The sequence below is a fragment of the Alosa sapidissima genome, chromosome 12, assembly GCF_018492685.1.
Source record: "Alosa sapidissima isolate fAloSap1 chromosome 12, fAloSap1.pri, whole genome shotgun sequence".
NCBI classification, from domain to species: domain Eukaryota; kingdom Metazoa; phylum Chordata; class Actinopteri; order Clupeiformes; family Clupeidae; genus Alosa; species Alosa sapidissima.
In genome coordinates, this window is record NC_055968.1 from 9052029 (window position 1) to 9123132 (window position 71104).

At 42.8% G+C, this 71104-nt stretch overlaps 4 protein-coding genes, 1 long non-coding RNA gene and 6 other non-coding genes across 11 annotated transcripts; 1 reads left to right on the forward strand and 10 right to left on the reverse strand.

Annotated features, from left to right (window-relative positions):
* Positions 1 to 8715: 8715 nt before the first annotated feature.
* On the reverse strand, positions 8716 to 11617 carry smx5. The gene is made up of 5 exons (XM_042111748.1): positions 11499 to 11617; positions 10885 to 10952; positions 10702 to 10732; positions 10543 to 10602; positions 8716 to 9334 (listed from the first exon to the last, which is right to left on the reverse strand). Exons 1-5 carry the CDS (start codon positions 11499 to 11501, stop codon positions 9209 to 9211), a joined length of 288 nt encoding a protein of 95 aa, XP_041967682.1. The 5' UTR covers positions 11502 to 11617; the 3' UTR covers positions 8716 to 9208.
* Positions 11584 to 12314, forward strand: LOC121724859 (peptidyl-tRNA hydrolase 2, mitochondrial-like). Its single transcript, XM_042111744.1, has one exon. The coding sequence runs from the start codon at positions 11699 to 11701 to the stop codon at positions 12230 to 12232; it is 534 nt and encodes a 177-aa protein (XP_041967678.1). The 5' UTR covers positions 11584 to 11698; the 3' UTR covers positions 12233 to 12314.
* A 445-nt stretch (positions 12315 to 12759) lies between these two features.
* zbtb11 (zinc finger and BTB domain containing 11) lies at positions 12760 to 21841 on the reverse strand. The gene is made up of 10 exons (XM_042111697.1): positions 21280 to 21841; positions 20591 to 20850; positions 19886 to 20117; positions 18071 to 19083; positions 17372 to 17728; positions 16483 to 16894; positions 16066 to 16183; positions 15495 to 15653; positions 14523 to 14698; positions 12760 to 13941 (listed from the first exon to the last, which is right to left on the reverse strand). Exons 1-10 carry the CDS (start codon positions 21587 to 21589, stop codon positions 13394 to 13396), a joined length of 3585 nt encoding a protein of 1194 aa, XP_041967631.1. The 5' UTR covers positions 21590 to 21841; the 3' UTR covers positions 12760 to 13393.
* Positions 21842 to 22901: 1060 nt separating this feature from the next.
* LOC121724864 lies at positions 22902 to 26751 on the reverse strand. Its single transcript, XR_006035313.1, has 12 exons — positions 26662 to 26751; positions 26023 to 26102; positions 25738 to 25820; positions 25470 to 25524; positions 25186 to 25247; positions 24863 to 24978; positions 24530 to 24642; positions 24243 to 24325; positions 23975 to 24029; positions 23635 to 23747; positions 23314 to 23429; positions 22902 to 23115 (listed from the first exon to the last, which is right to left on the reverse strand). It is a non-coding gene; the product is annotated as an uncharacterized LOC121724864 (long non-coding RNA).
* LOC121678584 lies at positions 23498 to 23593 on the reverse strand. Its single transcript, XR_006021266.1, has one exon. It is a non-coding gene; the product is annotated as a small nucleolar RNA SNORD14 (small nucleolar RNA).
* On the reverse strand, positions 24109 to 24203 carry LOC121678587. The gene has a single exon (XR_006021269.1). It is a non-coding gene; the product is annotated as a small nucleolar RNA SNORD14 (small nucleolar RNA).
* On the reverse strand, positions 24392 to 24488 carry LOC121678586. Its single transcript, XR_006021268.1, has one exon. It is a non-coding gene; the product is annotated as a small nucleolar RNA SNORD14 (small nucleolar RNA).
* LOC121678585 lies at positions 25047 to 25142 on the reverse strand. Its single transcript, XR_006021267.1, has one exon. It is a non-coding gene; the product is annotated as a small nucleolar RNA SNORD14 (small nucleolar RNA).
* Positions 25604 to 25698, reverse strand: LOC121678588. The gene has a single exon (XR_006021270.1). It is a non-coding gene; the product is annotated as a small nucleolar RNA SNORD14 (small nucleolar RNA).
* Positions 25885 to 25979, reverse strand: LOC121678590. The gene has a single exon (XR_006021272.1). It is a non-coding gene; the product is annotated as a small nucleolar RNA SNORD14 (small nucleolar RNA).
* Positions 26752 to 39157: 12406 nt separating the features above from the next.
* Positions 39158 to 49150, reverse strand: dpt (dermatopontin). The gene is made up of 4 exons (XM_042111743.1): positions 48619 to 49150; positions 39945 to 40070; positions 39715 to 39822; positions 39158 to 39581 (listed from the first exon to the last, which is right to left on the reverse strand). The coding sequence occupies exons 1-4, from the start codon at positions 48939 to 48941 to the stop codon at positions 39515 to 39517; spliced, it is 624 nt and encodes a 207-aa protein (XP_041967677.1). The 5' UTR covers positions 48942 to 49150; the 3' UTR covers positions 39158 to 39514.
* Between the last annotated feature and the right edge of the window lie 21954 nt (positions 49151 to 71104).

Sequence of the window (71104 nt, forward strand, 5' to 3'; positions counted from 1 at the left end):
ACTCATTTTGTTCTTTTCATGGAGAGCACTGTTCTATGCTGTTCTATGGTGCCATAAATCCATGTATTCTAGGCTATTCTTTTTTCATTTTCATATTTCAGTTCAGTCTTTATGCATATTAAAGTTACAGTTCATCACCAATGGTGCTACAAACGTGTTATGTCCGTGCATGTGAAGTTATATCTGTGTGTTGCGAGCACTTGCATGCGCGTCGCCGTGTGGGCCGCTGGTTGGTGAAAATGCCAGGGCCGTTTTTTAATCCCAGTCCGTCACTGGTTCAGCCTATACGTGGTTGTCCTGCAACATTGCTCAATCTGGGCATGCATCGACGTTGTAAGACACTTTGTACTGCTTGACAAGTTCAGTTTTGACTTTGAGTGCATCTCTGATACAGCATTTAGGATCTAGATGCAACAGGCAAGTTAGCATATTGATCTGTTGATTGTTTGCAGGTACATGTCTCATAGGCAGAAAAAAGCTGTTGCTCTCAAGCATTGTCCACTTAAATCAACAGAGTCAGTGTACTGATGAAAAAATAAATTAAATTGAAAGATATGGAAAAACAGTATTTTTAGTACTTTCAAAATACAAAAACACAGTATTTTATTCTGATACATGTGGCTATGAATTTTGCAGTCTATTTTGAATTTTGATACACTTACAATTAGGGTATTTGATATTTAATTAAAAAAAAAACCATTTTGATGTATTTTTGCCCATCCTTGCCAATAGCTAGAGTAGCCAGGCAGCTATAGTGCTACACTCTGGGAGCCTATTTAAAATCATGCCCCCCATAGTATAGCACTGTAGCTGCCTGGCTTTTCTAACTGTTGGCTGCAGCAACTTGAGCTAGGTAGCACTGATTGTTTTCGGGGGATTTCTCATACCAACAGTACTCAGTGACTTTGTGAAACAAAGATCTATGTGAAAAAAAGCCAGAATTTTCCTTTAACCCTCAGATGCATAAGTGGGGTCAAAAATTATTGGTCATTTTAAATTTGTATTGTTTAATCTTCCATGTATTCCTCAAATAGGCTGTCTGACATGAGGCCATTTGGATTTGTATCTATTAAGTAATTGCATTTTTTGTATCAGTACCACATTTTTCCATACGTGGGGTTAAAAATGAAATTTCAAAGGTTAACCCAAGGAACCTTTGAATTTTATCAACTGTGACTATCAGATATACATTTACTGATGTATTATTAACAACTTTTCATAACATATCAATGTAGGTGTCATAGAAAATTACAAAAAACTGCATGTTGCCCTGAGGCAATATTGAACCATAACGGATTTGCATATGGCCATGCCAAATATACTAAGTAGGGAAGGACCTGTATATGTAAAGAACATGCGTGTGCTTTATTAAGTTTTATAGAATGCCATCACTACAGTTGAGTATGTGCCCTGATTATCATACCAACATCCAAGGTTTTTTGGTGTTGCGTTGAAGCTGCAGACTTGCTACCCTGTAGCCCCAAGTTTGAGGCCTGACTGATTCCTCTATTTGCTATAGGCCTACCCCCTGTGTTTCTCTTTTGAGACAAATTGCTTACTAAACTTTGAAAAAGTCAGGTGCAGGTCTCAGAGGGAAAGTGGATGTTGTAATGTGTGTGTGCATGAGTGTGCATCAGTACGCATGAGTATGCATGGGTGTAAGTGTGCAAACCCATAGATGTGTGTGTGTGTGGTTGTGTGTGTATACTGTACCTGAGAATGTTTGGGGAGATTTATGGAGCTTTTAACTAGTAAATAACAGTGATTTTGATGTTTTCATATGATAATTTGTATTATTATTATAACTTTATAACTGTAAAATATTGATTTTCATTCTGCAATGGTACAATGTTGCCTGGGGGCAAAAACTGTTATGTATGATTTTTGTTAAGTATGATACTTGTAATGCATTGAAAACCAGATAAATATTTTTGTGTTAGTGTTCTGTTATAAGGATAGGTGTTTTAAATTATTAAGTTAGCTTTAATTCTTAAAAATAGGAATTTTCACTTTTACCATTATGGTACAATGTTGCCATGAGGCAACACATCTTAAAAATATGTAAAAATTAAAAACATTCTAAATGTTTTTATTATTATTGTTCTCATCATCATCATCATCATCATCATCGTATTTAACCAAAATTAAAGAAATGTTTTAAGTTTACAGCATAAAACACATTCATTCTAATTGAGGTAATTTTTGACCCCACTCATATAAGAGTGTAGGTGTTGGTAGGTCATCTAAGGGTTAAGGAGGGAGGTTTAGCCTACCTAACACACATACAGGCCTACTGCACAGCTATGTACCAGCTAGCTACCATTACACTCAACACCAACTCATCTACATCCATGCTGGGTTTGAGACGCTCGTCCAGTCTTAACAACATCGGAGTGAGAGATTGACTCGCATATCTGAACTTTCTACTAAGCGTCAAACAGTGTACTTTACACCCAGTAATCCTCAGCTTAGGACTGGTCAAATAATAGGATTGGTTTCCATTACATTACATTACATTACATTTGGCTGACGCATTTTTAACCAAAGCGACTAACAACATGGCAAACAGTTTAAGTTTTAAAGCAATTCTTGCAACCATTATAGGACAATTTAAAAAAGGTAGAGTAGAATAAGTGCATCAGTGAGTACTGATTTTAAACAGTTGAATGTCAGTTCTAGACAGGGGGTAAGTGCTAGGATCAGCAAGAGTAGGCCTAGTTGTAAGTAGTGCTATGAGAGGAGATGTTCTCTGAAGAGCTGGGTCTTCAGGAGTTTTTTGAAGATGGAGAGGGATGTCCCTGCCCTTGTAGGAACTGGCAGTGCATTCCACCAACGAGGAACAACAGATGAGAAAAGTTTGGATTGGCCTGAGCGTACCGGTGGCAGAGCTAGACGTTGTTCGTCTGAGGAGTGCAACGGTCTGGAGGTAGCATATGTCTGCAATCCGAGATCCGTGCTGAAACCAAGGGGTCATCAGGTGGAAAGGACAGATAGAGCTGTGTGTAGTCTGCATAGCAGTGGTATGAGAAGCCATGCGAACAGATAATCTGTCCCAAGGAGGTGGTGTAGATAGCAAAGAGAAGGGAGGCCAGCACTGAGCCCTGGGGGATCCCTGTGGTGAGATAGTGAGGTGCAGATAGCGGTCCAAGCCATGATACGTTAAACAAGTGTCCTGTGAGGTAGGATTCAAACTAGGAGAGAGCAGAGCCGGAGATTCTCATGTTAGAGAGTATAGAGAGAAGGATTAACCGTGTCAAAGGCAGCCATTAAGACAAGCAGAATGAGTACTAATGACCGAGCGGTCGCCCTGGCTTCCTTTAAGGCTTCTGTTACAGACATCAGTGCCATTTCGGTAGTGGCCGCTTTTGAACCCAGACTGATTTGGATCCAGGAGGTTGTTATGTGAAAGGAATTCAGAGACCTGTTTGGAGATTGCTTGTTCAATAACTTTGGATAGGAAAGGCAGGAGTGAGATAGTTCTCGACTTGAGCAGGATTGAGAGAAGTTTTCTTAGTAACGGTGTCACCCAGGCTTCTGGAAATGTTAGAGGTTAGCGAAGCATTGATCACATGTGTGATAGCTGGTACGATGGTCGGGCTGATGGACTGAAGTAGGCTCGTAGGTATAGGGTCCAACGGGCATGTGGTAGGACGGCTACATGTCAGGAGTCTAGATACTTCACTCTAAGAGAGGCGCAAATGCTGAAAAATGTTCCAGCAACCCCCAGAGGTAGTAGGAGTGCAGTGTCCCATTGTGTCCATTTCTATTGTGTGTTCTGCCACTGCACACTCAAATGGCCATGACAGACACAGGTGTTCAGAGAATAGAAACTTTAATTGCCACACAGCAATGAGGAGATGCTGGCCTGATCTTATGCAGTCTGCAAGATCAGGGTCGTCTCTGATACAGTCTGTATTGGAAGTCAGTGGCTTGTGTACGCTACGCTGCACATCTGGAGATCAGATCACCACCCTGACCATGCACTTCAAGAAAAAAAAAAGAAAGACCTCAATTGGATGGAATATGATAGCTTTATTTTAGGAATGTTATATATTTACATAAATTAAAAGGAAGGCAGAAGGGCAATAAAAGACAGCCCTTGTATTGGCATTTCTCTGAATCATTCATTCAGTGTCTAGAAATTCTACAGCAACTGTTTCATTGAGGTTCTCAGGCCCAAGCCGCCAGTGTTTTTCTTTCTTAGTAGATATCTGAAGAACGACAAAAAAAAAAAAAAAATTCTTTTAAAGCTTTGTTTTTATTTCCAGTAGGATTCCCTGGTAACTGCAAAAGAGAGCTAATGCTTGTACCTCGTCATCAGACTCTTCAAGTGTCAAGTTAAGTAGAGTGGAGCTGTTAACGTGGCATACCTCAACAGCACTTGGGTCTACGGAGAACTGAGGGATGGATGGAACACTCTGTTACATAACAGCTAGTAACAGCATGTGACAACACTTCAAGTCTTTGCCTCACAGGAACGCACATAAGACTGTTGAAAGGGGAATATTGTTACATTGGGGGGGGGGGGCACCCACCTACCTCCTCCTCCTCAGAGAACTGCTCTCGACCAGGCTTGCACAGAGCGCTGAAGCTTTTCCTCACGGTTTTGTCCTGTAAGAGAAAACCACCACAGCAAGTTTACTGGATTGAACAGTCCCATAAGGAAGCAATGCTGATTGCTGCTGTCAAACTATTTTCTCGTGTGTGTTAACTTTTGTGTATAAAAATGCTAATTTCTTTGAGAAAGCGGAATGCCACCAGTGAGTGATTTACATAGGATTTCTATCTTTATCACCATAGCCTACTCACCATATCCTTGTTAACAAGAAACATACAAACACTCTTTATCCTTCAAGTGTTTGCCTGGAGAATGACAGTTAGGCTACGTATGTTTGCACTACACACAAAAAAATAGAGCGTATCTCTCTTACTTGCAGTTTAAGTTAGGATAATATGCACAACACATGCAGAGCATAGACATTAGAAAGCTAGATATCATATTGTCTGTTGAGTTCTATTAGGTGGCATAGGCTAAACACCTATAATGGGCAACACTGGACGGCAATCAGACACCTGTCCTGATGTCCAATCAGAGACACCTGTGTCTCCATTGGCTTCCAGTGATCGTTGCCCCCACCATGATGGTGGCGCTACTTACATAGGCTAAGTTCTGGAGCCCAATGCGGTATCTAGCTTTAATATATATGATGCAGAGCGCAACAGTTCTCCTTCCAAACAAACAAATATAGCAGCTAGCTCCTTATTGGTTAATAATGTGCCAGGCTTCACAGAGGCCAATAATACACTGCAATACTATACTTTAACCAGCAGGTGGCAGTGTTTCTTCACATTCCTTTTAAGATAATTGATACCATGCTGAGTTCATTGAACACTAAATTAACAAATTGCATTGCTGTGTGGTGGCTTGAGCTGATATGCAGCTCAGCTCTGGAATCAATTTCCAGATGTCATCAGGTGCTCCAATCATAGCAAGGTGCTTTTAGTTAACTGATATAACTAGAAAATGTAATTTCGAGGAAATTACCAGTGCATGAAAATATAAACATACTGTATATTAACATAAAATGCCAAACAAGCTTTTATTTGGAAACAGTTGGCAGGAGTCATAGTTGATAACAACTGACAGTTGAAATGGCTGCTGAACAGTTAAATAGTTGAGTATTTAAATAGTTAAATTATTTAATAGTGAATTATTGTAGTGAGGACATTTATTTTGAAACAGTTGTGGGCAGAGGAAATAGTAGTCTTAAGAGAGCCAGATTGTATGCATAAAGCCTGAGACAGAGTATATAGTTTAAAAGTTGAATGTAGATAGTGTAATGGATGTTGATAGACAGAAAGTTGAATGGATGTTGATAGGCAGATTGTTTAATGGATGTTGATGGATAGTTTAATGGGTGGATGAGTGGATAGAAAGTTGGATGGAATGTGCCTTATATCCTTGTAGAATGGAGAGACACAGAGAGAGTTGGCCTAGTTAAGCAGAAAGCAGTTGATGCAGGTGCAATCAGTTTAACTGGCCCTTTGATGGGTCCTAATAGTGAGCAGCTGGAAGTTGATACAGGTGCAAATCAAGTTAATTAGTCCATTGTGATGTCATAGTGCTAATGCAAAGTCTATGGGGAAAAATAAGCTTGTTTTTTATTAATATCTCAAAAAGTATAAAGTTTACAAAAGTGAAAAATACATTCCCCACGTGTCCTTTTCAAGACCTACGACTTCGGATAACAGAACAGTGCATTTTCATGCACTGTATTTGACTCTCTGCTCTGATCCTCTTAAAGGGACACCAGGCAACATTTTCGTGTTAATTAATCATCTTCGTAAGTCGGTATATGGTTAAATGACTCATTACGGGGCGAATGAAGGCTCTCTCGCCCGCCCCTGCTGCCTGTAGGAAGAATATCCCACTTGCAAGTTCGGTGTATCCTACCCGCCGACCGAAGCAGGATCAGTTTACAGCACAGAGGCAGGCTAACGAAACACTAGAGATTGTTGCAAACGTGTGTATAATGGCAGAGCCGGCGAAGAAGCATCGAAAACCCTTGACGGAAGACACAAAGAAAAGGAAAAGAGCTTCAGACCGAGCGAGGGGGAGTTTCGTAGAGAAAAAGCATCAGGCTTGCCTGGTGTCCCTTTAAATTGGGTTCTTCAAGTGTTTTGATGCACTTCACATTTTAAAAATCTGAGATGATGTGTGAGAATTGTGCTATGTAAGCCTGCCTTGTCTTGTACGTGGGCTCCAAAAACAGTTAAGGCGCTCGGGGAGCAGTGAGGGGTTAGGTGCCTTGTTCAAGGGAACTTCAGCCTACTGGTTAGCGCTTCGGACTTGTAACCGGAGGGTTGCCGGTTCGAACCCCGACCAGTAGGCACGGCTGAAGTGCCCTTGAGCAAGGCACCTAACCCCTCACTGCTCCCTGAGTGCCGCTGTTGTTGCAGGCAGCTCACTGCGCCGGGATTAGTGTGTGCTTCACCTCACTGTGTGTTTCACGGATTGGGATAAATGCAGAGACCAAATTTCCCTCACGGGATCAAAAGAGTATATATACTACTATACTATGAGAAAGTATTGCTTAAGCATCCTCTTCTAGTCGATAGCACACCAATAACTTATGGGGTTGCATAAGGTAACTGGTTGTTACCTGTTGATTGTTATAATGTATGATAATCAAAGGAAAATGTTGAAAACTCTTGATGCAAGCATAAAAAGCAAAACATACAGATATTCAGTATGCTGGTACTGCACCTGCTTGATAGAACCATCACATAAATGTAATTATAATTATTATTATTATTATAGACTTAACTGGAAATAGCTACATCTAAACTACTCTGCATGTAACACCTCACTGGAAATAGCTATATCTATTTATTCTATAGACACAAAGATCTTAAATGTTCAATGCTAACCCTGATATGAAAGCATCAATAATGCTGACAAAGAACATAGTTGATGAGTGTTTATTGCTATAATTGTGTCCAAAAGTATACTGACCAGGGTAGGAATTTCACGGCGATGGCCGTGAGGCCCCTTTGAAAATCAGAGGTTTACAGGCCACGGTGGCCTTGGTGCCCCCTTCTTTCAATATTCTGCTTTGCGTCCTACTAGCGATTTTTATTTAACCTGTGGCCTGTCAAAATAATCTTAGCATTCACAGAGCAAATTAATTTAGTCATTTACGCAGTGGAGAAAGTGGCAGCGCAAGAAAGAAAGTGCGTCCAAATTCACCCATTCTCATGTTGAACTACTCGCGAAGTAGCCTATTCATCACACAGACACCATGTATCACATGAAAGAGCTTTTTCTCAGCTTTTAAACGATGTTAGCCGATAATTGCTGTGTTGAACGGTTCGCGAGAAAAGTAAATAATATAATTCAATTTAATCATACATTCTACTGAAGGTGTTGCGTCCCATGATCTCCATACCCATTCATCTCGGTGTAATACTTTACGAACCCTTCTTTTAACACATGACAACCCATATATCAGAATAAACAGGAGACCTTACCGAACACAAAGGTGTAAAGCAGTCCCCTGTACAGTTAGCCGTTCCAGAGTAATCCAGTTTTGAATTTGCAGTAAAGTTCGACATACATGGATGTCTCCAAATTTGGGCTTTAAGTTTTACAATGTGTTTAAATTGTTCCACATAATTTCATAACGGGCCAAATACAAAATAAATGTTACAAATATCGCCTATATATTGGTAAATCAGAGGACAGCTGACTAAGAGTTTGTAAAAGTAGCCTTAATGATCACAAAAGGCTAAGCATGCATCTAGGCTATTTGAGTTTCTTAAAGCTGAGCTGTGCTTAAATTGTTCAATACATTATTTCATAACAGGCCAAATATAAAATAAATGTTATATATAGCCTAGATATCTGTAAATATTAGATAGTCAGATGATTTACAGTTCTATGTAATATGTCATGTTTTCATTTCATGTTTTTGTAATGTTTCATACAGTGATGCAGGTCTACTGCAGTGAATAGGCTAAATACAACTTTGATAATTTTTATAGCCTACTACTAATAGTTAACTTTGGCCTTGGTGCCCTGACATGTGGCCTTTGTGCCCCCCACCAAATATGCCCAACTGAAGGCCAAGTGGCCTTGCCCCCAGAATGGTGAAATTCCAAGCCTGATACTGACTAACAAAAACCAGCAGATTTTTTTTACAATTACACAGCCAATTTATGTGTTGGCATCTAAACTTTATTACAAAATTATTGATATTTTAATTAAATGAACAAAATATGTTCAGTTACAAGAAGTTACAAGTTACAAAGACTTGAGCAAACAATTTACATGAATCCTGAATAAATGAGAAAATACCTGTTGAATGTCACACCTTAGTACGGAGTATATTGTTCACAAAATCCTCAGAGGGGGGGTCAAAAAAAGAACATAATAATTTCACCATGGTGTAATGAACTCAATCATTCTTCTACTACTTCCATACATTTACCACAAAGATGATCATATAACTTCCTATGACAGAACAAACTGAACTTAATTTGGAGGGAAACGTTCTGTCAATCATGTCAGATCTAAACATCTACGATCCATGCGTCTCACACAGAGAGCATAATTTAAAGAAAAAACAGGAAGAAAAAGGGAAAACAAACAACCATACAAGCATCCACACACATACACACACACACACACATCCCAGTCCAGTCTCCGTCACTGTTTCTGTTGCATGGCCTCCTTGCGGGCAGCATCCTGCAGCAGCTGGGTGTCCACCTCGTCTGCGGGCAGCTGGACGTACCGCACCACCGAGCCGCGGATGAAGCAGTTCTTCACTGACAACTGGACAGAGTGAGCAAGCATGAAAATCCATCACACACAGACAGACACACCATACACACGCCATAGTTTGTATCAGCATCTCATTTTCTCTTGACGAGGTATGCTACTACACTGTCATTTCAAATTTTTGAATGTTAATGTAGAACAGATGTCAAACACAGCATAGATTTTGCATGTTGTTAAATGTAGAACAGGCCCTCCTGTCTAAGAACAAATTACAATTTTACAGAGCAGTAAGGAGCACTGACATGGTCATGAGCAGTAAAACATGTAGGCACTTTTGGTCTAAAACTTGTGAAAGGACCAAATACACGGGAGGCTTTTAAGCCAGCTCATTTATTTTAGGTGAAGCATCAGCTCTTCTATAATAGTTTGCTCCTTACATGTTCACTCCGACACTAAACATATTGTTTGCCCAATAATAACAAATGTTGACACACGCATAAGTCCTTCTACATCGTAACGTGCTGAATCACTAGGTGCAACACCCAACCAGGTCCGTGTAGATACTAATTACTAGTGATGGCAGTCTGACACTGAAGCTTCGATACGTGCTTCAAACCATTAACTACAATCGGGCCCGTCGCTAGAAGGCAAGCAAACCAAGCAATTGCTTGGGGCCCCGAGCTGGCCAGCCATTTCATCTGTCAGTTGTTATCAACTATGGCTTCTGCCAACTGTTATCGAATAAAAGTTTGTTTTGCATTTTATGTTAATATACAGTATGTTTATATTTTCATGCACTGGTAATTTCCTTGAAATTACATTTTCTAGTTACATTAACAATAGCAGCAGCTACAACACTTGGCTCCACCGGAAATAAATGATCTGGCTTAAGAGCCTTTTGTGCATATGGTCCATTATCTGACATAAAAAGCAGAAAGATCAACAGGATCAACAACACACACTGATATAAGTATTGTGTGGACATACCAATTAGTGTCTTTTGGCAATATAATTGACAATGTCTTATTTTTAAAGTTTGCCCTATATTTTCACCAGATGGAATGAATTTCAAAGTTGATACCACAACTAGCTGCCTCTAAGAAAGATTGCAAGGAATATTGAGGCTCGAGTGAGAGAATGGTATGTGAATAATATATTGGGATTCTTAAATATGAAACTGTGAAGGAAACATGCCAAACACAAGCGTCCATAAACAGCAAACACTCTTCATGTGCTGTACAGCAAACAGCTCAACAACTTACCATGTGTGGATATTTCTCTGGGTCAGTAACGCTAATGTCTGTCAGCTTGATGTTCAGATACTACATTTCAGAAAAAAGGGAAGATTCAGAGTCTGTTAATGTAAGCCACAGGAAAATGTTCTGTAAAGCTGTCTACATATTTAAGATCTGGAGTCCTACCTGGTCCACAGAGTGAAGTGTGCCACATATACTGCAAAAGATGGGCATTTGTTTAAAAACATAATCAAGGGCATCAGTGGTTTTACTTGTATATTATTGTGTTTGGTGCAATTGTTTCAATTACAAGACGTGCCACTATAATAGTGCACATGTCATGTACCTAACGGTTAAGTGTTTAATCACCTCAGGTCATTCTTGAGCTCCACCACGACGTCCTTGCCCACAAGGGATTTGAAGAAGGAATAGAATAGCTGTGGAGAGAGGATACTGACATGAGTGTTTCGCTGTCAGACACAGTGGTCTTTTTTAACGATGACTAACGCATGTTCACACAAGCACCCAGACATGAGCCAAACACGCTTTTGGTGTACACACTACAGTCGACTGACCCTACACAAGCTAGCTGATAAAAACGCTAGGTACTTAGTGTGGATCATGATGAACACTATTCTCAGAGCGCTAAATCAACGATAACAAATCACTGATCTCACCTGGCCTAATTGTTGCAAGTATTTTCAACTTTCATCACCTGCAATTCAACACTGCAATCCTTGATATGGATGACTTATCAATACCAAATTGTGCCTAAATGTTAGATATCTCGCTAGCCAACTAGCTAGAGAAACATGACAATGAATGAGCAGCTTCGTCGCATCAAGTGAGGTTTATAGAAAACAATCTGCTCACTGGTAAAAACAAAAACAGACTAAAGTTACATTGGTAACATTCGATTTTGCCCATAAAGCCCCTACAAACTCAAAATTTACGTTTTACGCCTCAAACATGCTTTATCTTACCATTTTCAAACGCTTTCTCAAAGTCGCATCAGAATGAACTCACACCCGGGAATAGTGTAGTCAAGTTCTCATTGGCTAAGTGTGCTAAACGTCATCAATGTGAGACCAACATCAGTGTGCCCTCTCTTGTGCCTCATATCCATGTTTTCCGAGGTGTTGAATTGAAAAGACATGTTTTCTATGTTTGTGGACGTAGGGAAATGACCGACTCATATACTGTCCAAACGGATACCTCATATAGTTTAATGGCAATGGGCGTTGTCACCAGCGGTTGTGGACTTTTCCTTGGATGGCATCTCAGGGGACGTATGGGGACTGTCATCATGACAGCTCTTCGGCATAAAAGTGGAAGCAGTTTTCGTAAAACTGGCCTCTTGGGTGAAGAGGTAAAGCTGACACTCGTAGTACGAAAGGACCTAAACATGGGCAAAGGCAAAGTAGCAGCTCAGTGTTCCCATGCTGCTGTGAACGCATACAAGGAGCTTCAGAAAAGAAACCCGAATCTTCTTCAGCAGTGGGAGTTTTGTGGCCAGCCTAAAGTGGTGGTCAAGGCCGACAATGAAGAGTCTCTACTTGAACTTTATCGCCAAGCCAAGGAATCAGGCCTAGTTGTCAGTTTGATCCAGGACGCAGGGAGAACCCAGACAGCCCCAGGTTCAAAAACAGTTCTTGCTGTAGGACCAGGGCCCGAAGGTGTTGTAGACAAGATCACAGGACATTTAAAATTATATTGAATGTATTGTGCGTGTCCAGGATTCACACCTGTTCGACTTAACGTCATACCTTTAAATGCAATAAAGTGTTATTTTGTCAGCGGTTAAATGGTTATTTTTCCGTGTATCCACCGTCGTTATACGATGGGAAGTAAAGCGAACATCTCTCTGCAACCTGTAGGCCGCCTTCGTTTCATAAATCGAAATGCTATGACCATTATATTCCAGCAGATGGCGACATTTAACAGTCTTCGATCAAATGTAAATATGCACACACACCTTTTTGGAAGTATGCCATCCTTTCCCCATTTTTGGTTTAATCCTTTAAGAGGCATTATCACTGACAGGAGGTGTTTACAAATTGCAACGTGTTCAAAGGTCTCAAGTCAAAGGTCTCAAGTCAAGTCAAAACTCAAGTTATCATTAAATAAGGCAACTTAAGACAGCCTAGTAGTAGACCTTGGACTTCACATTCAATGACATCTGCCGCAACCATGCTAGAGACCCACTGATATCAGTTTGAAAAGATAACCACACTAAACAGCATGTAGCCTCCCTGCAGCCAAAGGCTCTTTATTTTGGACTATTTGTGTTGTTTCAGGTATGGACACATGAGGGTCCTGATGAACATGCTAAACCCACAGCGGCCTTATCCAGTGCTACAGCCAGGTGTTTGGGGCTTTTCCTTTGGAACCCAACAAAAGAACAACATGGAAGAACACACATATTTGATGCATAGAAACTGCAACCAAATGGAAAAAAAAAAAATTACAATGTACATAGGGTTTCAAAAACATTTTTAAACCCAGTGCTCTACTGCTGAAAAGAACATTATTTTCAAACAGAACACAGCATTCAAAATAAGACTATACACAAACTGTACATAACTTTTACAAGCTCTCCCCCTCATTTACTCATTCATTCACTCATTCACTCACTCACTCAAGCGCAGGTATTTATACTGACCAGGTAAGAGGAGAGGTCTGCTAATTAAAGTCTCCATGGATACAGTCTCTGTACAACACAGGACAAAAGTTCACAAAACCATTAGATTTTTTATTTACATTACATTCCGTTTGCGACCTGCAGACCGTATTCAGAACCGAGTCAGCTGATGCGGTGTTGACCTCTTACGTCTGAGCTCATTGTCTATTCCATCTGGGGTGTGGTCTCTCTCTGGTCTCACTCCACCTCGGCCACCTCGGCCACGTGCGCCACCTCCACCTCCATGGTCTGGATGACGTCAGGGGAGTCGTCCATCTTGGTGCCGGCCTGCTGGGCCAGCACGTAGTTCACCACCTGCATGATGCTCCTGTCTGAGAGCGTCGCCACGCCGGCCGCCGCTCCCGCCTCCACGGCCTGCACGGCCTCCATGGCCTCCACCGTCTCCTCGGTGATGAGCACCGTCTCGATCTCCTCGGTGCCCGCGGCGGGCTGCGCGGGCCGGAGTTCGGGGGGCAGCTCGGGGGCCAGCAGGCTGACGGCGTGCTCCACCTGCGTGCCCTGGTTGTGGAACTGCAGCGTGTCCTTCTCCAGCATGATCTTGCCGGGCAGGTAGTCGCCGTGCAGCTTGGTCATGTGCTTGCGGAGGGTGCGCGCGTCGATGTGCGCCTCCTGGCACACAGGGCACACGTAGGGACGCTCGCCCGTGTGCGTGCGCACGTGCCGCTTCAGAGAGCGAGCGTCGGCCCACGCTACACCACATGTCAGACACTCGAATGGTTTCACTCCTGGGCAAGAAAGGCAAGCAGAGCTGAATTAGCAACTACACATGGATACATTCATTAGAGACCACCTCTGGAGAAAAATCAACCTTTTAACCTTAACATGTCCGTATGGTGTCTGCTACATTTTACAAGATCATGTGTGAAATAACCAGTCAATGTCATAGCCGAGGAGTTTTGCTTTGGATCTACGTTTCAATCAATTGTTTCAACCACTCGTCAATCGTTTCAATCCATCGTTTCAATCGCAGTCAAAGTGGGACGATTCTGGCATCAGTCCATGAGTGAAACATAAGGGTAAAGAGCCAATCCTTAGAGCTTGGGAGTGGGACAATTCATCACGACACAAAGAACCTGCTAGATGAACAGTGTGCAGAGAGTGGGTGAGGACAGATATGAGGGAGAAGGAGTGAAGTTCTGTTTAAGCCTTTTAAGGCCATGAGGGGATTTTTAATGAAAACAATCTCTGAATGTACACTTTGGGTACCTAGATAATGCACTATAGTGTTTGTTTGTTACTGTATTATCTGTAACAATGTTTTGAAGACTCACATGTGCATGTATGTGCGTGTGTGTGTACTACTAACCTTGGTGGTTGTTCATGTGTCGGCGGTACTCTCGGAGCTGAGTGAACTTGCGTCCACAGTGCTCACACTCCCTTTCCAGGTTCTGCTTCACGCGGCCCTTCTTGCCGTGCGTGGCTTTCTTCACATGCCGACGGAACAGGGCCTTCTCGTAGAACTCCTTCCCACACACGTTGCACCTGAGGAGGAAACACAGGTACGTCTAACACTAATCGGTAAAACATCACAAGGCGTTCACAGGGGGAGACCTGTAAAAACCGAGGGATAAATGAACCTCTCTTTCACAAGGTCTAAAGCCCTGACCGGAGCAGTTGCCACCCAGAAATGGTTTAGTTTCCAGGCGTTACTGCATAGTTGCTCTGGCCATTAGCAATGAACTACTGTCAAAGAGAAAACTGAGAAAAGAAAGACAAAGACTTTTCCCTTAAACTGTATAAGCTCATAAACAGTCAATTATAATCGTCCATCAAATTCACATAAAAATTGCACAACCAAGGATTATTTTGGATGTTGCATCATTCAAAAAACCAATGCAAATTTTTAATCAGTCTCTCTCTCTCTCTCTCTCTCATGTACAAGACCTTTAAAGCTCTTACAGAGACACAATCACATCAGTGCCTGGACTATGAACAGACAGTCACCCGTAAGTGGGGCTGCTCGATTATGGCAAAAACACATAATCAGGATTATTTCTTTCTATTTTGAGATCATGATTATTTTACAGGATTACTCAATGATTTTAGAAACAATGATTTTGGAACAAAAAAAAACCCAGCAAAGATTTATTTCAAACTCAAGGCATTGTTGCAAAATATAATCGATGATTAATTAATCAATTTGATTAGTCGCACAGCCCTTCCAGAGGAGAATAACCTGTGAAGACACAGCACACTCTCCTGTACAGTTGGTGGCGGTATACTACAAAAAGTAGCAATCTGCCAAGAAACAGAAGAAGAAGAAGAAGACGTAGCTCACCTGTAGGGCTCTGCAACCGTGTGGGACTTGACGTGGGAGTACCAGTCCTTTTTCCAGCTGTAGCATTTCCCACACACCTGACACTGGAAGGGCTTGAGGCCCAGGTGCTTGTTCATGTGCTGCTGCAGGTCTTTGGCTTCATAGAAACTCTTATCACAGCTAGACAGAGACAATCAAACACAGATAAAGAAACCATGCGTATCTGCTGTCCAGCAGTGCACCAAAGAGAGGGAATGTGAGTGTGTGTGTGAGTGTGTGTGTGTGTGTGTGTGTGTGTGTGTGTGTGTGAGAGAGAGATTGAGTGAGTGGGCGATTGAAAAGGACTATGTGTGTGCAATTTTTAAATTGAGATATTTTTAGAATTATTTGTGTTCCATTGTGTTAATAGAAAGTAGTCTACTTCATTAATAAATTATATTCAGGTTATCACTCTGACTTTCGCTTTTCCAACATATGAATGGTCACGGTAACTAAACTCAAGAGAGAGTGACAAAATGAGAAAAGGTGAGCGTGCATGTGCGTGAGAGAGAACTAAAGAAAAAAAAAGATGGCGAATTAAAAGTGTTCTCACTGTGAGCACTGGAAGGCTCGGACCTCCGGCCTGGGCTGGTGTCTTTTCAGGTGCTTACTTAAGCCTGACGCCCTGTGGAACGACCTCCCACAAGTTGTGCATAAATATTTGGACTCCCCTGTGAGGGAAGATGTCATTTCAGTCATTTATCTTTTTTTTGTACTTTATTACAATGACTCTACAAAGAGTAGGAAACCATCTTTTGGGCGTTTCACCCTTTTTTGAACAGAAAAGCTCAAATGTGGTACAACATCTTTCTGACAAATAGAGACTCATGAGAACCATTCAAATATTATCATCTTCGGTCATCATGCATTGACTATTAGTCAACAACATGTTGCACCACTTCTGATCTCTTTCTATTCAAAGAGGGATGAACCACATTGGCCAAACTGTTTCCTTGTCATGCGGACAGACCTGTGTGTATGCTGGTGTGCTCCTCCAGGCTGCGCTTGCTGACGAAGGACTTGTTGCAGATGCCACAGTGGAACTGCTTGGCGGCGTCGTGCAGCGCGCGGTGCATCTTCAGGCTGTGCTTGTGGGCAAAGGTCTTGCCGCAGACGCGGCAGGCGTGGGGCCGGACGCCCGTGTGGTTGAGCATGTGGATGCGCAGAGAGTACAGCTTGGGCAGCGTCTTGCCGCAGATGTCGCACACGAACTCCCGCTTGGTGCGAGGCTTGAGCTTGCCCTCTCCTTCGCCCCCCTCGTCGCCCACGGGGGCGTCGTCCGGCGACGGCCGGGGCAGCGTGGCCCGCTGGGTCTTCTGGTGCTTGTGCCGGGCCATGTGGGCTCGTAGGGACGCCGCGTACTGGAAGTCTTTATTGCACAGCTGTGTAGGGGGAGGGAGGTAATAAGTCATAGGAGGAACCTGCAGCAGTGTACATAGAGTCATATAAAGGGGCGTAACAAAGTGTTGAGACACAATATTATACTTTAATACTGTATTGGTTACTTCAATCAAGGTGGTGCGCACTCAACAAAACAAAAACACAAAGGAAAGAGGAATACATTAGGCGAGTAAGACTGGTATTCTTTTTATGTTACGTTACTAATGCGGAACTGTCTAAAAAGAATACATTAGGCGGGCAAGACTGGTATTCTTTTTATGTTACGTTATTAATGCGAAAGAGATTTTATGCTGGTGTGTACTTTATACTATGACATTTTTTCAAGAATAATGATTAAATGCACTACTCACTAAGAGGCAGTAAGACTGCATCAGGACATAAACACACACACACACACACACACACACAGACACACACACACACAGACATGCAAACACAGAGACACAGAGGCTACCTACCCCACACTTGAATCCACGGGATTTCTCATGCTTGAGCGTGTGCATGATGAGTGAGTAGCGCCGCTCGAACACCATACCACACTCGCCGCACGTGTGCTCTCCGTCCACCGCACTGTCCAGCTCCGCTTCATCCGCCGGCTTCTCCGCCACGCCTTCCATCACCTCCTCGCCACCTGGCCCAGCCTCCTCCGCTGTCGACGTTGGCGCCACCGCCGCCACGTCTTGGCTCTCGGTCTGCTCCACCCCCTCTGATACAGGCCCCGCCACAGAGGCAGCCGCCGCTGCAGTCTCCTCAGAGTCGCTCTTCTTGGGGGTCTGGGCCCCACGGGGTCCTCTCCTCACTGCCCGCGGAGTTGCCTGAACGGAAATACAACAAAAACTTTGATTGATACTTTGATTGATTGATGACACCCATTGAATAATTCACAGCACTGACACAATGGGAGTGCTTATTCGCAAGCAAAATATACATTTTTATCTCATCAATGAGTGTTCTATTTTTGCTGTTCCATTTCTGAACATTATGAAAATATATTTCTGCACATCAGGGACATTTCAAAATAATAAAGACAGCAACAACCCAATTATAACGATTTGCACTTGAAATGCTATATCTATATAGTATAATAAATCTATATTTAGATAGCACTTGCATCAGCCTGTACCCATTATGGAATAAATGAGTAAATGTGTAATGACCTTCAAAGTGTTGGAACGTGGAGTTCCTGGAGCCTTCTTCTCCTCCTCTTGCTCCTCCTGCTCGAGGCCCATGTGGAGGCGCACGTAGCCCCCCTTGCCCATGGACCGCTGTCGCAGACGCCTCCTGTTGGGGTCATCTGAGCCACTCTCTTGCTCCTCCTTCTGCGCCTCCTCCAGCGCTGCAGGGCTTGGCTCTGGAGTCACCACCTCCTCCTCAGGCTCCACCACGGGGACCGGCTCCTGTTTGGCTTTAGCTGGGCGTCCTCGCTTCCGCTTCGGGGGAGGAGGTGCTGGGTCAGGCTGAGCAGGAATCTCTTGAGTGGAAGGAGGAGGGTCCTCCTTCTCTGAAGGGGGCACTGCAGCAGTCATCTGGACCACCGCGGGGGAGGCCACTTTCCCTGTGTCCACACTGATGAGGAAAGGGCCAGTCTCCATGCCCTCAGGCAAAGCTGAGGCATCGCCCTGTGCCCCATTTTCCACTTTCCAGCAGGCCTGAACCACAGCCAGGGACTCGCCTGATCCCGCTTGCCCGCTGTGAGTGATGACAGTCATGGTCTCGCCAGCACCACCATCCGCGCTGGGGGCCATCAGAGTCAGGGACTCTCCAGCCCCGACCTGCCCAGCTTGTGCGAGCAGCGCAAGGGACTCCCCCGCTTCAGTCATCCCTGGATGGGCAATCACAGCCAGGGGCTGTCCAGCTTCACCATCCCCAGTGTGAGTGACCACAGCCTGGCCATCGCTCTGCATGGTAACCATGTAGGTTCCCGGCTGGTCGGTGGCAGTCTGCTGGGGCATGGTCTGCGTCGACACCACCGTGTGAATGTCACCCCTCTGGTAGACGGTGAGCTTCTGTTCCTCCACCTTCCGATGCACCGACTCGCAGATCTCCAGAACCTCGGACATGAGTAGGTGACGGGCCAGCGTGGCCACCTCAGCCATCACGCAGAAGTTAAACGTCAGGTTGGACGTGTAGGCAAAGTCCAGCAGAGGCAAGATGCTGGCCTTGCTGAAACCTACAATAGAAAGGCAAACACCCCAATGAACAGCGAGGAATGAGCTCTGGGTCAGACCCCCTTCGTCTCATACTCATATTCAGGTCTTTTCTAGTAAGACTTCATATTAATTAATTGAATTGGCTATACTCCAAGTGGTGGTGCAAAGCCTGCACACAGAAAGCAATTCCCAAAAGCTAAAGCTCACACTAAAAAGGAGAAAAAGGGCCGGAGAGGCCGAGTAATCCACTCAGTTCAAAAGACATTTTAAAAAGTGGATTACTCTGCCTCTTTGGTATTTTTTGCCTTTTGCGTGTGACACGCAGTGTTGGCAACTAGACTTTCAGCCTTGGTGTAAGTCTCCATGTTCTGCGGATGTCAAGCAGTTGGGCCATATATCTGAACATAACCGGACTTTTGGAACTCCATACTTAGCTGGCTCTTACACTACTCTTACACATCCCTCTTAGTATTTCCGACGGACATTATGTAAATAAGCTAATGTCTGAAAGTGTCGTTCACACATAATGTCCACATGTTGGCATCATATCTGAATCACCCAAAGGGTTGGACCTCCGTTTGATAAAGACCTACACATACTGTGGAGGACGTGTCTGAAAGCAGCGAGCCTGTCTAGCATGCAGTAGCCAGAAATTCAATTCCTGGCTTCCACCGTTGCGCCCTTGAGCAAGGCACTTAACGTCCGAACTGCCCTTGTAATATAATTGACATGTGTAAATTGCTCTGGATAAAGAGAGTCTGCTAAATGAACACATGTAAATATAAATGCTGGCTATGCTTTTATATTCCCTCCCAAACGTACCAGAAAGGTCCACAACTGCCTCATGGCTGGCCGCCGCCCCCTTCTCAATGAACAGCTCATAAAAGTAGTCACTGCAAGCAGCCAGCACAGCCTTGTGGGCGCGAAACTCCTCTCCCTCGATCAGCAGGGTGATGTCACAGAACTGGTTATTGAGCCGCTGCTGGTTTAATTTGTCCAACATGGACTGTCCATGTTTGGTCAAAAACTGTTTTACCACACCCTTGGAGTCCACCTGCCCAGACACAAAGAAAAAGGGAGAAGTCGTTAATACAGTGTGCACAAATTTGGAGTCACACAACTTGTGTTTCTTCTATGTACAATTTTGTTGCTACTGCTTCATTACATTTCAGTGGCACAAAATAGTGGATGAGTGCTGCAGGTCAGTAGGCGAGTGGGGCACACCACCAACAACAGTGTAGTACAGTAGCTGCTCCTACTGCCTCTCCAGCCTGCTGGCCAGCACTCACATTACAGTTTAACAGGAATACTAATCAGAGGTTAACGGACCAGTCCGGGGTGAGTAACCAAGACCCTCCATTTCAAGTGTCAACGTTTTTATATGTAAGTGTCAAAGAAAAAATATATGTCAACAATATCGCAAAAACTACCGACACAGTGTAGCACAGGGAAGGACAACCCATTCATCAAATGCCTGCCCCTGTTGATAAAAAAAATATATAGAACTAGTTATGATCGGTCACTTACAAATACCAGTTCGTGCTTGTCAACTCCTCGAGGATTCCTCGATTTGGACTGGGTGGACGTGACAAAGTCCAGATCGTCAATTTCTTCCTCATCTTCACCTTCCTCTTCATCGCTAACGTCAACAGCGACAGCTCTGCGTCTTCCTGGCCGCCCACCAAACCCCTGAACGATGCCGTCCTCGGTGGAAGCTCGGCCGCGGTCCTGCCTACTTTGACACTGACTACATTCTCTAATGTAATCCTTGACTTGCTTTAGGATACCTGTGAAAATTACAATTTACTGTTAACTTCACGCTGGCAAAGCCAAACTGATGTAATGCATGCGCAACATAATGCCTGTCAAGTTCATGAGAGGCTATGTTCCTGTCTAGTGAGCTAGCTCAGATGTCAAATTTGGATGTGACCGAACTATTCACTCACTATATTGTGTAAAGTAAGTCCATTTCGCCTCCGACTGAAAGCTTACAGGTGTGGCTTTGTCAAGTTAGTGTAGTACTTCATGATGATGAGTTTAGAAAATAGCGTTCGTCTATCTGATAATGTCAATGTACTAGGACGGCTAACGTTAATGTAAATTGGCTAAGGCTAGCTATTTAGCTAGCTGTTAGTGGTAAATGGGTAAGGTCATAATGTTAGCTGAACGTCTAAAACTGTTATTGCATAGGACATTGCCTGTGGACTTTTTCTTACCCCTCCACCAGTATTTTTGAGAGATGGTTTCCCAAGTTTGATGTTGGTTGAGGTGTTCTCCTCCGGCAGTGATGTGTGCTTCATCGATAAGTTCCTTCCTTCGTCCGGCCTGTAAGACAACTTCCAGCTCGGTGAATTCATGTTGGCCTTTCTGCCGACGCTGGTAGTACAGAATTCCGTTCCGCACGACATAACAAGCCGCTGCCTTGCGTATCTTTCTTTTGGTATTACCATGCGTTCCGGGTGCGTATGGCTCCCGCTCGTCGGTCAGATACCGCCGGATGGCTAAGTAGCTCTCCTCGCACGACATATCACGCTCTAATAGCGCTTACACCGCAAAAACCTAAGCCGAAGGGAGAAGCCTCCTCGAACTTAAAATATGACCAGATATTTTTTCAGCCTTTATCCGTTTCCATAAAGAACCTTTAAAGCGACTCAAACAGTATTATTATTATTGTTTTCCAAGTGGGAACTGCAGTTCTTGACCGTGTGGGGTGGACTTTCATGAACAGACAAAATGGCTGCTGCACAACCGGATATTGCGTTAAAAATGGTGGACGTCGACTCCGGACGGGACTGTAAGCCATGATATGTAAACATTTCTAAATCAGTGTTTCTCGCCGGATATCACACACGTTGGTGGCAGTTATCTTAACGTACTTATGCATGCATGTTTAAATTATTGAAACGCTTTCTTTACAAAGGCCTTCGTTTTTTTTCTTCGAATTTGAGTCAATATTTCATAACGAGCTAAGAGGCTAACGTTAGCATGGATGACACATGAACTTCATATCATTCCAGCTCATTGGGCTAAATGAGTAACGTCAGAGCCCGTTTATTAGACATTCTCTGGTAACGCTACATCATGTGGGCCAAACAAGCACTGATATAGGGGCTATATTCCAATTCGCATACTTCCTACTCACAATACCTGATGAGTACTCACTAGTTACTAGTTACAAGTACAGAAATATGCGAATTTGAACACAATCAGGGGTGTCATGAATGCCCTCGTATTCAGGGAGACAAATATCGGACTTGGAAAACGTTTACCATTCAAGTTAGACAGTGATTGAGGCTGTAGGCTAGTTTACTGGCTCATTTAACAAACACGCAATTTCCAAACGTCCAAATATTAAGTACACACTTTATCAGGGCTTTAATACTTGAACCATGACCTTATTCCTCCATTTCTCCCATGTCAGTGGAATTTAAAATATGAAACATTTGCACTCAAGCTGGGAACACATCATTGGTGTAGTCCAACTCACCAATTTCAGAACTCGCAAGTAAAATAAGTCATTATTAATCACAAGACATTGATTCTTTCATCCAGCCTTTATTTAATTTGCCTGAAAACATGAGGATAGCCCTCTAAAGTATGTGAAACCATAAACAAAAACAGTAAGCCTGGTCCCTTGTGTTTGCTTTGAAAATCTGCCTTTCATTTGAATGCCCCAAGGTGGTACTGTGAATTAACCTGACCCTAGCCAGATGAATGTCGTTCCGCTTAGCTCCGCCTAGCTTCACTCACATCCATCTGGGACCTCTTCCATTGAGAGCGATTTCTCCAACCAACTTTATGGTTTAGCCAATCAGGACGCAGGGCGGGAGTTTCATAGATGTGACATAGCGTAGAAGCAATTTTTTGATTAGGCCCAGCCTTCTGAAGCAACACTTCAATGGATCGGTTCCAGATGGATGAGTGGAGCTAGGCAGAGCGAAATTCATCTGGCTATTGCCAGGTTAACTGTGAATGGCCTTGAAGGTAAACACCAATGACTGTTTTGCAATAGTGATGTTGTGGAAGGTGTGGTCATCAATGGCATGGCAAACCTGTGGATAGAAGAATACAATTAACCCTCGTCATACACAATCAAATAGAAACAAAAGTTCAATTCTCGCTCAGACATCCAAGGAAGGTACTTGGGGCCATCTTTGGTCATAAGACCTCTGGGGGAAACTACGAATGGCAGGAATAAACGTCATCACAGCGTGGCTAACTAGATGACCCTTCAAATTACAAACACACACCTCACAAGTGTTGGAATCCAATGTCCAGTAATCCCATCTGGTTGCCAAGTAGTTGACGGAACAGCATGGCACATCTTTTCATGTGGCACTTCTATGCAGTGAAAGACGACTCAACTCTGGAGAAAAAGGAGAAAAACATTATTCATCTTCCCCCAGAGAAGTTTCATAGCTCAACATAGACACTTCGCTCAGACATCCAAGGAAGGTACTTGGGGCCATCTTTGGTTTTACAACCTCTGGTGGAAACTACGAATGGCAGGAATAAACTTCATCATAGCGAGGCTAGCTACAACTAACTCAACAGCCCATTTCAGTCCTCACCTGATGTTCAAGACCAAATAGTGGTAATGGGCTCCTTTATAGCAGTCATCACTCCCAGTGGTTTTGCGAGACAAAACTGCCACATAGATCGATTAGATTCACAACCCAAAATCCTGTAAAAAGTGGAGAGGATTTTTGTCTTTGAAAAACTACAAATGCATTTAAAAATGTACTTCATACTAGACAGGCATGCAATCATCTCGCTCAGACATCCAAGGAAGGTACTTGGGGCCATCTTTGGTTTTACAACCTCTGGTAGAAACTACGAATGGCAGGAATAAAAGTCATCACAGCGTAATTAAAAACAAGATTTACCATCTTGAGTTGACAGTTTACTCACCTCAAACCACTTTTGTATCCTCACACAGTAGATCCAAGACATCCTGGACCATCATCTAATGAGAAACACAGAGAAGCAGGGAAATCACTGAAAGCATAATCATTCTTACGGCAGTAACAATTTCATTAGAAGTTTCGCTCAGACATCCAAGGAAGGTACTTGGGCCATCTTTGGTCTTACGACCTCTGGTGGAAACTACGAATGGCAGGAATAAACGTCATCACAGCGATGTTCCATACAAGCCAAGAAAACTGGCCAATTAACTCACCACTGTCTCCATTATTCTTGCTGCCAGTATGTAAATCAGGGCCACCCAGTCACCAATGATTACAGGGAGTATTCAAGTACAACCTGAATGATGAGAGAAGACATTTAAAAACATTTCCATAGTAATCTTGTATAATTCACCATCAATTCTCACTCAGACATCCAAGGAAGGTACTTGTGGCCATCTTTGGTTTTTACAACCTCTGGTGGAAACTACGAATGGCAGGAATAAACTTCATCATAGCGAGGCTAGCTACAACTAACTCAACAGCCCATTTCAGTCCTCACCTGATGTTCAAGACCAAATAGTGGTAATGGGCTCCTTTATAGCAGTCATCACTCCCAGTGGTTTTGCGAGACAAAACTGCCACATAGATCGATTAGATTCACAACCCAAAATCCTGTAAAAAGTGGAGAGGATTTTTGTCTTTGAAAAACTTCAAATGCATTAAAAAATTTACTTCATACTAGACAGGCATGCAATCATCTCGCTCAGACATCCAAGGAAGGTACTTGGGGCCATCTTTGGTCGTAAGACCTCTGGGGGAAACTACGAATGGCAGGAATAAACGTCATCACAGCGTGGCTAACTAGATGACCCTTCAAATTACAAACACACACCTCACAAGTGTTGGAATCCAATGTCCAGTAATCCCATCTGGTTGCCAAGTAGTTGACGGAACAGCATGGCACATCTTTTCATGTGGCACTTCTATGCAGTGAAAGACGACTCAACTCTGGAGAAAAAGGAGAAAAACATTATTCATCTTGCACCAGAGAAGTTTCATAGCTCAACATAGACACTTCGCTCAGACATCCAAGGAAGGTACTTGGGGCCATCTTTGGTTTTACAACCTCTGGTGGAAACTACGAATGGCAGGAATAAACGTCATCACAGCGAGATGAAAGACCAATGTCAAAACCAGGGTCAGATAGACACTCACATGAATCCATATTCTAAAACAGATCTTCTTGAAACTGCAGACCCAGAACGGTCATCGTCCACCTAAGAAATCAAAAGAGCACGGCAACAATTAACACATTTAAAATTTACAGAACAAAAACAAAATTAAGTCTAAACTTCGCTCAGACATCCAAGGAAGGTACTTAGGCCATCTTTGGTTTTACAACCTCCGGTGGAAACTACGAATGGCAGGAATAAATGTCATCACAGCGTAATTACAAAACAAGATTTACCATCTTGAGTTGACAGTCACCGAGAGCTCACCTCAAACCACTTTTGTATCCTCACACTGTAGATCCAAGACGTCCTGGACCATCATCTAATGAGAAACACAGAGAAGCAGGGAAATCACTGAAAGCATAATCATTCTTACGGCAGTAACAATTTCATTAGAAGTTTCGCTCAGACATCCAAGGAAGGTACTTGGGCCATCTTTGGTCTTACGACCTCTGGTGGAAACTACGAATGGCAGGAATAAACGTCATCACAGCGATGTCCCATACAAGCCAAGAAAACTGGCCAATTAACTCACCACTGTCTCCATTATTCTTGCTGCCAGTATGTAAATCAGAGCCACCCAGTCACCAATGATTACAGGGAGTATTCAAGTATAACCTGAATGATGAGAAGACATTTAAAAACATTTCCATAGTAATCCTGTATAATTCACCATCAATTCTCGCTCAGACATCCAAGGAAGGTACTTGGGCCATCTTTGGTTTTACAACCTCTGGTGGAAACTACGAATGGCAGGAATAAACGTCATCACAGCGAGTAATACTAGAAGTTTATGTCACTCTGAAACCGATCTTCTTACCTGAATCAGCCATGACCTCCTTTGAAAATCGCAGTATCAAGCGAGAATTCCAGAACATTCTAACGCCCAATCGCAAACATCTAACAGAAGGAAGAAATTCAGAGTTTAAGAAATATCACTGAGGGAACAGGCTCACTGTAAACCAGGATACATGCGTTGTTCAACAATGTGCACATAATTCTCGCATCATACTAATTATCCTACACTGCAAGTGTACTCCCTTCATTTAAGTACCACCATCAAATCACAAAGTAGTAACTCAGTAAAAATATCTGGACTTCTAACACGTGTAGGCTCACACGAGGGTAAAGAAAAAGACAGATAGTAATCTTGGTAGCGTTAGATATCTTTGCCTACTCACTACCACTTATCATATATATTAACATATTCAATCTGCTTATGAAGAAAGTACAATTGGATTGATTACTCTTGAGAAAAGCCAACTAAGTTTGCTAACGTTAGCTAGCAATCGTTAACGTTACTCAGATCTTAACTGTTACGCTAACTGAACAACTCTCGAACACTATGCTTTCAACGTGTGATACAAGTGTTTTCTTGAGCTTTTAATAGAACACAGAATATTAGCATGGTAATATTGTAACTTAATTAGGTTAATGCTACTTGCTAATCAATACTCACCGACCTGCATACAGACGTTCAGAGTCTAGCGAATCATGAAGCAAAAAGACCTAACACACGTGTCCAGCGCGGCTAGTCTAGTAAGGACTCTGACGTAGAATATTTGCGACGGAAGTCAAGGAACAGTTAATTTTCAAATTTTAAAACGTTACTTCAAAAGTATAATAATAACAGAGAATGTCTAATAAGGGCTCTGATAATAATATCACGCCCTTTTCCACCATTTCGTTCACACTGCTGTCTCGTAAGTTGAGCCTTTAGTTCGTTTAAAATGCGAGGATAAATACTACCCTGGATGGACGCGAAGAGGCACTGTTGCTTCACCAATGACAGAGCTCTGACTAGGGCCCGTCTACGTCCCTTATTAGACATTCTCTGGCTCTGACCCTCTATGGCTCTGACCAATGATGGTCATATACATTTAGTGTATGTTTTGTCTGCACTAAATTCTTCATGAACTAGCCTATGTGGTGGGTGTTTTTGTTTTGTGGGCTACTTTAGGCCTATTGTGTGGTTTTTAGCTAGGCTACTCACTGCAAGCTTATTCATGATGCTGGATTATATGCAAATAGCCTAAAATGAAGTTCAAACGTTTGGAATGTAAACCTATATGCATGCAAATATATTATTGAGTTATCTAGTCTTCACCACACGACAGGGACAAATTATTAACCGGTAGCCGACACAGGTTGCCGGGGAGCAATGACTCATCATCATTTCCTCCACTGCATTAACCAAGCAGCTATGATGTAATCTGGCGAAGAGACATTCCTGCCTAGGCTCATTCTGTGTTATCCTGTGAAATCTGCCAGTTGACATATGCTCACGCACACACCTTATCATGGTCAGTGCACTGGGTCAGACCTTAATCACTTCACATGCTCTTTACTCTTTACTTTTTTACATTGTGAGTGATTTTTTAGATATATCCACTTGGTCTTTATGAACACCTTCTTTGCACAGCAGAAGTCATCTCTTGCAAATGTGTTTACACTTTTTCATTGGGTTCACACATTTCTCACACCCTTTTGCAAATCAGTTACAGATGTCATTCAAAGACCCCAAACTATTGGTTTCCCTGCATGCTAAACAAAAGGAAAACTATTCACAGGTGGTAGAGATTCCTTGCATACGTCTGAATCTCTGATACACCTGTGTAAAACTCCTTTGCAAAATTCTTCAATCAGCAATCATCCATAAGAGATACCATGTCTGTTCTATGTTGCTATTTGCAAGTATGGATCTAAGGCATATTTAGAGGAAGTATTGTATTGCCTATATTTGGTGAAGAAAACTACAAAAGGTGTTTTACTGTAGGTCTATTTCAATGAAAAGTTGTTCATTGAAATTTGTCTTGTATAGGTGCTTATAGGTCTTGCATCTTGGGAGGAATGAATACAGTTATTTTTTATTTGGTACATACAGTTTTTTCTGATACCAAAAAAATGAGAAAGAAATGGAACAAACAGCAAAAATGCTCATTTTGAGAACTATTTAGCATTTTGTTGTCCAGTGTGAGAGAGTAACAGCCTTTTGCAAGCAAAATGTGTTATTTTGGCCGGAGTGCTTTTGTTCAGACATGGGTGTTAACTGTTTTGAAAATGTGATGTCAGTTGACACAAGCATCAAAACAATCGAGAAAACTGTAACATTTTGTTGTGCAGTGTGTAATGATTGATTGAAAGCGAACAGTGATTTGACTGCAAGTTGTGTTGTTTGAAGGCAAAATTGGCTGTTTCTGCTTGTTTTAAATGTTTTGAGAGTGTTACAGTCTTTTGCCAGCAAAATGTGTCATTTTGGCCAGAGTGATTCTGTTTAGACCTGTGTGTTAACTGTTTTGACAATGTGATGTCAGAGTTGACACAAGCAATAAAGCAATCGAGAAAAACTGTAAATAACTTTCTGTTGCTAAACTATAGGCCTAGTCATGCTACATATCTCAAGTTTCACATAACTTTCTTTTGACATTTTCAGTCAATATTCTACAGGCAGAGGGTGCTAAAACGTTGTCTCCATGTGGGATTCCAGGGAACATTTTGTATTCTTGCCAAGACAGCTCCTCTGGGAGAGCTGTGTCGTGACTGATATGTCATATTTACTGGAGACTGCAAATGCTGTTACATTTTTTACCATGGCTGTACAGCAGTTGCAGCAACATAAACTGAGCCTCGGGTGCTCAGAAAAAACAATATGACTGACAAATAAGTGTGGCATCCACCACTACCGATTCCTTACATATCCTGGGCGTTATTCCTGTGACCATACTATTTGTAACACTATTATGAACGTACAGAGCACATGCTCTTTATTACCACATACTGTTAGTTCTGCTATGTTCTTGTAATTACACTTCTGCTATTATAAAGCAAATTTAATTGACGAAATGTGCTGTGTAAATAAACTTGCCTTGCCTTCACTCGTTCTTGAGAGTGAACGGAGGTTAACAGTTCTGACTCAAAGGTCAGTACTTAAAAAGATAATGAGAGGATGACACTTGAATGTCTACAAAGGCATGACTGCACTAGTCATTCTCTAAAAATATTGGCCTAATGTGTCAGATATGTAAGGCAATGCCAATAAGCAAAAGAGCACATGAACATCCATGATATTTCCCTGATATTACATTGTCTTGGATCTTACTAAAAGCCAACATGGAATCATTTAACACATTTTGATAGGGTAGACACCAAAGAGAGGTAACACCAGAATGGCTCGCAGGTGTGCAGGAAAAGGTGATATCTTCGTGTTTATTTTAGTTTATTGGAGGTGTGAAATCCTTGCTGTGTGTGTGTCCCCTGCCCAGGGCTTAACCTTGAGGCTCGACCAGGACAGGTAGTAGTGGGATGTTCCATTCCATTCAGTCCACTATGGCCCACATCTTAAGTGGGCACTTCAGTGAAGTGTTTACACTGTGTGTGGCCAGATAGTACTCTACCTTGTTGCGGAGCCGGCCCAGCTCTGGCCCCAGATCCTCAAGGGCTCGCATATAGATTTGCCCCAGCATGGCGGTGTTTACTGTAAACATGGACTTTCTTGCCAAGTTCTAGCGGCTTAGCATAAGGGTGTCTCATTTACTTCCCTTTTTGCAGTTGAGTGGAAAAATCTTATCTTGTGAAAATGGAGACATTCAGCCTACGTTTTCATAGCAGCTGCTCACCCTGGAGGTGTGATGCTGAAAATGGTCTGGCAGCCACCTGCTTTGGGTCAGTACAAGATGCAGAAGTGACTGCTTTCATAAGTCACCACATGAGTCAAGTGGTTATCTGATCCATGGATATCTGGTGGGCAAGACTTGAGGACGAATACATAGGGGACTAGGGGACAATCTTGATAGAAATTATATCATAGACCTCATCTGGAGGCCTTGTGAAATTGAGGGCATGAATGCCTATTGCACCCGCTTGATGACTGCTAAAACACACACTAAGTAATATGATGACCCAGTATTCACTGACCATGGGTGCCATAAACCCATGAAAAGGAAGTATGAGGGCATTGATTAGGGGGGGGGGATTCTAGTGACCCTGTCATTGACATTCACTAGACTTTCAAGGACATACAGGGTGTTGCATATGGTGCAAACTATAGTACTGATTAGCTCAGTAGCTCCAGACCATTTCTATTTAGGATGGGGGCCCGTGGGGTCCTTTGTGTTCTGCTCAGGGCCTTTTTGTTTCTCTCAAGGGTCCACCCAGGAGTAGTGGGACTAACATGGTTTTTTGTCTTTGGTGCCCCTTGTACAAATCTAAAACTCTTTGTATAAGATGTAATAAGATCATAATAACAACAATAATGTAATCTTTATTTTATAAAAAAAAAGTTTCAAAGTGCTGTATGTGTTATCCCAGTGTTCAGAGTGGCGCAATGTTTTAAGTCACAGTGAGATGTTACAGTAAGCTCATTGTTCCAAGTACAAGAGCAGATGCTGTTATCCTACCCTAACTCCATTCCACTATCTGTGTGATGAGTAAGCAATTGTGTGAATATGTGCATATAACATATTGTTATCAGAGCACACTGAAGAAGGCGCTAAGCCGAAATGCATCTGTGTAATAAGCATGTTTTGTATGCAAAGTGCGGCTTTTTTTCTTCCTTGGTATCACATAATGTATTGTGCAATTTACACAGTGAACCTCCACACCAGTGACCATGGTGTTGTAATTATGTCCTAGTTTCCACAGGGGGCGCATTGATGTGGCATTTCTTTCACTGCCCCACCAGGTGTAAATGAACTAATGTCAGAAAAATGTTACATTCTCAAGGACATTTCAGGCTGAGAGTCTCAGCACAAGGTCATAAAAGTGAGCTTGCTGAATTGACTCAATATCACTCACATATAACTCACATTTCTAATGCTTTTGTATGAATGAAGAGACTCATGCTTTGATTTGTTGTATATCATATTTGTATTTCCTCTCTGTCGAAGCAGGCTCTAAAGCAAACAGATGCACTCCGCTGATCTGGTCGATGGGAGCACTCTGTAATTTATCACGCTTGTCAAACAGTGATCCCACGGAAACCCTACTATATGATCAAGGGCTACTCAGGACTATGGGTCTGACTCCACCTAAGACAAGACAACTGCCAAGAGGAGGGACAGTTAAGAGGAAGATAAAAAAAGAAAGGAGGAAAGAGAGAGTGGAGGTAGGAGACAGAGAGAGAGAGAGAATGTGGGAGAGCGAGGGAGAGAAAGAGTGAGAGTGTGAGCAGGAGAGAGAGAGAGAGAGAGAAGATTGCCTAATCCCATGACATGACAATACATGAGTGTTGTTTCCCAGAGTACTTTGCCATCGCCAGGCAACCACTGCGGGTGCCACAGATATACAGGCCATTCAATCTGATGCCAAAGGCGGGTAGGGGAGCTCTTGTACCTATTTATAAAGGAAAGAATTTTTGCCTGGTGTCTTTCCACTACTAAACAACCAGCCAGAACAGGAACAAGCAGGACTAGCTCGGTTTTTGCCCCATTCCTGAGACAGCCGTTTGTCCTTGATCTATTCTTCAGCGAGAGGCACACAGACAATGGAGGTTTTGGGTTACACTTCCCAAGTGGGGATGTTAAGGGACACTCACAAGTGGTGAGGTCACAGTCACTCTGGGAAGACTGGGCGGAACGGAAGGCTGCGGAGATGACACAGGAAGGCGAGCTAACAGGACTGCACAGTTTTAGGGAATTTCTTTTATAGTAGGCTGTCATAGTAGCTAGGCTGCTGCAAATTTCCTCAAGGGCTTGGGGACAGGTAGGCTGTATTCCAATTCGCATACTTCTAATACGCACTCATATAGGTATGTAAGTACAGAAGTATGCAAATTGGAACAATCCTAGTCTGAATTAGCCTGGTTAGCATGCAGAACTTCTCAATTGTAATTGAGAGTGGATCTGGAAAAGGTTCATTGACTTAAAACTTATAAACTTAAATTGGTGCATTAAAATCTTACCAAATTGTTTCAGAAGTGTAGCAATCTTGTAAACAAAGGTTTTAAATGCAGTTGTTTACTCAATTCCAAAGAAATACATGTTCATGCCGGATAAGTGATTGTATTTGCGTATGTTTTAGGGACATTGGAAATGGGCTTCAATGGCCTCTGGGCAAGACGGACCTACAGAGCAAATCCCACATTTGCCAAAGGTTCGTATGGGTATTCCCAGGCTAAGTTTGAATATGATACACTGTCCCATTGAAAGCACAAGGCATTGGCTGTTCAGTGTTGGGTTATTCTACTACTATGCTATACTATACTACTATACTATCTCATCCAAGGTTTCTTGGGAAGGAGGCTGTCCCTTGTATTAAGAATGTCCAAGACGAAACAGTAAATATTCTCCACAATAGTGAACTTAAGATTTCTATGAAGTTAATGTAAGACAATGTGTCAGTCAGATAACAATTTTTCTCCTAGAAAACCAGTCACAAGTCATTCATCCTCTTGAGTTGACTCCTGTTTGTCATTCCTCAGTTAAACTCAAGATGTTAACAGTTTGGGCCCACAACACACCTGTGTATCAACAATACAACAGAGAATGGCAATGTAAGTTTAACAATGTGCAGTCGCTTTATTTTTCCCTGTGCACCTTCTCTTGTTAAACATGCATGTATTGTCATTGCTCAATGAACTATTTAATGCTGAAATATTGAACTATTGAAGTATTTTAACTTTTTAATTATTTAACCTCGTCACATTTTCCAGGCACTCTCAGGCAGAGAAGAGGTAGGCTAGTTGCCCTGGGTTACTAAGTGTGGGTGCGTGGGGGCGGCGGTATCTTGGCCCGGCCCAGGTTGAGCGTGCCAGGCGGTGTGAAAACAGGGCTGCGTTCGGAGCAAAGCCAGTTTGGGAAAGAGACCTGCTCTTTTCTTAGTCCAGGCTAACGGCCAAGGCCTCGGATTAGTACCCTGACATCCTCCTCCAGGGCGAGCGAGCACCATTTCACAATCCCCCATGCTCAGTTATTCCCGAGTGAGCAGACAACATTCTTCAAACGTCAACGAGAGCAACCTACCTCCCACTTCTGTCGCTGTCGTGAGCAGTGGTGTTTCCATGAGGAAAAGTTTCCTCTCTCTAAAGGCTTGCCCTGATGATTACTCTGTCGGAGATACTGTATCATGCTCTGCCGGTGCGGAAGGAATTGTCACAAGGCCGCAACACTACTTAAATATCAAAGTTTAAAGAGGTCGCCTTTAATACTCCATGAGGTAGATTGGATCCATGATTAGCCCTTTCCAGTAAGATTGAGAAAAGCGGCTGGCTAAGGGTTTGGTGTGTTGGGTGGGGGGTGGGGGTTGCTGTACAATAAGAGATTACTAGTTCCCTTTGTCACAGCAGATTTGAGCTGTGCAGCTTTCTTAAAATCCTGATTTATTCCCTGAGGTTTAATTAACCATGAAGTCGTGGAAGCCCCGTATGGAAGAAATAATGAGACCTTTGTCAGGAGAGCACTCTCAGTGGGGGGGACTTCAGGAGGAAGGGCCCGGTGGCTCATCCTAAAACTATGGAGCTCTGTTCCCATAATGCACAGGAATCTTCCCAAAAGAACAGAGATGCATTGTGGGTACAAGCAATAGAATTAATTCCACGGTTCACTCTGTCTTTGGTTGCCCTGAACTAAGATCTATTCACCATTAGAGAGTTTGTTGACCTGTGCATTTCCAGAAACACGATTCCCCAAACACACACTCAATTCACGCATCTTGCGCAATTGCTCTTTACAAGGGTGAATGAGCTTGTATTCTACTTTTCTGTGAAATGCCTGTCATTAAGAGTTGCAGCGAATGAGCTGTTCTCAGTTTTTTATGTGCATATTCAAACAAATGGACAATGCCCTGAGTGCAATCGAGTATTCTGCTTACAATGACAGATTGAGAATGCACTCTTGAGAGTCAATCTGCCAATTATTATGTCATTAGTGTAACTCTGACACAACCAGACGAACAACCTGACAACCACCCAACTATCCCAATGCAGTGTGTGGGGAGCCCCTGGTCAGCACAGCTAAAATCTAAGCACATAGCAGTGGGATGTTAGAATGAACACAAAGGTTTTGTAATCGTGTAACATAAACCCTTTCAGTCTAAGTGCTTCACCGAACCAGCTGTGTGGTGCCTGGATGTTTGTTGAGTTTGTTTGACACATTGAGGTGGTTAGAAAGTGCAGTGTCCTTTGACCTCCACACTGGACCGGCCCCAGCGTAACACTACACCTGTCTGTGCAGAGGAGCGCAGAAGAGGCTGTTTACCCTGACCGGCACCACAGCAAGGGCCAGCACAAGATCCTGTTTTCCTTTAAATCACTCAGATGGTCTCTGCCCACTCACTACACCAGAACAACAGCTGGGGGGTGGGTTAGCTTGATGGAAATTTCTCAAAAAAAAAACAAACACCAGCACGTATGGTTTTACCTCAACATTATCACTCACACACACACACACACACACACACACAACACACATAATACATACATGATTGCTTACATTTATTAATTCAAACAAACTTCCAACAGAGGAGAAAACATTGAGATTACTGTAAAGAGTAACAGCCCATTTGTTTCACAGAATTGTTTATTGTTATGGTTATGGTTATGAGATTTGGCAGAGGCTTTTGTCCGAAGCGACTTTCAAATAAAATAATACAACAGTTAAATTAACAGTGCACAGTTTCAGGATTTAGGAGCATAGCCAGTATATTACTCTTCAGAGCTGATTCCATTACTGCCTACATTCACCCAAGTTCTTCATGTGGCACGCTAAAAACATAGTGTATAGTCTGCTTACTACGATGGAGTCGCCTTTAAAGGAGTCATCTCTTTCCATATTATGTAACGGATAATGTATTGAACACCGGTCATTACTGGGAAAATAAGTCCCGACAGGGCGAACCGGACCCCGACACGCAGTGGAGGGGTCTTGTTCCGCCCTGAAGGGACTTATTTTCCCAATAATGACCGGCATTCTATACATTATCCCGCTTATTACACGGCTACTTGCCAAAACGAAATAATAAACTCCCCACAATATGACTTTAGCCTACATAGCCTAGCCTATTTGTTACCGTTCATCGTGGCATTTGCTGAAACAAATAGTTTGCAACAACACACGCTGAACTTGAATCAAACATTCTTTAGAACACAGCTGATCAACCGTCTGCTTTCACTTTTGAATGAAGTTCCAGTCCTTGTGTAGTGATATGAAATACCTGAATTAGAAGCACAAACTCCGTTGCCATTGACAGCGGTCATTATTTTTTTCAGAGGTCCTTTCCTCGGAAATAATGACCGCTAGAACTTTGGGAAATTCCATTTAAGTCAATGGAGCGTTCTACTTGCCTTTTGAAAAGCCATGTAATAAGTTACAGTAATACCATTCTCTATCCACTTCACTGGACACTGTGTGCAGAGGGCCCATGTGTGCTAAATGCATAGTGAGGGTTTCCCATTCCCATTCCATGTTGACCATTCTTCACTAATGCACAGCTTGTGTTCATGAGCATGAGAAACATCCATGGCGTGCGACTATTGACAAATGTGAGAAACAGCGGTGGTCGTGTGTAACTTGTGCTTTGTGCTTCAGGGGCTACAGCTGGACTTCTCTGGAAAAGATGGAGGTCCATCCTGCTCCTCTGAGGGTCTTCTGAGGGTCAGGACCAGGTAGACACAGCAGAAAACTCGGAGATATCAAGAGCCTGTTGTTCTGTGACATGACAGGCTGGGAAGGAAAACAAGGGCGCTCACCTCAGGGGGTAACAGAAGGTTGGGCCCCTGTAGTGCTTTGTGTATGGGTGTGTGTGTGTGGAGTAAAACAAGATGTCTTCTTGCTGCACAGTGTGTGTGTGTGTGTGTGTGTGTGTGTGTGTGTGTGTGTGTGTGTGTGTTTGTGTGTACTTGTGTGTGTGAGTACTTGTGTGTGTGAGTACTTGTGTGTGTGAGAGCATGTGTGTGTGTGAATATGTGAGTGTGTGTGTGTAAGTATGCATGTGTGTTTGTGTGTCAGTATGTGTGTGTGTGTGTGTGTGTGGCTCCGTTGTTGTGGTCGTGTGGCGTGGCTACTTTGAGTTGCCGACTCGTCCTCCCCCCTCAGCAGGCCACCGAATTGGACACTTTCACCCGGCGGCCGCACCCCTGTAGTGACCAGTGGTTTTAATGTCCTAATCTGCTTGTGGCCGGCCAGCTATGGAGCCATCAGCCACTTATTCCCAAAACCGGAGTGCCTAATCCCCAATTAGCCTCTAAAGTCCCCTGCCGCTCTCAATCTGGTCTCGGCCGCCGGCACGTTTGTCCTCCGGCGAGGCGTGCCTAATGGAACATGTCGTCTGGACCCCGGGCCGGCGCTCAGAGACTTCCGTGGAGGCCCACTAAAGAATGGAGCTCTGCTGTACGCCCGACACACCCGGCACATGCCACGGTCAAAAACATCACGTGTCCACAACTTCAAACGGGCACTGGCCCAGATCTGATGCTGGTCTGGCCCTGCTCAATGCTTGATCCAGTCTGTTGACTTCAGGGATGGACCTATAGCTCCAGCCTTGGGCCATATAGCCCCAGTCTCGTGTTCTTGTCCTTTGTGGCAGCCATGTCACTTTTGGTTCAGTGCAAAACAATCGGCTTGCAAAGTATGTTTAGTCCACCCATGCAGCAGATGTCTATATAAACTGTCACATTGTATCACGCGTGCTTTGTGATGCTTTGAAAAAACAGGGTGTTTTTGTACTCTTTGTTACACAGATTTGGCTTTTATGAAGAGGCTTTGAACACCCTCATTTTAGTTGACATGTAGCATACAGTTGTTTGTATATGTTTGATACTCACTCCATTGTGCATCCATTTGAAAAGCATTCATTCCTATCAGCCATAAACTGCTACTATGAGGAGGACATGGAGATAAGAACAGCCTGTGGAGCACAGGCACTGAGCTAACTTAGAAACAGAGAAACATATTTTTGTGTTTTTCATCAGTTTGGGATTTATCCCATAATTACACATTTGGCGTAACTGACTGGTTTTCCAGAGTGATTGTTGTTTAAATGGTGCAGCCCCACTCATTCCTGCTTCAGACCATAATTACAGACATTTAAACTTTAATTGCATTTGGGAATTGACAGTGTTTACATTAAAGCCCTCAGCTTAGCACTTAAACGACTGGAAAGGTTGCTGAAGAGTAGTACAGAAATGCATAACTGATAAACTCTCATCTCCACACCCATTCATTCTGCTATGAGAATAATCCATCTCTCATCTCCACTACTGTCAATTGTGGAAGTGTCGCTACCAAGTGGTTAGGAGATGTGTAAGGGTTTGAACTAATAAATCAACTTTCCTTACCTCCCTATCACTATGTTCATTTCATTAGGAGGAATTTCAACACTATGTGCACTTAACCACTTGGAGACCTCCATACCCCCACGCACACACACACACACACACACAAACACACTGGGGAGCTGCATGTGTCCCCATGGTCAGTGACGTGTCCTGTCATGGTGGGTCAGAGCAGAGCAGGGGCTTGGAGAGACGGCTCGTGTTACTCTGTGATGCTTGGCCCAGTCGCCATAAATAAACAGAGTGGAGGACCGCTGGCCTGGACCCAACTGTCCACACTGGAGAGGGTGGCTGCAGCTGCTGGCCTGGACCCAGCACGGGGTAGGGGGTGGGATGAAGCCAATGACCCGCCACCCGTGCTGTAAACAGTAGCCCTAAGGGAATAAGGGAGAGAGATGGCCAGACCAAACTTGGCCCCGTGTGTTAGGAGGAGATAACTGCGGTTCACAGCTGTCATGGTACTTTCTAGCTATGTTCTAGCACTTGCTACTTAAGAATGAAGGTCCAAGAATGTGGTTTAGTGATAAAGCTAAGTTACTCTGAGTTAACCTAGCTCATTGTCGCTAAACCACAGTCTTGAAATACCCCATGAAGTAATCTTTTAAAGGTTGTGGGCTGACTAAAGGCGTACAGCAGTCTTAACTTATGTGGTATGTGTAAATATTTTGGTGTCTGATTTTATCATTCTATGAATCGAGGATATTTTGGGGCCTGTGTTAAGGGCTGTAAACATATTGCTTCTGGAAAGTTCCAAGGTATGACTGGACATTTATTTACACTATTCTATATTCATCTATACTCATTCCCTGCCACTTATTCCCATGCCTTAAGAGTTTCCTTGGCAAAGCACATTTGTATACATTTTCTATTCTATTTTGAGTCCCATATGCTATGTCTCTGAATGAGTGAATAACCTTGACCATAGAGAGTGACCTTCAGAACCCATGTCTGTCTGCCCTCACTACTGAGGTGTAGCCAGTCCACTTAAACACAAAGCACAGATGGGCTTCCCCTTTGGTCACTGCTGCCTTGCCAGTATTGTCTTTGGATATGCCATTTAAAAAGCTTCAATAGCATACCACACACGGCCATTTCCTACCCGCTATATATTCTGAGGGCACAGCCCGTCTTTAAAGCTGCTGGATGAGACACTGGTGTGGGTTTAGTCTCTGACAGCCCAGACTTGGTGTGGTCAGGGTAAGTGAGACATGCACCATGCACACAACACAACACAGCCAGCAGACAGCAATAATTACTGCCCCGTAGCGATAAGAGTCTCGAGCTAGGAAGCAATGGCCGCGCGATACAGTGTGATTTATGTCAAGTCACTTTACTGGAAAACAAAACAGTGAAGTGTGCTCCTCTCAGAGGAAAATATAAGCGATTCAACTTCATCTATATTGATTCAGCTTTGTGACTTACAATAAAAAAAAATGACATTCAAGAAATGATTAGCACTTCGCCACTTATGCACGAACAGCCCATTCTGTCTGCGCTCTGATAATGAACTTGCTGACTGCTTTTGAGCATATAAACATAATAATAATTAATAAATATTATTTACCTGGAGCTAGCACAACCCAGCAAGGTATGAGGAGTTTCGATTTGTGTGTCACAATGAACATTTCCGAGTATTTGTAAAGAAATAGCATGGAGAGAGAGATTCAGAACAGGCAGACGCAGGTTTGTTTAGGTCAGTATCATTTTATTAGTTTTATTACAAGTGTTTATATTGAGTGTTTTTAAACTGACATGACATCATGAGTGTGTTGTTATATTTTGAGAATAATTATTGTTTGTGTATTTCTATCTAAATGTAAATAACAACAAAGATTGATTAAGATCATAAAGAAACAAAACGATAACACACTAGGACACAACTAGCCTACATTACACAGTGTCAGTCAAACAATATAATAGAGTTAGTTTTTACAGATACTTTCCATTTACAAGAATAATAGTGGTTCAAATGTGAAAATGTATAAAAAAATGTGTGTGTGGAAGCACCATACTTGTGAGTTAAAATCACAACTTTTTTTCGCGTGAGTTAAAAATTCTCAAAGTGACAGTCATGCTCTGTCATCCTGCACAGAGTGTACTTCCACTGCCGATCCCTGAAACAAACCAGAAAGAAGGTTACTGTCTCCATGGCTACGGTCAATGCCATTGTTTAACATCTGCAAACAAAGAGGCACTGTATGTCAGGAATCTGCAGCAAGAAGAGAAAAATCATTACTATCAGCCAACCTGAGCACTCCACTGAAAGTAGTGCTGGCCCCTCGGATGAAGTAGCCATAGCTTGGGATGACAAAGTCAGATTCTTCTTGATAGTAGTTAGGATTCTCCTGGGTCTTCCTACAGAGGAATACAATATACAGTCTTTATTACAGGGTGAAGACATTGTCCTGACATAGTGAACAGGTGGAGGGACACATGATGTTATTAGAATGACCTTGAATGACCTGACCCAGACCTACCAGCAGGAGTAGGGGCACCGGCGGCTGTATCGGCAGCAATAGAATTGCCACTCGCGGTCCAGAACCGCGCTAAAGTATTGGCTCTGCACACCGGCCACCAGCCCGTTATTGGTGCACATGGAAGTCCTGGGAAGCACAAGAGAAGGAAGTTAAATGGGTTTGACGCAAATGGTTTTCTTGTAGCTTACCTGGCATGGCAATCTGCCATAACACCAAAGTTATTGGTGGGATGCACTGAGAGCACAAAAGGCTATGTAGAAATATATGACCTTTAATTTGGAATAAGGCACAAGAAGGAATTAGTAGATGTCAAAGAAAGAATAACACTTGTTATTGAATCACACTGTTGAAAATGTACATTTACATTACATGTATCCATTTAGCAGACACTTTTATCCAAATGTCAATTATATTACGAGGGGCAAAGTCCCCGGAGCAACTTACTTAAGGGCACAACGGTGGAAGCCGGGAATTGAACCCACAACTTTTCAGGCTACTGCTCCTTAACCTACACTACCATCGCCCAAATTAAAATGTAAGCTTATAACATAAATATGTAATGAAAATCAAACAAAATGTCTATAGTGGCAAATGTTTTCCAGATGAATCTTTATGTTTTTTTGTTTTTTTTGCAATTGGCAATAGTCCTGTATGCATTTAAGGATCAGGTGAAAATATATGTGAACCATGCCAATGATGGCTACTGCTGTATAAAACAGTTTGCATTTTTTAGTTTGCATTAGACAGGCAGCTAAATGTCATCAGCTTTGCTGACATGAGTGAAGACCCCTTTCAGAGATATAATTTTGCAAAAACATTTCTACACCACCTCTGGAAGCATAGTGGTTGTGGCACGTAATGGATGTATTCTTGTGTAATTTAAGCACATAATGGATGTATTCTCATTTTTCTGTCAAATTATATATAGAGCCAGTGCTTGTCATCCCCCTGTTCACACACTTTAATTTGTTTGTAGGTCGGTTTGGCCTTAGTCTAACTTGAATTGTATGCCTTGAAGACCATGAATCCCACTGTAATGTCTAGCTGGTTTTCACATCTGTCTCAGTGAAGATGAGACATACCCGTGGGTCCTCATAAGCACAGCAGGTAACAGGAATGCAAGAAGAAGAACCGATCTGACACGTCGACAGTTGGAGAACAACAACCCCATTGGGAGCCACTGATGTCTCTGGCACTGTCACCATGACGAAAATGATCTGTATCCTAATTCACAATTATTCCACACTCCACACATCTGAAAGCTCCTGTCAGTTATTCCCCTGTAATTAGTGAAGAATTAATTAGATACAAGCCTAGTGCAGAGGTGGAAACTTGGGCCTTGATGCAAGGCCGTGATCTTTCTGATTTCTTGATGCAAGGCCGTGATCTTTCTGATTCGTTCAGAGATTTAAGCTCTGGAGATTTTGATCTATCACAGCCAGAGTTAGCAAAGCTCAATCAGAGAAAATCTGAAATAGCAGCAGCCAAAGAAAACAGTGTTTAAAGGACTACTGTGTGTGTGTGTGTGTGTGTGTGTGTGTGTGTGTGTGTGTGTGTGCGTGTGTTTCTGTGTGTGTGTGTGTGTGTGTGTGTGTGTGTGTGTGTGGAGTCACAGGTGGTGTTGAGTTACCCGAAGCACCAGTGTTGTCCTCGGGTTTTGTGTAAGCATGGGTTTGTTTACAGAACAACCTGTATATGGCCCATACTGGCTGTTGTCATCACAACAGAGCCACGGAGCGACATCAGCCACATGTTGCCCCTGCACTGTCATGGCAACACAGGCACCCTGGGCAACGGAGCCCAGCCAATTGGAATGAGGCAAGGCCTCTCCCGGCGGAGTGATATTTTCTTTGCCTGAGTGCAAATCAAAGTGACTGCATTGATAGAGTGAGAGGGGGAACCCTTAAGAGTATCAGCCATTGATCCACAGGGTGGGGTGTGGAAGGGTTCAACCCAGAGCATTCACACTTTAAGTGGAGGTAAACAAGTCACTTTGTGCGGAGGTAAACAAGTCACTTTGTGCGGAGGTAACCAAGTCCACCATCGTACAGGGACGTCAGGAAGTAGCCATGTGTGTTCACATGCAATGAAGTGTGGACAAATGAAACATATGGGGTTGTGTGTGAAGCAATCAATGACAATGATGTGCCTTGTTTACACACACTTCAGAAGAGAACCAAAACAAACAACTCTTAAGTTAGTGTACAAAGATGCACTCTTATCTAAGCGCCTCTCATTTATCAATCCCCACTCTGTGGATACTGTTTTTAGAATTGATTTAGATTAAGTGTTAGTATAATTTGTATTTTTGTAATTTGTATTTTAGTATATTTTTATATATTGTATTAAGTGTTAGTATAATTTGTATTTTAGTATATTTAGCATATTCTTTATCTTCTACTGTCCTTACTGCTTAGTTGTGTTTTTATATTATATACTTTAATTACTCTTTCTGCTGTTAAAGAATGTGTTTGTGTTGTATGTATGCTGCTGCTGAGACCTTGAATTTCCCCTGGGGATCAATAAAGTATCTATCTATCTATCTATCTATCTATCTATCTATCTATCTATCTATCTTTTGTGGTTGAAAATACAGAAGACTCAAGTCTGTGTTTGAACAACACACATTCATACATTGGTAAACTGACATCTGGAACAAGACTGGTTAACTCCTCTCCTATTCAAACAGGAGGCATACAGCCATATCAACCAAGCAATCTTGGGTGGGGTGGGGGTTATCTGGGATGGGCAGACGTGCACAAAGGAAACCCTCTATGGAGGGCTGGTGGAGGGGCAGATTTTCCACTGCATGATGGGCAGTGTTGGTGTATCCAATTAACCCAGTGCCCAGCCCTTTCTGCGTGCCACTTTAACAAACACAGGCTCTGGGGATCACCAGTTCATTAGAGACATTACACGAGCCATTGTGGATGCACCTACGTCTTCTAATAAATATTGATTCTGATACCTACAGTTCACAGTATTCTCACTGTTTATCCACTCTCTCTCAGACGTCAATCATCAGTGAAACGTAACCAAGCACTCTCTCTCTCTCATTTCCTCCCCATCTCTCTCTCTTTCTCCCCCCCTCTCTCTCTCTGGCTATCCCTGTCTGTTGTCCAGTAAGAGGAATAAGCCGCAGGGGAGGGAGAGGACGGCACGTGAATGAGAAGGGGCTGACCGTGACACTGACTGACATGAAGTTTACTCCTCAGTTCTCTGCTTCACCAGCTTAGCTTTGTTTTCCATCACTTCCTGACAGCTTTGATCCGGGAACATTGAAAAGATTGATAAACGTTTCGAGAGTTACGATGTGAATTCATAAACAGAGGGGGAGACAGAGAGAGAGAGAGAGAGAGAGAGAGAGAGAGAGAGAGAGAGTTGGTCATGTTTCACTGGAGACTGACGGTCATGTAAGGACAAACCACATCAGGGTTCCCCAGGGCAAGAGGTGCTTTCACCATAATACCCAGCCAAACACGAGTGCACCTCCAAATAAAAAGGATATGGCACTGACATTTATGGGCTTGTAGCGCAGACCCAACATGGAAAGTTTTGTGGAAACGTTGAGAGACCGCCAGTATACGGGATAAAGGCCCCACCAGAACATGGACCAAGTACAAAGCGAGGGAGCCAGACTGAAGCTGGCAAATGCCTCGGATACTCCAGCAACTCTTTGAGTTCTGTTTCTGTGGCACAAATCATTTGGGTCGTTCCAGTTAGCAGAGCCACATAGGCTTCAGCGGTCGTGTTTTTTTCGAGGAGGAAGTTCATGCCTGGGCCCCTTGCCCTGGTAATTTTGGTGCCCTATTTGGGCTTTCATTGGGAGTATACATTTAGCCAGGCCGCAAGACATGTTACAGCCTACATGAGATTGCATAACAAACTTGTAACAAACTTATACGAACAGACAAACTGCCGGTTAACAGCTAGTAACTCTATTTAAAGAGTGAATTTACTGAGCTCTTCGTCTCTACATTGTGCTACACTATGCAAGGTTTCTGTAGCGTAGTAGTCAAACACAAACTACTAAGCTCCGAGAGACTATAACTACACATTTAATCACAATCCCATCCAGTCACTCTGCCTCCTCAGGTGGGTTTTGTAAATATCGCTTTTGTGAGGGACGCTTTTCTGTGGCGCCTCTTGGTCTTTGAGATGCAGTAAAGTGCAGTGACTCCCCGCAGTTTACAAGTCGAATAAACCCATAAGACCAGTCTGGGAAGCGGATTGGGAGGCGTTTTTGTGCTGAATAATACAGCTTATGTGGTCCCATGCTGCTGTTCTGCAGCAGGAGTGAACAAGCCTCTGATTAGAGGGGCCTGTTTCTTAGATTGCTTTAACCCCTTAGGAAGCCTGTGAGGGCTGCTGTCCCCTGAGAGTGCATGCATTTGCCAAGGGAATCAGTGTGATGTCTAATAATGAGACTGAGAGGAAATGGTGCTTTGTCATGTCTGTTTGGCAATCCTGTGTGTTTTGGTTTTCTTTTGTTTCTTTGCTATATTTTTCTCTCTGGATATTTTAGGGAGACACATTTTTTGTTTCTTTCTGGGAGCCAGATTGAGGCTTTTGATTGTTTATTTTTTTCAGATGTTGTTTTCTAAAACAAGTTAATAAAACTCAGTTACATGTAGTCTGAATAAGATCATAATGCATGGACTGGAACTCATTGTAAGAAGGGTTGACATCAGGCCCTGGGATCACATGCCGCACAGTCTGCAATCCATAATCAGCCAGCACGCGTTCACTTGAAGGTGTTTCCATGCGTAGGCAGGCATGCCATTCATACGCAGTGAGGAGCAGGCAGCTGTCATGATGTGCGCTGTAATCCGACTCCCAGAGTACTCTTGAGCACATTCATCATCCCCATTAGAAACGTTGCTCTCTGTTTGCCAACGGTTTCCCTACTCCACACAACCATATGACTGACTCATCATGTTAAAGATATGTTGAATGAAGACATATTCAAGATTCAGACTCAATCGTCTGAAGTGGTACAGACGTTGTTGGCCTTTTTTTACAGTGTTCTGAGTGTGACTGTCCCAGGTGAGGTCTTCTGAGATGGTAACGCCCAGGAACTTAAATTGAATGAAGACATACCGGTATGTTTATTTTGCAGGTGACTTGATAAGGATCTACTTGATGAATGAACATGACAAATACAAATGAGCTGAGGCAAAGTCTGTGCCTGTTGCTACACCTGTTTAATTTTTCCTGTAGCATTGTACATCCTGCATCCTGTAACACTGTGGCGATGTAGTTCACCAGTTCAGAGTTCCTGCAGCGATGAAGTATGCTACACCTGTTTACTGTTTAATTGATCCTATAGCCGTGTAGTACACCTTGTTTGCGGATTGCAGGACAGTACTGGTGGTGGCTCAGGAGGAGGAAGAGTTGTTCTGTAATCAGAACCCGTCAAATGCCCTTGAGCAAGACACTGAACCCCAAACTGCTCCTGATGTGCTGGTTGGTGCCTTGCATGGTATCCTCCACCATCAGTGTGTGTGTGTGTGTGTGTGTGTGTGTGTGTGTGTATGTATGTGTGTGTGAATGGGTGAATGTGAGGCATTACTGTGTGACCATTTACCATTTACTACTACCTTTACTACAGATGGTCACTGAGCAGTAGCCCACCTGGTCATTGTTCCTGGTCAAACCAGCAATGCACCTGGTCATTGTTCATGCAACAAGACCAAAGTCAGCTGAAGCAAGGCGACCTAGGGGCGTGTGTTGTATGACAATAATGACCTTTACGTGGTTTGCGTACATGTGTGTCATTGGTCAAAACAAGCCTGTGGTAAGCCCATGATAACCAGAACACATGCAGAACACATTGTCCTCAGGAAGCATGTAGAGCTTGTTTTAATGGCCATGAAGTATGCAGATGTTGTCTATACATAGACCTGTATTAATACATTACTAACACATGCAGCTCTGGCCTATCTTTGTTAGTTGAGAAAAATAGCATTCACTTACCCGGGAGAGATCATGCTAATGGACTGTCTGGGTAAACACAGGGAGATCTGTTCTCTGACGTCTTTCTTAAAGGCACCCTTAAAGGAACCGTATGTAAGAACTGTATTTCAATTAATCATAAAATGGCCCTGATAAGTCACTAGACATTAAGAAATCATGTTTATTTCAAATACTTATATCACTGACAACAGTAGTCCGGCCAGGATATTGTCATTTAAAAAGTGAATTTGCAGCCCTCAACTGATGTTGTGTTTTGTCATGTTATGTTGTGGGGGAGGAGGGGATACATCGCTCTACAGTAATTTGAAAGGGATTGCAGTACCAGTTTTGGCCACCATCTTACATATGGTTCCTTTAAGAGTTTTCAACAGGTAAGAGATATCATAACATTTTCAAAATCATTTTGATGGCACATAACCTCATAACATGACGATTACCAACCAACCTCATAACATGACATAACCTCCATAGGCGATTACCAACCTAGCAACTTTTTGTGTTCGGGTAGGAACACTGGAAAATGGAAAAGAGCTGTTATATGCTACAGGAATTCTGAAATCTCTTTCTCTTTGTTTATTATTGCGCTTCTAAACTGTAGGGGGACCCCGAGAGGAAATCCTCTTTAGTGCTGCTTTAACCCCTCTAATGCATATGGCTGTGAATTGCCATGCCTGCACTTTTCCAGAAACATAAGATGGAAATGTTGGAAATGCATCTTGAGATATTCAACTTTTATATTGGGGTGTGACATAGTTGTTGCACTGCATTAACACTATTTGCTTTTACAGAAATTATAATATTGTTCAATGTCTTTAAGAATGCATTCAATAATAGCAAAACAAACCCCCCCCCCCCCCCCCCCCCAGCACAGTCACTGTCATTCTTGTTCAAAAGCATTTTGCACAATTTAATTGCATTCACGTAACACTAATGCTATAATTAAGGGCTTCTGACATTTTTACCAGCATATAAAGATGAAATAACATGTTAGCTTGAGAACAGCCTGACCACAGGTGGGTTGTGTCCAGGCCTTCTGCGCCACACAGCCGGTGCGCAGCCTCATTTTAATGGTCATTTGGAGAGTAACAAGCAGCAGCTGCACTTTGCCACGATGTTCTTGCATTGAGAGGGAGGATGTGCGGTCATCGCTCTGCAGCCAGAGTGTGGAACTGGACAGTAAATTGGACGCAAATGCAACAGGCACAAACACATCTGCCTCGCATCCCTGCCTGTTTCTATTTATCAACTATATAAAGCTGTCCATGATAAATAAATGACTCAGACGCTAATGCTGAACAGCTGCTGGTCCTTGCCCTATTTGCTCTTAGAATGACACCAATCATACGTCCATTTCTCATAATGACGAGAAGTGAGAAGTCGCCACTCGGACCATTCTCTATTCCCATTGTGTATGTAAATCTATATGCAAAGGCTGGCAACAAGCGCATACCAGGTATGCAAAGCATGCAAACACAAAAACATTCCTTATTGTTCCCCTCCATTGTTGGCGCAATCATACTGAAATGACTCCTGTCTGTCTGGGTCTTCCGAGCACTCCAGTGTCTCCACAAAGATTGCAGTGTGACTACAGTAGATCCTGGATGATGGGAAGCCACCTCCCGCATCAGCCTCTCCAAGACAGTTTAACCATAGCTATATTTTTTTCTGGCTTGTGACTGACATTGTCTATTGTCTTTTGCATATTGCATATTGTCTATTGTCTCATTCATATTTGGAATCAAACTGACTCTCTGGCAAACTGTTGTGGATCTTTTTACATTGAGATGTTTTAGAGTACAGTACATTTATCACAATATCTCCATTTATACTGTCTAAAGTCACTTTTGAATAGATAAAAACCATAAACCATAAAATGTATATAAAATATGGGGTTAACGTGAAAAAAACATGCATTTCCTTTCAATTTCCAGAGAAAGCTGAAACGAGACTGAGATCTGGATTCTAAGTGGAGGGTGATTACACAGTTGTGCAGACAACCTGGCGTTGATTCTTTTACTGAATATACTCATCTGCTATATTGCATTAAATGACACATGAATATGGAAGAAACTGATATTTTAATCAGGTTACAGTGGGGTTTTGTAGATTAAACCAAATTTAAGCCTGACACACTGACGAAGGCCATAAGGCCAAAACTTTTGTTCATTTACCCCTGTTGCTAATAAAATAAATCAGCGAGAGAAAATTTATTTTTTGGAGTTCGACCAATCTTTGGTTTTCTGTAAGTTTCCTGGATCACGCACCCACAAGAAAACGAACGGGAGAGCGCGGTGTTTGCAAAAAGGTTAACTAAGCCTGTTAAAACAAATGAATTACATATCCATCAATGATATGAGACACTCGACCATGTTTGTTAGCTCTGAAAATTCTGTGAAAATAGTGTCACATACTTTCTTGGTTAATTTTCTGTGAGACCAGATGACTTGGGAATATCTGCAATCTCGCAGTCCGAAATGGCACCAGCCAGATGCTCAGGGACAAGATTATGCCACTGCTGGGCATCTTATGGACAGTTTACAGCTCACTCTAGCCAGCCATCACATCTTTCAGCACACACTCATTAAAAAGTGACTCTTTCTATCTCTCTCTCTCTCTCTCTCTCTCTCTCTCACACACACACACACACACACACACACACACACACACACACATATGCACAGAGGATGAGGGCACCTACCATTCCAACCCGGCGCGGTTGATGTCGTCCCACCAGCACTCGGTGGGCTCACCGAGGCCATAGGGAGTGCGTTGGCACTCGAAGCTCCACACCCGGTCCATGCCTTCCTTCTCGCTGAAGTAGCTGCGGATGGCCACCAGTGCCTCGCCGTGTGGGCACTGGAAGTTGAAGCCCTGCCGGAACTGGTTGACCCATGGCTCGTCGTAGATGTAGTTGGGCTGGTCGTGAGGGTACTGGTCGTAAGGGTAGGACTGGACATAGACCAGGGCAGTCAGCACCAGCAGCTGTAAGGGCAGTGAGCGAGGCAGGAGAGCGGGATGCATCCTGGAGCAGGGCTGCCTAGTGTGTGTGTGAGAGTGTGTGTGTGTGTGTGTGTGTGTGTGTGTGTGAGAGTCGGCGTCTGGCTGGGGGACTAACGCGCGATGCGGCACAGCCGAGGATGGAAGGTTTCTTGCTCTGCCCAGATGTTCTCTATCACAGTCCAAAGACGAGTGTAATTTTAGGAGCTTTAAAGACACGTACAGTTAGGAAACCGAGTTTTTATTTCTTTCTGGAGGACCTGCCCGCCCGCCAGCCCTCCCACTTCGCGGATAGAAAAGTAGACTTGCCTGGCACATTCCCCATAAACTGGGGGGATGAAGCTCCTGACAGGTTTACCAGGGATTACAAATGAATAAAAGGCTATTACCAAGAGGAATATTTATATAATGAATATTTACATCTAGAAAGGCTTTGCTTGCCTTTCGGGTTTTGGTACTTCACAATGTTTAGACTAAAAGACAACAAAGGCACCAAAGCAAGCCATCTGTGCTGTTGCCATCAGTGTGTGTGTGAGGACGGAGGCCAATCACTGCTCAGGGAGAATGCTATCATCAGTCTCTCTCACAATAAAAAAAAAAACACTGATTATTGGCTTTCCACACAAATGAGTCATATGTGAGTCTTTCCTGCTGCAGCGTAGCCTTCTCTTTTGTATAACAATGTTGTTCATCAGTGTTACATGCAAGCTGCAAAGGACAGTGTCAGCTTGTGTCATCTTTTTGAGGGATTCGCCATTTACTGGCTGGCTCACAAAAGAAGTCACTGAACAGAGACAGATTCCATTAGGATGAAATTACGTAGCAACGCAGGCCTTTTATAGGTCAACAAACCCAAGAGCACATGTGAATAACAAAATGTAACAACGATAACTCAACTCCTAATTAGTTTCAGTGTCTGAGGCGTGAAAAAAATGAATAGAGAACATTCCCATTATGAGAGCTCAAATTTTACTCCTGATTTTATTCTCTCTCTCTCTCTTTTTTATCTTTCGCTCTCCCTTTCTCTATCTCTCTCTCTCTCTCTCTCTCTCTCTCTCCCTCCCTCAAACAAACAAATTAAATCACTCCAGGTTCCTCCCAGCCCGCTGACCTCTCACCCCACAGCCACACCAACACACTGTAGAGGGCAGCAGTGCAGGGCAGTTCAAATGAGAGAGAGAGAGAGAGAGGGAGAGAGAGAGAGAGAGAGAGAGAGAGAGAGAGGGAGAGAAGGAGAGAGCGAGAGAAAGAGGGGGAGAGAGAGAGAGGGAGAGAGGGAGAGAGAGAGAGAGAGAGAGAGATCACAGATCACAGATCACAGATCCCCTATCAGATCACAGCCAACTCACAATATTCATCAAAATGACGGAAAATAACAAAACCCACTTGACTCCTCAATCACTGAACAGGACCTTCTCACCCACATTAAAAAATTGAAGCATAAAAAAGCATATGGACCTGACTGCATTTTAAATGAAATGCTAAAATGTATAAATGGAAAATTTAGATTGGTTATTCTTAAATTATTCAATCTAGTTCTGAGTGTGGGTTATTTCCCTGACATCTGGAATCATGGATTAGTTACACCAATGTATAAAAATGGAGATAAATTTGACCCCAACAATTACCGAGGCATTTGTGTGAACAGCAACCTGGGGAAGTTATTCTGTAGTATTATTAACACACGGCTCCTAAACTTCCTTATGAAACACAATGTCTTGAGTAAAAGCCAGATTGGATTCTTACCAAATTATCGCACTACCGATCATATTTACACCCTACACACCCTAATAGAAAAACATACCCAAAATCGAAATAAATTGTTCTCTTGTTTTGTTGACTTCAAAAAAGCTTTCGATTCTATTTGGCACAATGGATTATTCTACAAATTAATTGAAAGTGGTGTAGGGGGTAAAACATATGACATTATAAAATCAATGTATTCAGGAGCTAAATGCGCCATTAAAATTGGATCCAAAAGAACTCAATATATCCCTCAAGAGTGCAGAGTGAGGCAGGGCTGCCCTCTAAGCCCGACCCTATTTAATATATATATAAATGAGTTGGCGACTATACTGGAAAAGTCACCAGCCACTGGACCCACTCTGCACGACAGTGAGGCCACATTCCTGCTCTTTGCAGATGATCTAGTCCTTCTTTCATCAATGGAGAAAGGACTCCAAACTCAACTAGAACTCCTTCAAAAGTTTTGCCAGACCTGGGCCCTGGCAGTTAATACAAACAAAACCAAAATAATGACCTTTCAAAAAGGATCCAGATATCAGGGAAGAGAGCATACATTTAGCTTAGGACCACAAGTAATTAAACATGTTACAGATTATACTTACCTAGGCCTTAGAATCAAGTACAATGGAAAATTTAACATGGCAGTGAATGAACTAAGAGACAAGGCACGCAGGGCTCTATATGCCATAAAAAGACAAGTTCCTTTTGAAATTCCAGTCCAAATTTGGCTTAAAATATTCTCATCAGTGATAGAACCAATTGCCCTTTATGGCAGTGAAGTGTGGGGCCCACTTCAGAAATCAGGAATTGGATAAATGGGAAAAACATCCAATTGAGACCCTGCACGTTGAGTTCTGCAAAACCATCCTAAAAGTCCATCGGCATTCAACAAACAACGCGTGCAGGGCAGAATTAGGCCAATATCCTCTTCTAATTAAAATTCAAAAAAGGGCAAATTCTGGAAACACCTCAAATTAAGTGACCCACACAATTTCCATTACAAAGCCTTGCAATACCAAGAGTTGAGCAAAGACAAGACCTCTCCTACCAACCTGGTCCACAGCCAACCTTTTCTACTAACACATACTAACACCCCAGGCGTGCAAGACCAGGTCCAAATTACCCAACATACTCCACCAAAGCAAATTTCCTCATATTTAAAAGATAATTATTATGACCGCCGCGCAGCGAAGGCATTTCTTTTTCGCATGCCCAAATTTCCGTCAATGATTCCCGGGACACTGAAAGACCGGGGTACATGAAACTTGGTGGGCATGTAACCCCACATGGATAGCATGGAACCATCGTTTTTCGTTTTGATCTGTAGCCCCCCCGCTGAATTGGACCCCCCGAAAGGAGGGTAGGGCAGACACAGTTTTCTGTGAATATCTCAAAAACCGTAGGGTTTAGGAGGACCATTTTTTTTTTGTATGTTGATCTCAAGGGGCCATGTCAACCCATTCCATAACCACTCATTTCATGTATAGCGCCACCTAGTTAAACACAAAAAAGTAAAAATGAGGTGGTGTAATTGAAGGTATCTGTGACCTAACATAGTCAAAACTGCACGAAACTGGAAGTGTAGGATCATTATGACACCCTCTGTATGCACGCCAAGTTTTGTGGAATTCCGTTCATGGGGGGCCACACAATAAATTAATTTATGTTACTATACACCAACTGGCCTGTAGGTGGCCGGAGACAGTTTTCTGTGAATATCTCGAGAACCGTAGGGCCTAGGAGGTCCACCTTTTTTTTGTATGTTGGTCTTAAGGGGGCATGTCAACCCATCCCATTACCACTTATTTCATGTATAGCGCCACCTAGTTAAAAATTAAAAAGCAAAAAATTAGGTGTTTTCATCTCAATATCTCTGGCTGACAAGGTCAAAACTGCACGAAATTAAAAGTGTAGGATCATTATGACACCCTCCGAATGCATGCCAAGTTTTGTGTACTTTCGTTCATGGGGGGCCTTACAATAAAATAATTTATGTGTACATTTAGTGACGTACACCAACAAGGATTCCTGGGACACTGAAAGACCGGGGTACACAAAACTTGGTGGGCATGTACCCCCACATGGATAGCATGGAACCGTCATTTTTCGTTTTCATCTGCAGCCCCCCCGCTGGACTGGACCCCCCGAAAGGAGGGTAGGGCAGACTCAGTTCTCTGTGAATCTTTTATGGTATGTTGGTCTCAAGGGCCCACATCAACCTGGCTCATAATCACTCATTTGTAATTTGAAAATCAGTAGGATTAAAAGAAAGCCAAAATAAATATTCATCATCATCATCATGGCTGCATTTTCAGTATTGGCGAGAAGTAGTCGTTTGTCCACTAGATGGCGCATCGTTGCAGTGAGACGTAATTTTGTTGGAAGTTAAAAGTGGGTTGGAAAAAACAATGGACGCTTCATAGAAGGACTGTAATTTACCGCAGCGAACATCTAATAAGGATAGGACGATGTTCACATGAAGTGTAATTCCCATTTCTTCTTGAAGCCGAAATAAATCTGAGGATGTTTATCGGACATGCTTGGTTTTTACTGCAGGTACGTTAATCTTGTAATATCAATAAGGACCTATGTAATGTTACCGTTAGCGTTGGTTGAGTGATGGAGGCATTTGATTTATTGCATTTGTAGAAAACTATAAATGCGGTTATACCAAGCAAATGTATAGCAGCACTGTTTGTATCTTTCGACTGTCATTTATTGCACGTGCTACAAAATCATTCTGTGCAATGGAAGATTTACCAACGTTACACCGGTCTGATACAGTTTTGCCTATACATGCGTGAGACTGAGACGCCTGTTTATTTTGTTTTAAGTGCGTGCAGGGTGTGAGAGGGGAATCGATGTGCTTTGATTACAGCTTGGTAGTTGTAGTCTGTGAAATTAAAAAGCACGTGTGTGTGAAGTATCCAAACAATGACACCTTCATTTCATTATGGCTGCTTTAGCAAAACACCTTAAGCTACTGTGTAGTGGGTCCCATTTAGAAGTGGCTACTTCATTCGCGCTTTCCTTGACTCATGGAGCTGCGTGAATGTTATTACAACTTTTCGCCACGATATGACAGTTTAAGTCCGCTTGATACTGTAAGGCGTAAGCCATTGGCTTCCAAAGGAGATTTTATTTGTGTCGCCAGCATAGCCTATTGACAATTTATGTTGTAAATAGGCCTACCTTATAATCCTACCTGTAGCTTAGGGAAGCTAACAGCTTTCTATTAGGATCTAGTTTGTTAGTTACCGTTTTGTCATAACTCCCTGATGCATTTTTGCATTTAGAATAGCCAGAGCGTGTATATCTCAATCGGAAAATTAAACAATATCGGGTGCCTATGGACTAGGCTGGGTGAACCCAGCCTGATCTGCCCGCTATTTATTTTTTGATTTCTTAAAAGATTGAGCTTGGTCTGATGAAAGCCAGACTAGCCATGGATCTCAGTTAAACAATGCAAGGGAACATGAATCAGCCTATATTTGCACTAACAATAACGGACAAAAGCTCTTCAACTTTGGCCCGTTAAAATGTGTGTGAACAGTCTAGCGACGCATTTCATCAAGGCCCATTTGGACATGTCAGTTATTTGCACCACTGGTTAGATGTAAAACAGCATTTCGTTTCAGACTAGGCTACTGTTACTTAATTTGTGCATTAACAATAACGTTTCAGACTACTGTTACTTAATTTGTGCATTGACAATAAAGTATTACATGAACTAAAGATGACTAAAATCTTATGTAGAAGAAGAAACATTCACAAAAAATCCATCCATCCAAAAATTACCTTTGTTTTTGATAGCTGTTGAAAACGGCATGGAACTGACAGAGATGTTTTTGTTTAAAAATACATAAAAAATAAATAAATAAATAAATAAATAACATTATGCTGATACCTTTTGCTTTTCCCAAATACAATGTAGCCTACAGGTGTAAGTGACCTTTCATCAATCCAGTTGCAATGGATGAACTGTGATGAACTGCCCTACTTGTGATTGTTTAGAGATTTTAAAGGTTTTATAACAATTCTACATCTTCTTTGGCTATTCTACAATCTATTCACCTTTTCAGCACCAGTAGGGTACTTTCTGTGCAGCCGCACACACACACTCAGGCATGCCAAACAAGCATACACAAAAGTTTCAAGAGTGGGGGATGGAGTAAAATATGGAGACAAATTGAAGTGTGATTTATTTTCGCGGAACGGATGTACAGGACTGAGCGGCGGTCATGTTTTGTACCGCTATGCGGTACATCTAGTTATCAATATTAGCAATCAAAAACCAAATCACAAAGCAAAATGCAATGCTATTCGGCCCTAAACAGAGAATATACACTTGCAAATTACCTGACTTAAATTAAAGAAACCAATTTGAGAAATATGTTCACAAAATACAGACTCAGCAACCACCGCTTAGCTATAGAAACTGGCAGACACAAGAAAACCTGGCTGCTCAAAGAGGAATGCTTTTGTAAGCAGTGCAATGGCAATGTTGTTGAAACTGAACTCCATTTCTTAACAGAATGCAAAACAATCAAGCAATCTGTGAAATTTACTTCCCAAAATTTGAAGAAAAATATCCTAATTTTATGACTCTACCAATCCAAAGCAAATTACCTTTTATTTTGGGTGAAGACAAATCCAGCTGTATCATAGCTGCCCAGTACATCCTTGCCTGTCACCAACTGAGGGACAGTGAGTGACTTAAATCGAACCTACATTTGTACACATCCTCACACAGAAACACACACGCACGCACACACACACACACACACTGATATATCTCTAGCCACACACACGTGCACCCTCACTACCCTCTGTTTAAAAATGATATTACATTACGATAATTCATACTATAGGCTTTCTATATAAATGTCCGTTTAGGCACATAATTCACTGATACATTCCTTGTCTGTTGTTATGTACATGTCTTATACCTGTATGTTCAATGTATGTAATAATTGCTTTGGCAATACAAATGTCTAACTATTTGTCATGCCAATAAAGCACTTTTAAATTGAATTGAATTGAGAGAGAGAGAGCGAGAGAGAGAGAGAGCAAGAGAGAGAGAGAGAGAGTGTGTGTGTGAGAGAGACGAGACACCTGAGTACTGAGTTGGCTACTGCATATGAAACGTGCATGATGAAACCATTAAACCACATAAACTCTCCTCTGTCTCTCTATTCCACTGAATAGAGTATTACGATGTAAAACAGAAATCTGTAAATGCACCTCCAGATCAATATCTTGTCAGTGAACAAGGACTGGGAGAATTAAATGTATTTATGCTGTTGGAATGACAAACATAACTTTTCACAAACAAACTTTTCTGCAGAAGCCTTTGAGTTATCAGCATCGTTAGTGTAAACATTAACTGATCTTATCAATGATTGGATGAGTAGTTGTGTAAACTTTGTCCTGAAAGAGCAATCTGCCACATTAAGAGTGTAGTGCATTGCTGAGTAGGATTTCGACACCTCGACTAAGTCACTACTACGTTTTTTGTTTTTTTGGACTCGGGTAACACTTTGTTCTTTTCCAAAGGTTGCGCAGGCTGCCTCCAGGTGACGGCCTGGACGCTGTGGGTGTGTGAGCTATGCGTACCGGTGGCCACTGGGCTCTGGGCAGCGTGTGTGTGAGAGACTCAAAGGTCACCCTTAGGTTTGAAATGACAATAATGGAGTTTTCCATTCTCCCTCGGGTGAGCTCTGAGGTTTATGGCCGACGGCGGAGTTCAAAGTTATGTGGCAGCGCAGTGGTCCCATAAAAGTGGCTCATCGAAAAACCACCACTGGTCAAGGAAGTCCAAAACCAAACAGGGAAATCGCATCACTGATTTTAAGAACCACAGAACGGTCCTCTCAGAGTGGCTGACTCAAGAGTGATCATGAGTCTAGGCCAGATCAGGGCCAGTACTGAGATACACTCTTAAAACGAATGTGTTGTCCCTATATGGACACAGAGATGTGTTAAAAACAACGCAAGTTTTCAACACATTCACTTTAAGAGTGCAGCTACCCAAGTAAGCAGCAAACGCCCTGTTCACACTTGGTTTTTAAAATGCATCTTGGGCAATTAAATCATAAGTTGCTGACACACATTACCATTTAAACCTGTTTCTGTCATGCATCTCCAATGTATTGATGCTGGCTGACCAGTTGTGGTTAGATTTCATTATACTGCCTATGTTGCGGAAAGGGTGAAGGCACTGTTACTGTACAATACAGGGACGCATCAGGGTACATATGTGGTTAAATGCACCCCAGACCACCTTGGAGTGATTTGAGTAATTAGATCGCTATGCGACATAGCGGTCAATTACACTTGTATTAAATAGTGCATGACCATTTGTGATTTGATTGGCCTAGAAGGTTTTTAAAACCTTGGGTGGGTGGCTGAGTGAGTGAGTGAGTGAGTGAGTAATTGGCTGAGCGAGCGAGCGAGTGAGTGATAGAATGAATGAATGAGTAATTAAGTAAATAAGTAGCAAGTTAGCAAGCAATCTTTATTTAAAAGCAGCACTTACATTCTAAAAGCAGAACAGAAATTGACCCAAGATGCCTTGCTCTGTGCCTACTAACATGAACATAAAAAGAAACAAAAGTCATTCTGGAGGAGGAATTTCAAAATGCCCAGGCAATGTGCTAGGTTATGCCCATGAATCCTTTCAGGGTAACGCTTAATCAGTTAATGAGGAAGAAATGGTCAATTCCAATCACATTACAGAGCACCTGCTGAAGACATGCCACTTTTAGTAGAGCTTAAAAATGAAGGGGAGCTCAAATTAAATTAAATTACATTGATTCTATGTGCTGTAATCTGACACACTGCCTTTGATCTCGCTGGAAAACTGCCACCCTTTGGAGGTCTAAAAATAACCTGACCAGTTCCAGGAATAGAGTGTGAGTTTGAAGCATGTGAAGAGTTCCAGAGACATCGAAGTGGAGCACCCAGGAAACAACAGTATTTTTAGATTCTGAACCTTAAAAAAAGATCAGCTGCATCCCACCTGGTGAATATTTTATCCTGTTGGTAAATTAATTTTAAACTATCCCTCATGAGGGGAAGGAGAGGACACGGAAGGGTAATGGAGGGTAAGAGAAAGAGGGGGAGGGTTGAAAAGCAGAGTGACAGACAAAAAGAGCAAGGGATAGATGGAGGGGGTCATGAAAGAAAGAGAGGGAGAGAAAGAGAGAGGGATAGATGAGATGAAAAAGGCCATGCCTGTAGGGTTTGTGTGTCTTGTGTGGAGAATGGAGTTTGCTACTCAGACACAGAAAAACAGAGTACAGAGCCCGTACTTGATTCTCTTTTAAATGTGAAAGACAAGCACATAACTTAACCTGTTGAGGAGTGAATTCTTTAAGACAATGCCGTTCCCCAGAGAGTGAATTATTTTCCTGGCTCCTTCTAGAATTCTACGCGAACATTCTATAGTTCCAGTGTTCTTAAAATTGTTTAATGGCAGAAAAGTCCCTAAGGGGAATTGTTGCGTCATGTTATAGAACCTTTTTCGAAAACGTTCTAATCACATATTTCTGATCATACTCCCAGGGGCCCAGCTGCATCTGATCACATATTTGTGACCGTACTCCTCAACAGGTTAACTTTCTCTCTTATGCCTACTGGAGTTTTCAACAGCACAGAGATGCATACAAACATTGTCACCTTTGTAGATTTGGAAACTTGGGCTTCCACTATGATTTAAGGATGATCATGTTTTTCTTTTCTGAGAACTTCTCACTAATTCTAAAATAGTTTGTTGTTCTGCTGTTGCCTATTAGATCTTTAGTGTGATGTGTCCATGTAGCTACATTTGTGGAGGTATGGGACACCCTTGCAGATGGGGTGTAACTGAAACCTTTGCTTTATAGCGGCCATTGTGGATGATGTGTAAACAGCTACTGCAAATATGGCCGTGTAGACGCACTGAACATATTCTGCATTAACACAAGAAGACCCAGCTCCCATGAGATGACTGCTAATTGCAGGATAGGTCAGTTCACAGCTGCTTACAGTCACCAGGTTTTAGGTTTGGGAAGCCAGAGTATCAAAACCAGTGAATGCTGCTGGTCCATCCCAAGTTGTCCATTATGTTTCGTGGAGCATGGACCATTTTAGTCTGTTTCAGGGCAGTTGGCAAAGTTCTGTGAAGAGATAAAAAAGATGGCGTAATCGGTGCCAGATAGCAACCATCTGCTCCCTGCTATCCTGCTTGCAGCTGACCCCTAGAGCAGCCTGGCTCGAGCATAGCCCCGGCAACAGCACCAAAATCACTGTTTACACCGAGACACACTTCAGGGCCAAGAGCCAATGCTCTGATACTGGGCCATTCCCAAAGAACTGCACTGCTAGCCTCTCTTCCCTCTCCTAGGCCCTTCATACCTCCAGCATGAGAGCACACTGGAGCTTTGGCCAGAGGACACCAGAACGAGCCGCAGGAGATAGAAAAGCAGTTGGGACTCAAGAATGTGTTTAATGTATGCTCTGTGATCCTGCGTCTGACTGTATCAAATCCGAGTGGTAGTTACACACACAACCACTGTGGTCAGAGGTTTTGATAAAAAAAATGAAATGAAAATACAAATGAAAGTATGAAAATACAGAGGATTCCCATACAGATTGATTAGTCATCAATACATCGCTTGTGTTTCACTGACAATTCAACGTATATACAGACAGCTATTATGTTATTTGTGTTTTTTCTGTAAACATGACACCTTGTCAACAAAATAAACAAAGCTGTTTATTTTAAGCTGTTTATTATAACAGTAGAGCAATCCAGCAGAATTTGTATCAGTGCTTATCTACGGTGAGGAACTTTCCCGCACTCCGTCTCATTGTAATGCGCCCTGACAGCATTCCTATCATCCCACGGGGTGTATGAGCTTGATGGGAGACCATCAGTGGGCCATTGTCTTAACATCTCCAGTCCTTCACACCTTTTGTTGTCTGAGATTCACTTATCTCAGTCAAGGTTGTACGGAACTCTCTCAGGCCCATCTCGGTTGTATCACAAGCTTCACAAATTAACCACGGCCATCAGCTGGGAGTGAAACTTAAATATCTCCTAACAGATCCCTGTCAATGATTCACTGTTAGGATGGCACTAGGAGTGTAATTTCTGTGATGGCCCAGGAAGTTCAGGTGGCGAGAACGGCCTGACTTGAATGTGTCAAAGAGAGAATGATTACAAATATCTATAATACATTGTTCTATTTATCATAAAAGACAGTTCAGTTTTACTCTCTGCAATCAGGTCTGCAAATCAGTTCAGGAGCATATACAATGTGTTATTGTTAGATATTATCGCTGAGCTTGGCAGTAGAAGATGGACAGGGCTAGTCAAAGAAAATAGTATTGTGTTTTTCTTCATGAAATCACCCAGGCTGTGCAGAACCCTAACTATGTGATTTAACAGTGGCCAAAGACCACGGAGTCTCCATTAAAAAAAAGAGTGGTTTTCCGCAAACCTAGTCTCATGCGAGCGAAGCAGGGTCCAGAGCTGCTCTGGGATCACCATGGAGACCGCGGCCAGCCCCCGGAGGACGACTCCACATCCTCTCTCTGGCCTCCTCTCTTCCTCGGCCAACGATCTCTCCGGACCCAGTTTCCTCATTCTGGACCACAGCAAGCCTCAATACTTTCTCATGGGCCATAAAAACAAGCAGCAAGCTCAATGTGCTGGCAGTGTCCATCAATGATCATAATGCTGGGTTCATTAGACGCCATGTACAAGGACATGTCCTTCTAAACATTCACAGTTTTTACACTGTCATTGTGTAGCAACACAGACATACACACACACACACACACACACACACACACACACACACAGACTAGGGATGTCACAATAGGTCACAGCTCAATAGCTTGATTGACCCTAAAATTGTTCACATTTCACTTCTCTGTGATTTGATGCGGTGTGTGTGGTGTGTGGTGTGCACAGGAAACCACCCTGTCCCCACCCAGGTGCCACGTGTGTGTGTGTGTGTGTGTGTTTGAAAGTTGACAGTTCTTCAGCTCCCACTTAAAATGGAGGCCAAAGCTGTGCAAGGAGACTCCCTCATTTCACCCTCAAAAACATGACCGATATACTGTATGTGTCTTACTCCTTTGAGCTGCCTGTTCCCACACACCCTTGCCGGTAGGGGGGGTTTCATAGAAGCACTATGTCAAAGAATACAAAAAAAACAGAGCGTTCAGCCCAACAGCACAAATGATATTATCTTACTGTGTTATAATTGATATTGTTACCCAGGTTTTTTTGTGACAGGTACTTAACAAGAGTGTAGTAACCACCATCAAAAGCCCTAAAAAACAATCCCACCCCCCCACACCACTTTATGAACCTTGGAACCCTGGCTGGCAATATTGCCCATCCAGTGTCAGCAGCCCAAAGGCTTGCTGTTGCTTCCCCTTTTGACTTATACAGTCCTGCCAAAATGACTTATATGTAATATGTACTTGTATATGTAATAATGATAATAACAATATGTTCTCATATTACAATAATAATATCCATAATGTGTCAAATATTCATGTATCTTATGTTTCATACAGATGGGATCAAACTGACCCCAAGGAATATCAATGTACAAAATATTTGTACAGGACATTGAAAACATATTATTGTACAAATTTCATGCTAACTCTGTTGTACCCTTCAATTGAGGAAAAGTCATGAAACTTGTGAACCATAAAAGTCATGAAAAGTGAACCATATATTTTATGATGTTAAACATTGCTTGGGGTCAAATTGACCCCCAGGATAACAGGAGGGTTAATCCTTGCCATAGTAAGAGTTTGCCTCGGAGGGGGCATTTGGTTAGATAACCATATCAGTGCAAATACTATATCAGGTACCCATAAACCGAGGTTGGATCTTTAAGTGTCCACTTATGTGAGGGCTCTTTAGGAGATCATTTACTCAGCCTGAGCCTTTAAATCAAGACTTCAGATAAGCTGCTACAAACAGGAGACTAAAGAATCTGCATCTTCATGCAATAGAGTTCTTAGAATGTCAGCATGGTGTTGAGGCTACATTGAAGATACACATTCTGATGTGACTTAAGAGTATTATTATTAATTTTAATTAGTTACACTACTCAGACCCAGAGTTTATGGACCTTGACATCTCCCTAGAGAAGATTAAATCACCACGAAATAAGAACAAAATCAATGGTTCGTTATTGATATTGTCATAACGTGATGAAACCATATGTCTAGATAATGGGTATATTTAATCATTACTCCTGAAGAAGTCAAAAGTTCAAAATGTGGTCAGAATCATTCAGGGAGACTCTTTGACAGCACATAGAATTCCAGAGAATGCTTTTTTATAACTTCTAAGAACTACATTATAGCAGAAAAAAACACCCTCACGCCAACTCTTAGAGGAATGGTTACACAACCCCCTTGCCCTACAGAGTTCTGTGAAACTTTCCTTTGAGATGGTTCTATTGCTCCCCTCCAGACCTTTGCTGCTTAATGGGCCTTCACTGATGAAATTAAAGAGGCAAACCCAAAAGGCCACCATTCATAATATCCCCTAAAAAACAAACCGCCGTGCTCCAGGGCAGACACCTCATTAGAGCAATGCATCATGGTCTCTCCGAGGCCGTGTCTGAGGCTATTGTGGAGCGGGCGGCTGTCTCACAGTAAGTCACACTGACAGCAGGGATAATGGGTAGAGATGGTCGGGTAGACGAGTTGGTGGGGTTTGTGTGTGTGAGTGTGTGTGTGTGTGTGTGTGTGTGTGTGTGTGGCAATCATTGTGAAAGTAATCACGCCCTGAAGAGTTTTCAGACGAGCTCCATGGCGGCCAGCTTCTCAGTTTCTTCCTCTGTTCCCTCCCCTCCCTCCATCTCTCCCTCCCTCTCTCTCTCCCTCTCCTTCCCTCTCTCTCTCTCCTTGTCCTCATGTGCTATTCTGAAGTGACACCTGCAAGGTTATTTAGTTCGGTTGCAACCTGCTCGGCTGCGTGTGTCGTCTCCCCTCTCTCCCCTGAGCCCATGGAACAGAGGGAGGGATATGAATGAAGAGACCCAACAGTGTCCTCCACAGACTCCCATCAAACCTAATTACCTCTAGAGCTCTGCCCATGTGACTAACCAAACCTAATTGCCTCTTACCCTCTTCAAAGAACTGGACACGAGCAAATCTGTTGGTATAATCTTTATATTCTCACATGGCAGTAAACTGTATCCTCCATCTCACCATAGATTACAATGTATGTTTGAATAGGTCAGAAATAACACAGAATATGATAATCTGAATACATGACAAGCAGATCCATGAAGGCCTCTTCTGTCCAGTGCACTGGTCATTTATATGGCAATATGGCAGTATACTATATAATCTGTATCATCAGAGTAGATTATAGTGTATGTTTAAACCGGTCAGAAATGACTCCGGGTGCGAGTTTGACAGCGTATTTTTGCCGACGGTGCATGTGCACTGTGGCCAGAGCGAAGTCAAACACACAAAGTGGGCAGAGTCAGGCCGAAGTTAATTACTAAAAGATAGATAGATATATCAGAATTTAACACTGGTTGCATGTGATTGGTTTATTCAATTTCACTTCCCCGGAGAGGTCTCCCACATTTCAGCCTTGACATAGCTTCCCACTGCCTATATCGCCGCCAAACTCCCACTGCCTATATCGCCGCCAAACTCCCACTGCCTATATCGCCGCCAAACTCAGGCCCACAGAGTAGTTTCTAACTTAATCCAAATCTGTGACAAGTGGATGCATGAGGGCACTACTGTCTCTTCGGTGGCATGAGGGCCTGTCTCTCCTCGTTGCCATGTGCTCTATTCTGACACACTAATTGGAATTCCATTACGAACAAAGACCCCTGTGATGAAGCAATAGTGTGTTCGTGCTGCAGCACATGACAAGCAATTGTTATGGTTATGGTTATGGTTATGGTTATGGATTTAGCAGACGCCTTTGTCCAAAGCGACACATAAATACAAAACAACATAATAATATTTAAAATTGAACAGGGAACAGATTAAAATGTAGGTCAAATATAGTAAGGAGAATAGTTGTAGTACACAATAATATCAATTCAAGCAATAGCCTAATAAAAAGCAATGTAAAAAAGGGGAAAGGCAATAATAAAACAATAATGTCAATTCAATCAATAATATAAAAACAATGACATGCTAAGACTACATTAAGGAGAATATCAATAATAAACAATAATGTCAAATTAATTAACAGCCCAATTAAAATAAAACAACATTATATAAACCATAACACATAAGCGCTTAAACAACTAAGCATATGTTGAATAGGAATGTCTTTAGACCCCTCTTAAACGACCCAAAACTACCACAGGAACGGAGAGCACTGGGCAGTTCATTCCACCAACATGGAACCACTGAAGAAAAGAGTCTGGAATTAGACCCAGTTTTCATGACTGGTCGACACAACATACGCTCACCAGAAGACCGCAGTGGGCGGTTGGGGATGTAAGGCTTGATTATTGAATTAAAATAACTAGGAGCAGATCTAGTTAGTGTCCTATAGGCCAAAGTGAGAGATTTAAATTTAATTCTGGCTACTATAGGGAGCCAATGGAGAGTAACTAGGAGAGGAGTTACATGTGTCCTCTTTGGCTGATTGAAGACCAGGCGTGCTCCAGCATTTTGAATCAGCTGTAATGATCTTGTTACACAAGCGGGTAAGCCAGCTAATAGTGAATTACAATAGTCCAGCTTAGAGATGACCATGGTCTGAACAAGAAGTTGTGTGGAATCTTGTGTCAGATAAGGTCTGATCTTCCTAATGTTGTAAAGCATACACTGTAAACCGACATGATTTTGCAATAGAAGCTATATGCTCAGAGAAGTTAAGTCGGTCATCAATTACAACGCCCAAGTTTCGTGCCGATCTAGTTGGGGTCAGTGAAGTTGAGTCAAGCCGGATGTTAATCTGTTGGGGAATAGCTGTTTTAGCTGGAAACACCAAAAACTCTGTTTTTGAGAGATTAAGCTGAAGGTGCCGATCTTTCATCCAGGCTGAAATATCCTTAAGGCATGCAGAAATCCGGTGGGAAACACTAGAGTCATCAGGTGGGAAAGACAGGTAAAGTTGAGTGTCGTCTGCATAACAGTGATAGTCAAATCCATGGGAGCGAATGGTATCACCTAAGGAAGTGGTGTAAATAGAGAAAAGCAAGGGTCCTAATACTGATCCCTGAGGCACACCTGTGGTGAGGTCATGAGACTTAGATACCTGTCTCTGCCAAGACACGTTGAAAGAACGCCCTTTAAGGTAAGATTCAAACCAGTCAAGAGCTTTTCCAGAAATTCCCAGTTCAGATAGTATAGATAGGAGAATGTCATGGTTAACAGTATCAAAGGCTGCAGATAAATCTAGTAGAATTAATACTGATGACTGAGCAGAGGACTTAGCTACTCTCAATGCTTCAGTCACAGACAGAAGAGCAGTTTCAGTAGAATGACCACTCTTGAAACCAGACTGCATAGGGTCTAGTAGATTATTCTGATGAAGAAAGTCACAAACTTGCTTGAAGACCACTTTCTCCAAAACCTTTGACAAGAAAGGAAGAAGGGAGACAGGTCTGTAGTTCTTCACCTCAGTTGGATTAAGTGTACTTTTCTTTAGCAGAGGTGTAACCCTAGCCTGTTTAAAAGAATAAGGAACTATTCCAGAACTGAGTGAAGCATTAAATACATGTGTGACTGCTGGTAGAACAGCGGGTGAGATAGACTGTAGAAGAGTGGACGAGACAGGATCTAATGGGCATGTTGTTGGACGACATCGCTGAAGCAATTGAGAGACTGCTTCCTCATCAAGAGGAGAGAAAGAGTCAAATGATGCGGTCATACTAACACAAGGCAAAGCCCTCCTTATAGGAGCATCAAACTGAGCACTTATTTTAGCAACTTTTTCAGTGAAAAATGTTGCAAAGTCATTTGCTGACAGTGAAGTAGTTGATGGTGGTGGTGGAGGATTGAGAAGAGATTTGAAAGTAGAAAAAAGTTTTCTACTGTCAGTGGCGCTCTCAATCTTGCTTTGATAGAATGCCTTTTTTGCAAGTGTAACAGTGGATGAAAAGGATGACAGCAAAGACTGGTAGTTACTAAGATCATTTCCATCTCTGGATTTACGCCATTTCCTCTCAGCAGCTCTAAGTTCCTTTCGTACTGAGACTATACTGTTCGTCAGCCATGGATGGCGAGGTTTAGAACGAGTAGGTCTTGAGGAAAGAGGACATGCTGCATTCAGACAAGATGCCAGTGTAGAGCAGAGAGTCTCTGTAGCGTCATTAACCTCAAGTGCCAAGAATGAGCTAGGAGTAGGTAAAGCAGATGTTACTAATGTTGCAAAATGGTCGCTTGAGAGGCTTCTGAGATTACGCCGGAACGAAATTATCGGAGGAGGAGCTGCTGGGTTATCCAGGAGACGCACAGAGAATCTGATAAAGTGATGATCCGATACATGTAATGGATTAACCAAAACGTTGTCTGTATTACAGTTTCGTACCAGAATTAAATCAAGATCTTTACCAGCCTTGTGAGTAGGAGTACTGTGGACACGTGTGATATTAAATGAGGAGAGTAAGGACAGGAAGTCAATTGAAGATGAGTTATCCAAATGAATATTAAAATCGCCAAGGATTAATAATGGGCATGCATCCATTGGAATAGCAGACAGTAGAATGTCCAACTCGTTCACAAAGTTCCCAAGTTGTCCTGGAGGGCGATAAATAACCACCAAGTATAATTTGTAATTGTCTGAGTTTTATACCAACTAAATACCAAATAATCTTGGCAGACAGGGGGGAACATTTCAGCATTGATTCTGCATTAGGGTGTTTGTTTAATGACTACATAATTCAACAATTAGGAATGATGATTGCATACACACACACACACACATACAACGTACATATACACATTCACACAACGCAACTTCTTTATTTTACACTCACAGGCCTATGCTCTCTCTCACTCTTCATCTTTCAATCACATACACACACACACGAGTATGGTGTTAAAAAATGGGAAGACAGTGGTTTTATGAGTTTCCTGTAAAACACACTGACTAATTGTCACCCGCTCCTTACAAAACACACAGACACACACACACATGCTATACGCAAGGCCAAATCAGCTTTTTCCCCTGAAGTGCCATTACTTTCATATGACTGACTGGTTTTTGGTCTCTTTTCATGGTCTGATTGAGTAATCAGCTCGCTGTCTGTGTATAGCACATACGCACACACACATAACCACACTCACACACACTCATATGTCTGTTGTGTTCTTTTCCATTGATCTTGATGACCTTGTGACTGCCCCAGTCTGAGCAGCCTTTGGCGAGTGAGCATCACCCCCACACACATGGCTGAATGAGCTGGGTGCTACTTTTAAACAAACCACACTGGTCCACCTACAGTTCACCAATCAGATCGCTCCTTCTGTGGGTCACCTGCATGTCATCACCGCTCCTGGGACCCTCCTTCCTGAGAGAAAAATATTGACTTTGATGTTTCTCGCACGGTAGTGTCAAGCTGCCCTGTCTGTCAGACCAGAGTCTTGCAGGAAACCTCACCCTCTCTGATGTAGCCAAGCCAGTTTCAATTCCTAATGATGCCTTATTACATTGATTAGTAAATACTGTGCACTAATATCAGTGTGTGTGTGTGTGTGTGTGTTTGTGTGTGCTTGAATTTGAATTTCATTTCCTACCGCTCATTCACACATGCGTTACAAGCTTGCGCACACACACTCATACACACAGTTCAGAGAGAGAAACAGAGAGAGAGAGAGAGAGAGAGAGAGAACAAACACACCCTTCCCATGAACTTCTCTCTCTTCCCTCCTCTCCCACCTCCTTCTTCTACTTGTTCTTGTACTATGACTAGTAGCTACAATGTCTGCACTCTCATCCTCTAGCAATAGTAATGATTGATGCAGTACTAATTCCCACCTAAGGTGTCCTCTGCGCTGTAGCTTCAATGCCATTCCTTATTTCTGTAAGTCGTTACAGAACTGAGTGAAGCATCTGCTAAATGAATAAATGTAGGATTGTAACGCTCTACTTCAGCTCCTTCAACATTCAGATGCCTGTTTGCAGACACACTGGCCTGTAGCCACATAGACATCTCTCTGTGGAGTATGTCGTGATGCTGTGGTCGACTGGAGCCAGAGCTGTGTGTTATTGATCGGAGTGCTGCACTGCTCATGCGTGGACCGGGCAGCTAGCGCCCCTCTCTCGCCTCAGGCTCAGCAGACAGGCAGCCGACCATCCAGCTAGTAGCTCTGCTCTTCTCTGCCTGTAGTTTCCCAGTCCGCCCCTCCCTAATCATGGGCATACATTCCCAGCTGGGCAGCCCAATCTGGCCAGTGGTCGGGCGATCCAATGGACAACATTAGCCACTTCGTATCCATGTGTGCTAAACACCCGAAAGCTGAACTCTCGAAAAACCTGCATGTGTGTCTTCACAGTGGGAGAGAGACCATGTGTGCTCAGGAAACGTATGTTGCATAATAAGAGACACCTGTACATAAGAGATGCAAATATTTCACATATCTTTTGCTCGGGTGAATCTTATAGCAGTTTTAATTCAGTATGACATCTGTATGAAACCTGAAGAATGCAAAATGGGAATATTGAATGAAACATGATACATGACGCAGTTTGATGTACGGTTCTCAGTCAAACAGGGACACATACGAGAGGAAATTGACATCTACCCTCTCCTACAAACATGTGCGTGCACAGCGCACACACACACACACCTCTGACACTATGCTCCCCTGCTTTCAGACCAGCCATTTTGGGATGGGAAAATTAAATTCACTGCCCATCTCCCTGCGCCACTAGGCTAGGATGACCGCTGCCAACACCAGCTGCCACTCATGTCTGTGCCACCCTGCTACTCAATTAAAAACAGCATGACACACAGAGCAATCCCTTTCACTCAACACGGCCATGCCCAGAGTATATTAGGATCGTGTTGCCAGTGTCACTATGTTAACAGAACCTACAACCTTAAACAGTGAACTAGTACATATGCCAAGGGAGATTTCGCAGTGCTCTGCACATACAATTATTCATGATGTGAGAATGACAAGAGTATTTTTGAATGTGCACATAGATACACACACACACACACTTGTTGTTTTCAGTAAGTTTACTTGGTGTTTTCGTAGCACTGCTTATCTACCTGTGTTAGGAGAGAGTACAAGGCATCAAACAGTCTATTGAATGTTTGAATACTCCTCTCATAAGGGGTTTCTGTTTATCTGTGTGAATAGCAAGGGGTGCATTGCGTGTTAGCAGAGTGGATTATTGACCTATGTAAGAGGTCATTGCTGATAAGGATTTGTGAAGTCTTTACATAAATATAAGATCCAGACAATCACTATGCCATGGGACTTTTGCCTTATCTTTCTTAATCTACAGTTCAAAGAAAAGCAAACAGACTTACTAAACAAGATTGGAATGGAATGCCTCAAACTTTCCTTTTATTGGATGGTAATAGGTGTCACACTTCAGATTTTCTGTTCCAAAAACCGGACCTGAAGCATCCATTGTTCTCTGGCTATGATTTTCCCTCCCCTGGTGTGGAGGTCTCTGCGATTCTATTAGCTGTGAATTCTCTCATCACTTTATATCAACAACCCAGTAGAAGTGACCCCTAACCAACATTAGTGCAAACAGCAACGTGCAGAGCCAAGGCCTGCTAATATTGGCTACGATTCAAGTCTACTCTGTCTCAACACACAGCAACTTTGTTGACATCGACGGTGGGAATTCTCAGTTGATCTGATGTTGTAAGAGACTTGAGCATTGTACGGCCAAATTTATTTTCATTTAGCAGCTTTCCCAGGGAAGAGAAGTCACGTCTCTGTGTTTGGCTTGTAAGAAATTTGCATTGCTGAGAAACCGTGACTGCAGTCTGCTCTCACACCTCTCCCACTTTAGACAGAAATACAGTTGAGAAACTGACAGGTACAATCTGCCTCTCTGGCGAAAGGCTGTTAGTATTTGAGTTCTACAGCCACTACCATCAAATGACACCCAAATGGCGCACCCTTCCTTCTGCCTGAAGCAACATGTATGGTGTAGGAATCGGAATGAGACACTTTGGTTTCTGTTTACAGAGCCAAAATATTTTTGAGTGTGCACAGATACACACACAAACACACACACACACACACTGCTTCAACTTCAACTGGCAAGTGTACTTGCTGTTTTCGGTAAGTTTACTTGGTGTTTTCGTAGCACTGCTTATCCACCTGTGTTAGGAGAGGCCACTTCTGTGTTCTGGAGGCACCAGAGGCGGGGAGCAGGAAGTGGGCCGCGGAGCCTCCAGATGGGTTGCCGCAGGGCCGCGGCATGGCGAGGGGTGTGAGGGCCTTTTGATCAGGGCTATGAGATGTCCAGTGGGCTGGCCGCTGGGCAAAAAAAAAAAAAAAAGTCCTGAGATTTTTATCATTTGTGCGAGCCTGCATTCCAGAGTGATGGCTCTAAGTAAATATAGCATGGAGGTGGAGTAAGCAGACCATTCACTCTCTCTCTTCCTCTCTCTCTCTCCCAGCATGGTTTGGCTCTTGCAAAACAAGTGCTGTTATTCGAGAGAGCACATCATTCTGAGATACTAGCAAATGTCCAGAGGTCAAGAAACACTAAAGCTCTTGAGTATTAAATGCATAGTATAGTATATACTCTTTTGATCCCGTGAGGGAAATTTGGTCTCTGCATTTATCCCAATCCGTGAATTAGTGAAACACACTCAGCACACAGTGAACACACACTAATCCCGGCGCAGTGAGCTACCTGCAACAACAGCGGTGCTCGGGGAGCAGTGTTGGGTTAGGTGCCTTGCTCAACAAGTGTTGGGTTAGGTGCCTTGCTTTCTACTGGTCGGGGTTCGAACCGGCAACCCTCCGGTTACAAGTCCGAAGCGCTAACCAGTAGGCCACGGCTGACCCACTAAATGTCATAAATGACAATGACAAAGTATCTCTAAGCCACTCTTGTTTCCAGTCCATACAGAAGACACAGATCAGTGAAATGTTTTCCTGAAAGAGTCCATTTCCTGCTACTGAACAAACAGTGTGCCTCCTCATACGATCTAGAGTCGTGAGACGCCAATTATCTACAGGGACTAAGGGGACGACACAGTCCTTGCCGTTTTACTTTTTCTATCTCAACCATTCAGGTTTGTTCCTGCACAGTGTGTGATCTCATCTAATCTCATCTCGCTCTCTCTCTCTGAGGCTGAGGCCACAATGCTACATAACCCTTTGAACTGTTCAATTACACCACTGTCCCTCTATGTCCTCCTGTCAGCTGAGGTTAAGAGACCGATACTGGTCTAGACGCACTGAAGGGACAGAGACCCAGGCCTTATCGGTGCTCAGTATCCTTTGGTGGC

What these genes read in the sequence shown, in the direction of transcription:
- smx5 (XM_042111748.1), bottom strand. An exon ending in GAGCTCAAGAATGACCTGAG is followed by an intron (nt 10,733 to 10,884) that starts GTGATTAAACAC and finishes CATCTTTTGCAG; the next exon opens with TATATGTGGCACACTTCACT. An exon ending in CAGAGAAATATCCACACATG is followed by an intron (nt 9,335 to 10,542) that starts GTAAGTTGTTGA and finishes CACTCTGTCCAG; the next exon opens with TTGTCAGTGAAGAACTGCTT.
- LOC121724859 (XM_042111744.1), top strand. Translation starts at nt 11,699, where the DNA reads ATGACCGACTCATATACTGTCCAAACGGATACCTCATATAGTTTAATG.
- zbtb11 (XM_042111697.1), bottom strand. Translation starts at nt 21,589, where the DNA reads ATGTCGTGCGAGGAGAGCTACTTAGCCATCCGGCGGTATCTGACCGAC. An exon ending in TCAAAAATACTGGTGGAGGG is followed by an intron (nt 20,851 to 21,279) that starts GTAAGAAAAAGT and finishes TAATTTTCACAG; the next exon opens with GTATCCTAAAGCAAGTCAAG. An exon ending in ACAAGCACGAACTGGTATTT is followed by an intron (nt 20,118 to 20,590) that starts GTAAGTGACCGA and finishes GTGTCTGGGCAG; the next exon opens with GTGGACTCCAAGGGTGTGGT.
- dpt (XM_042111743.1), bottom strand. Translation starts at nt 48,941, where the DNA reads ATGCATCCCGCTCTCCTGCCTCGCTCACTGCCCTTACAGCTGCTGGTG. An exon ending in AACCGCGCCGGGTTGGAATG is followed by an intron (nt 40,071 to 48,618) that starts GTAGGTGCCCTC and finishes TGTGCTTCCCAG; the next exon opens with GACTTCCATGTGCACCAATA. An exon ending in CGGTGCCCCTACTCCTGCTG is followed by an intron (nt 39,823 to 39,944) that starts GTAGGTCTGGGT and finishes ATTCCTCTGTAG; the next exon opens with GAAGACCCAGGAGAATCCTA.